We start from the raw sequence: 72,089 nt of genomic DNA, 5'->3' as shown, positions 1-72,089 counted from the left end.
AAATTAACCAGAAAGGGTCAGGCTTTTATTTGGGATGTAAAATGCGAGGAAGGATTCCAAGAGCTGAAGAAGAGGTTGACTAGTGCTCCTATTTTGATTTTGCCGAATCCGACAGAATCATTTGTGGTTTATTGTGATGCTTCGTTGATGGGTTTAGGTGGTGTACTGATGCAGAACCAACAAGTGGTCGCGTATGCGTCGAGACAACTCAAAGTGCATGAAAGGAATTATCCGACTCATGATTTGGAGTTGGCAGCGGTGGTTTTTGTCCTGAAGTTGTGGCGACATTATTTGTATGGGTCGAGATTTGAGGTGTTCAGTGATCATAAGAGTCTGAAATATCTCTTTGACCAGAAAGAACTGAATATGAGGCAGAGAAGGTGGTTGGAATTCCTTAAAGACTATGATTTTAGTTTGAATTACCATCCGGGTAAGGCAAACGTAGTTGCTGATGCTTTAAGTAGGAAGACTTTGCATATGTCTAAGTTAATGGTGAAGGAATTGGATTTGATTGAACAATTCAGAGACTTGAGTTTGGTATGTGAAGGTACTCCTACTAGTGTTAAGTTGGGAATGCTGAAGCTGACCAGTAGTATTCTTGAAGAGATCAGAGAGGGCCAGAAGGCTGATGTCGAATTAGTCGACAAGTTGACTTTGATTAACCAAGGCAAGAGTGGTGAATTCAGGGTTGACGAGAATGGTATACTGAGGTTTGGAGACAGAGTTTGTGTTCCTGATGTTGCTGAACTCCGAAGAAATATTTTAGAAGAAGGACACCGTAGTGGATTAAGTATTCATCCTGGTGCTACCAAGATGTATCATGATTTGAGAAAGCTATTTTGGTGGCCTGGAATGAAGAAAGAAATTGCTGAGTTTGTGTATTCGTGTTTGACTTGTCAGAAGTCAAAGGTTGAACATCAGAAGCCATCTGGATTTATGCAACCGATGTTTATTCCTGAGTGGAAATGGGATAGCATATCAATGGATTTTGTTTCGGGTTTGCCGAGAACTGTTAAGAATTGTGAAGCTATCTGGGTCGTGGTGGACAGATTGACGAAGTCTGCACATTTCATACCGGTAAGAATGGATTATCCGATGGAAAAGCTGGCTCAATTGTATATTGAGAAGATAGTTAGTCTACATGGTATTCCTTCGAGTATCGTGTCAGACAGAGATCCGAGATTTACGTCTAAGTTCTGGGAAGGTTTGCAGAAGGCTTTAGGTACTAAGCTGAGACTGAGTTCTGCTTATCATCCGCAGACGGATGGACAGATTGAGAGGACAATTCAGTCGTTAGAAGATTTGTTACGTGCTTGTGTGTTAGAAAAAGGAGGTGCTTGGGATAGTTATCCGCCTTTGATTGAATTTACCTACAACAACAGTTTTCATTCGAGTATAGGTATGGCTCCGTTTGAGGCATTGTATGGTAGGAGATGTAGAACTCCATTGTGTTGGTACGAAGCTGGTGAGAGTGCTGTGATTGGACCAGAAATTGTACAACAGACTACCAAGAAGATTAAGATGATTCAAGAGAAGATGAAAGCTTCTCAGAGTCGTCAAAAGAGTTATTATGATAAAAGGAGGAAGACACTTGAGTTTCAAGAGGGAGATCATGTGTTTATGAAGGTTACTCCTATGACGGGTATTGGTCGAGCTTTGAAGTCAAAGAAGTTGACTCCGCGTTTTATTGGACCATTCCAAATTTCAGAAAGAGTGGGAGAAGTGGCATATCGTATTGCGTTATCGCCGATGCTTGCCAACTTGCATGATGTATTTCATGTGTCTCAATTGAGGAAATACATTTCGGATCCGTCCCACGTGATTCAAGTGGATGATGTGCAGGTTAAAGACAACTTAACGGTTGAAACGTTACCTGTGAGGATTGAAGATAGAAGACTGAAGCAATTGCGGGGCAAGGAAATAACTTTAGTCAGAGTAGCTTGGGGAGGACCTGCTGATGGAAACGTCACCTGGGAGTTAGAAAGCCAGATGAAAGATTCCTATCCGGAACTATTTGCTTGAGGTATGTTTTCGAGGACGAAAACTATTTAGTGGGGGAGAGTTGTAACATCCCGAAAATTCTTATTTAATTAATTTAATCAAGTTTTAAATTAATTATGGGAAATTAACATTTTGTTGAATTATGTGGAAAAATAATAAAATGTTAAGTTATTGGGCCATGCGGTGGAATTAGTAAAGAGGGGGTGTAATGGTATAAGAGCCCACTTCTAATTTTATGTTTTTCATAAAATAAAGGAAATCAAGAGGAGAAAGAGTTAGAACGTGAAAAACAAGAAGTTGTGAGAAGAGGAGCTGAAGAACGTAAAGGGAGAACCAAAGAGGAAGAGGAACCAATTCAAGAATTTGGCTAAGGTAAGGGGGGACTTATCTGATTATCATCTATTATCGGGTTAGGGGTTGATAACACTGAATAGATGTGGAATTCGGTTCGATTGAGTCATATGATAGGTTTAGGGATTGAGTCAATTGTATGATGTTTTGATCTCTATGTTTGAATCTATGATGTCTGTGTTGTTATGGTCTCAATTGATGTGTAATTGGTGTATTATGAGATGTATTTTGTGTTGTTTGTGCATTCTATTTCCCTAGGTTCGTACTGGTATGAATTGGGTGTGTTTGGAATGTGTAGAATGTTGTTTTTTGCAGGTTGGGGTTTCTGAAATCGCCGGTTCGCATCGCGTGCAAAGGGTTTGCGCCGCGAACAGGTGGGCAGAGTGCCAGGAAGTTGTGATACGCTCAGGTCGCGCCGCGTACATGTGTTTGCGCCGCGAAGGCGTAACTTTTTCTCATTTCGCGCCGCGTGTGGATGTTTGCGCCGCGAACAGCTTGGCAGGGAGCCAAGGAATTCTTGGAACGCTCAGTTCGCGCCGCGAACTGATGATGGCGCCGCGTGCTGTTGGTTTTGAGATATTTTTGAAAGTTCAAAGATGCGTAACTTTTTAACTGTTGGTCCGTTTGATGCGCCGTTTCGAGCTAAACGAACCTTATAGGATAACCTATATGATGATTATTGAATGGTTTTAAAATGATGAAAATACATGTATGCTATTCTTATTGAATATGATGATTGGTGCAAATATGTGTATGTTTTGTATATGATGATGATGGAATTGTGATTGAATGATGTTAATATATATGAACATACTTGAATGATGATGATGATGATGTTGATGATTGATGATGATGATGGTATAAGTATGTTATATATGTTGCATTCATTCATGTTCATTGATGATACTGTATCCATAAGGGTGTGTTGGATCAGTGAAGGGCATGATTCCCATTGTGTGGAATCTATGCTGGCAGGGCCGTATCTTGGACGATGTTGGATCGGTCATGGGTTATTCCCATTTGATGATGTTGGTACCACATGCATAGTGTCAGTTCACACATATGCATAATTTATAACATGATTGGATGTATTCCAGTGTTGTAAATGTTGATGATGTGTTGATTGTGGTTTGACTTGTTGTGAATATCTGTTTATGAAACAATTGGGTGAATGATGCAACTGTGATGTGTTATTGCTTTATAACCTTATAACATTTGTTAATTATGATGAGACTCACCCTTACATGTTGTCATTTTCAGATTGAGGATAGCGGCTGTTCGACTCGGTGAGGACTAGCTCATGAGTCAGTGTCTTAGTTAGCGTCAGGTGTCATGCTCTGATAGTTGTAACACTGGGGACGCGATTGTTTAGAGTTTATGATTATGACTCTAGTTATGTTTTGATGTTTTGAAGGATAAGTTTTAAAGATGTTGAACTTAGTCCGTTTTTGATAAATTTCCGCTGTGTGAACATGAAACGTTTTGAATTTATGTTGATTACCTCAGTGAATGCATGACATGACTGAATGATGTTTATTTATTATGAATTGTGGCACCCTTATTTCATGTACTCTGAATAATTGTTTTAAATTGCCGCGGGGTTAGTAAGGGGTGTTACAAAATCAAATCTCCGAATCAAAGATTGAAACTAAACCTAATTGAATCTCGAATTTCCTAAATGAATTAAACCCTAAGTCTATAAGAATAGAAGAAGAAGAACAGAGCAGGGGTCGGAGAAAATTTTGCGAGAGAGAGAAGGAGAAAGAGATTAGAGGTTGGAGGGAGCTTACACGTTCCTGAATTCAAGATCATAAGGTAAACACGATGAACCACTTAGCTTAGAGTTTGATTCGATTATGAATGCGTGTTTGTGATTGTTTGATTCGGATTCTGGAAATTTTGGGGTTTATATTGTTGGGATCTGGGTTCTTGAATGAACGAGGGGTTTGAAGGGGATGAAGATCATATGGATCTTCATCATTCTGGGCAAATCTGGGTTCTAGAGTTGAAGTTTCCGATGAATATTCATCGGGAAACTGGGTTGGGTGGTGTTGGTTTGGGCGGAGAGCGGTGGCCGATGGTGGTTCGGAGGGGGTTTCTTGGTTTTCATTCAAGTGTGGGGAAGTTTAGAGAGAGAGACGGAGAAAACGAGAGTGAAGAGAGAGAAAAAAAAGAAAGAAAAGAAGGGGGGATCGGAGAGAGGGCCTTTTTTATAGGCGTAGGTGCTCCACAGGATGATGACAAGTGGCCCTTCCATGGCCACTCGTCTGCGCCACTGAACATGATTCAGTGCGCCATCCTCATCGTGTGCCCCAAATCAAAAGAACATGCATACTGTAGGATACATGTGGATCTAGATCCAAGGGCCAGAGCCGAGCGCACACCATAGATCGTGCGCCAATGCCACATTGAATCACAACGGACCTGAAAACTTTAATGGGCTTAAGCCCTTTCTATTCACACACCCCATTTACTACCCTTTAGCAAACATACACCCCCCTACGCTAGAAAAACCTAATGGGCTCAGCACTTTACTACTCACGCCCCCCCTTAATTTTCATCTAAAACAAAATACACCCCTTGCAGTTTGTTAATAGAAAATCTAATTAATTAATTTGAAATCTTAATTATTTCATTATTTGATTTTTTGATAATATATATTTTTTAATTGAATTAATATACCTATTAATAACTCAAATAATGTTGATTTAATTTTTCTCCCCGAACCAACTACACCTATTAATCGCATTAGGCGAGAAATAATTTATTTGTAAATAATAATTTAATCAATTCTTACTAATTCTCTCCTTGACCCGACTAAAGCTATTAGTCGCATTAGACGAGAGATAAAAAATACATAAAATTAAAATACATTTTAATTTGCTGCCCGCGACGATCAATATATCGATCTGAGTAACCAGCAATGCCCCGTAATCCGTTAGCTATACTGACCAAATCTATTGGTCATCGCATCTAACGGTGCCATATCAAATCAGGGTTGTATGCCAAACCTCAAAACACTTTCATCTTTCAAGTCAAATTCAAAACTGCGAATAGGCCACTCAAAAAGCCTTTAATCAATTTCAAACCACAAATTCAATCCTAAGGCGTACAACCCTGTGCCCGAACTACGTTGACTCTGATTCTCCATAAGGAGATACGTAGGCACTTGGTAACAAGGCGAGTCTTCCCCCCCTATAATTTCAATTCATCTTAAATTTCAATTTCCACCCTTTTCACCTTCTTAGCTATAAACCTCATAAATATTGCTATAAACCTTTGCCTTACAATGCAGCCTTTAGGAAAGGGTTGAGGGTGCCTAATACCTTCCCTCAACCTGATTATAATAACTTACCCCGAATCTCGTATCTGCGTAGGGTTTCCTATTCGCCCTTCAGAATAGGTGGCGACTCTAAACCTTTCAATTTTAGGGCAGGTTGCTACACTCATCTCCATTGATTCTCCGACCTACCTTAAGAGTATGGTTTCAAATTCTTCTAACAAACCTTCGTCCTAGGGAAACTGAGACAGAATAACTCAGAATGTATATAAACAGTTCCTATTCCTTCTCTCGTTAAAAAACCGCATCAATCACCCTAAAACTATTTTTGACTATCTCAAGGAGATTATCATTACTTTAAGAAATCAAAACTTTTCTCATTCCGTATGAAAGAGTGATGTCTGAGATTTTTACCAAAGCAGGGATAGTCAATAGGATTAGAAATAAAGGGCGTGTGAATGTGTTGGGTATTGCGAGATGTGATTTGTTTGATTATGTTGAGTAATTCTTCTTAGTTGTTTTCGTAATCATCGGCTCTTTTGTAATCTTCCCTTCTATATTATTAATGAAATATTGTTTCTCTCAATTAGTCATACTAAAGATCATCACTTATTATTTCCAAGAACAAAACCAAACATTTCGTATTTTCATCCTTTTGTATGTACTTATTTTATTCTGAATACTAAAGATTATCTGAACAAGTTTGTTTCTTGAAGTGTATTATGGTAGGATACTCAGAATGCTCTAAAGGCTACAAAGTATACAACACAGAAACACATATTATGAAAGAATCAGTTCATGTCAGATTTGATGATAAGCTTGACTTAGAAATGTCAAATTTGTTTGATAGTATTGCAGATCTATAAACAACATATGTAGTATCTGGAGAATATTTTTTTTGGCAAATTCCAAGAATTCAATAACTCCTTTCACATACACTAGGGGTGGCAAAACAGGCGGTGGCCCGTCGGGCCGGCCCGCGCACCCGCCAAAAATGGCGGGTTGGGTTGAGATTTTTTAGGTAAAATTTATTTAAAAGATGCTTTATAAAAAATTGTTCTAAAAAATAAGTGAAAAATTTAATTTAAAGGTAAAAAAGACTATTAATCTATTAATAAAAGAAAAATAAAAAAAAATAGGCGGGCAACCCCGCCGCTCGCCAACCCGCCACCTTGGCGGGGCGGACATGATTTTTATGCCCATTTTACTTGGCGGGTTTGCCTGTCCCGCTCGCTTTTTTGCGGGCATTAGGCGGGGCGGGCGTTGGGCGGGGCGGACAACCTATTTTGCCACCCCTAACATACATCAAACTTAATCTACTAGCAGGAATCTTAGATATTTCTAAAAAGTTCCTGATTCTTTATTAAAAAAATAATTTCTTATTGTTAAAATAATCTCACTCTTTTGTATTTTTTTAAAATTAATTTCTATTATATGCAGTTAAGGTAAATAAAGAATTATAGTGCTAAATAGTTCATATAAAATTGTGATTCTTAATAAAAAAACAATTTCATTTTTTAAAATACATATACTATATTAAATCTAAATCACATATTATATCAATGACGTTTCAACTATTTTTGTGCCACGTCATCTGAATTCCTATGAATTCCTATGTGGCACACTTTAAAACTCTTCTCCACTTTTCACTCATGGATTGTAATCTTAATTTAATATATATTATTTTCATAAATTTTAAAGAATATTATTTATATGTATCTTGCAATTATTTCTTTTTTTCTTTCTACAAGTTTTTTACTGCAGTTCTATATAAAAAAAATTTAAAGTTTTACTTTAACAATTTCAAAATTTAATAACTAAAATTTAAAAATATTGGGCTTCACATGATACGTACATAAACAACTTAAAGTAAACATCTAAATAAGATACATGTATAAAAAAGAAACGACAATGAAATAAAAAAATAAAGGGTTAAGGTTGTAAAAAACATATCTTAGGTCACGATTCTTCGCTAAAATGCAGATAGTTTTCAATAAGGTTTTTTGGAGCTCTTCAATAGGGTGGTTCTCAGTTAGGGCAAATGTTGAGGTCTAGACCAGAATGTTTTCGTAAATAAATTAAGTGTAATTATATGATATGGCACTAGAATAAATATTTGTCATTTAAACACAATTAAAAACATAAATTAAATGACACTAAGAATTCCACATACGCTTAGGACGTGTGGCATTTCACCCCAAAGTTTAAACAAAGAGAATGTTCTATAATGGCAGTGTTACTTTTACAACAATTTTTTTTATAAGGGATTAAACCAAAAATGACTTATATGACAGGGAACAAAAGTGGCAATAACTCAAAAATAAATCACCAATGATATTTTTTATAATTACTTAAATTTGTAAAAATATGTTTTATATTTTACTCTCAACTTACTAACATATATTTTCCTTTTTATAATATAAATGTGTTAACAATAATTGTAAAAAAAACTTAAAATAATTAAAACTCTATAAAAATAAAAACTAAACAAATATCAATGCATTGCGCGAGTCTCAATTTAGTTTGATTTAAATCATGTTCTATGTCTATTCACTTAAATTAAATAATAAAACAAATACTTTTTAAACAATAGTACAAAATAATTACTTTTATTTACAACATAATTATTTTAAACAAATTATTAAATTTTTCTTTATTGTTTTTTGATATGATTTTTGAATCTTTTTAAAAATTTATAAATTTCATAGTGTATTTTATGTGAATAAAATATTATTTTATTTATAAAATTTAAAAATTAGAAAATTTTTATTTAAAATCGAGAGGAAATATTTTATATTTATTATAAACTACTTTAATTATTAATAAATATTAAAATTAATGTGTTTTTTAAATATGAAAAAGAACTTTTTTTTAATTATCAGATAAATTGTCTTTTTCCACTTTTGGTAAAAAAAAATTATTATTTAATTTTTGTGAATATAATAATTTAATTTAAACAAAATTAAAAAAATGAAATTTATTTAAAATTAAGAAAAAAACTAAGTTTTAATTAAGAAATATGATTTTTTTTAAGAAATGTTTTGAATCATGATTCGTTATTTACTTTAAGTGAATATAATAAATTTTTATTTAGAAATATTTAATAAAATAAAAAACAATTTTTTTCATTAAGTAAAATGAATTTTTAGAAATAATTAAAAATCTTAAGCTATGTTTGGGTAGTCACTTTTTGGACTAATAATTTATACCTCATATGACAATAAAAATCTTGTTTAATAGCCGTCTTTTTATCATATCTTATTTTACATTTTGTAGCGTATTTTTCAAACACTATGTTAAATAGCGTTTTACCTTATAATTTATCATTTTTTATTTCACTATTTTCCTTATTATTTTAATAAAATTCCACCACTATCACTTATAGTTTATTTTAATTTAAAATAAAATAATTATATATTAAATGTTTTTTATGTCATTTGAATTTATCAAATAATTGAACGGTTATTTTTACCAAACATTTCAATTAGCTTATCAACTATAACTCATCTGTCAACAATTATAAACTATAAGTCATCCATCATAATTTTTTTTTAATAGGCAATGATACTATTAAAGGAGTTAAAGGGAAACTCCACCCGAGACAAACGGAAAACTCCGACTACTCACCACTAATGAGCGGAAGGATATTCCAAGAGTGAAAATTACAATTTACAGAAATCTTATAACTAGCCACTAGCCACCTCCAAGAAATTAAAGTAATCTCCGACATACACTCCATAAAGCTAAAGGACTCTCCTTTAAAAATGACCGCATTACGCTTTAACCAAATACACCAAACCGAGGCAAGCCAAATTACCGCAACGATATGCCTTCTGTTTAACCTCTTCACCTTATCACAATGCTTGAAGAACACCTCAAACTCTTCCAAGGTGATCTCCGACGTGCCCAACCAATTATACACCTTCGACCATATCCTCGATACAATTCCGCAATGACAAAGCAAGTGGCTTAGACTTTCTTCTTCCTTCTTACAAAACACACAAAGAAAGTCATTCATAGGAGCCACAATACCTCTCTTGAAAAGTTGGTCCTTTGTTGCTATCCTTCCAAGAATTACCCTCCAGCCAAAGCAAAGAATTTTTTACGGAACCTTGACCTTCCACAAGTGGTTTATAGCCGACACAGTGGCAGCTTCTAACGGAGGAGATGACAATTTCTCCTTGAACCTGTTGTAACAAGAATTAACAGAAAAAATTCCATCCGTTGTAGCAGCCCACACGAAAGCATCCTCCGTTTCCGTCTTCACCGGAAAATCCTGCAAAAACTCCACAAGCTGCTGAACTAGAACCGTAGTACCTGCTGTCCCGGCTGAAAACAAGGCTGGTAAATTCCAGTCCCAGCCAGTAGCAGTGCCGCTGCCAGCTGCAGCCACTGTTATAAGGTGATCCTCGGCCTCCGCAAATAGCTCCGGAACAACCTCCCTTAGCGGTTCTCTACCTGCCCAGCGTGCGTACCAAAACGGGACAGCACCTCCATCCCCCAACTTACACTCAACAGCCCCGGCAAAGTGATTTTCCCCAAGATTCGCGTAATTATCGGAAATAAGCAAATCCTTCCACCAAATAGATTCCTTATTATTTACAACACTAATATCTCCAACAAGAACTTTTAGAGCCGGATTTCCGTACCTATGTTTAAGAATACCACTCCACACCGTTTCCTTTTCCGTTAGGATCTTCCACTTCCATTTGCTCAACAAAGACACATTGAGAATTTCCACATTCTTCACTCCGAGACCGCCTTCTTCTCGCTTTTTGCAAACGGTATCCACCCTACCCAATGGATAGATTTCTTGTCTTCTCTACCACTCCAAAGAAACCTACTTTGAATACTCCTAATCTCACTTAAAACTTTTGCGGGAGCTTTGTAAAAAGAAAACGGGTAAATCGGGATAGCATTAAGGACCACATTAATCAACGCCACTCTCCCCGCCACGTTAAGATGAACCCCCCTCCAACCGGCCAACCTATTCCTCAAGTGCTTTATAAGATCTTTCCACATTGACAACTTCCTCGGGCTATCACCGACTCTAACACCGAGAAATTTGAAAGGAAGAGAATCAATCTTACAAGAAAGAAACGTAGATGCCGCATTCAAGAACCACTCTCCAACATTGACACCGTAAAGATTTCTCTTGTGGAAGTTTACCCTTAAACCACTCATTAACTCAAAACCCCTAAGCACGGTTTTCATACTCCAAAGGTTCGAAGTATCTCCCTCCGCCAACATAATAGTGTCGTCCGCAAATTGTAAAAGGTTGACCTCTTCGTTTTCGTTTATCTTGAAGCCCCTAAATTGACCTACCTCCGTAGACTTCCTCATTAGCATAGAAAGAACCTCTATAACTAACACAAACAAGAACGGAGACATCGGGTCTCCTTGACGGAGACCTTTTTCCACCACAAAATCCCTAGTAGTACTACCGTTAACAATAACGGACAAGGTACTAGTGAAGACACTTCCTTCCATCCACCGCATCCACCTCTCTTCAAAACCCATCTTCCTCATGATATACTTTAAGAAATTCCAACTAACACAATCGTACGCCTTCTCAAAGTCAACCTTCAAAACCACACAACTTCTCTTTTGTCTTTTGGCCATATCCAACACCTCATTCACCACTAGGACCCCATCCAAAATGTTTCTATTTGGAACAAACGCCGTTTGAGAACTCGAGACCAAACTACCCACCACCTTTCTTAATCTTCCCGCCATAATTTTAGCAAGAATCTTGTAAATGCTACCTACAAGACAAATAGGGCTATACTCGGACAATGATTGAGGGTTCTTGATTTTAGGAACAAGCGTTATAAAAGCCGAAGTACCAGCCTTTACCATGATAGCTTTATCATAGAAATCTTTCACAAACACCATAACATCCAACTTAACCAACTCCCAATTTTGCTTGTAGAACTCAAGGGAATAACCATCCGGACCGGCGCTCTTATTGCCGTCGCAAGACCACACAGCTTCTTTGACCTCATCCTCCAAAAACGGACGTTCCAACCATTCCCTATCCCTCTCACTCAACGAATTAAAAGTGAGGCCCTCCGAAACAGCTCTAGAATTATTCTCCTCTTTGAAAAAAGCTTCGAAATGCTCTTTAATCTCGTTCTTTATTTCCTCTACTCCTTCCCACCTTCCCCATTTAACAAAGTGATGGCGTTCCTTCGATTCCTCTCCTTTATAGAATTATGGAAAAACCTTGAATTTTTGTCTCCATCTTCCAACCAAAGTTGTCTAGATTTCAACCTTAACATACTTTCTTTCACATCTATCCACTTCCACATCTCACTAGAGGCCCTCTTTCTATCTGACACCAAATCATCCACTAAACCTCCAAAATTATCAATTAAAAGATCGTCAAACTCATTGATTTTGGCAACTTCCGCATTCACCCTTAAATCAATCCACCCAAAAACCTCCCGATTCCAATCCCTAAGGCGCACCTTTAACCTTTTTAGCTTTTCCAAAATCACATAATCACCTCTCCCCGAAACGATCAACTTTGCCCATTCGTCTCTTATGAAGCCCTTAAATTCTTCATGGTTGAACCACGCATTATTAAACCTAAACGGCTTAGGACCCCAATCAACCCTCCCAACATTAAGATGAATGGGAGCGTGATCCGAAATATCCCGCTTCCCCACACGTTGATCAACCACCTCCCACGAATCACTCAAACCTTTAGAAACCAAGAACCTGTCGAGCCTACTCATTGCCTTGCCATTACCTTTAAACCAAGTGAAACGCCCTCCCATACAAGGAACATCCACCAGCCCCATATTCTCGATAAAAGCTCTAAAATCCTCCATTCCTCTATAATTCGAACTCCTTCCCTCCCCTAGTCTTTCTCCACTTCTCAACACCTCATTGAAATCCCCTCCTAAACACCATTCTTCCCCCCCACCGCACCGCATCCTACTCCGAAGATTATCCCATAAACCTCTTCTAGCCACCACGTTACACGGAGCATAAATGTTAACCAAATTATAGTCTTTCCCTTTCCACGTGATATTGATGCCAATGAACCCTGCACTTATAAAGCTGTAATTAAGACACAAAGAATCCTTCCTCCACAGTATGACCAAACCTCCGGACGCACCCGAAGAGTTCGAGGCCGTCCACTCCACATCCTTACTACCCCAGAACGACCCTGCCAGCTCCTCAGTAAACCTGTTCAGTTTCGTTTCTTGAATGAAACACACCTCTACCTTACTAGATTTCAGCAGAAAACTGATTCGCTTCCGCTTGGAAGGAATCCCACCCCCTCTGATGTTATACGAAATAATATTCATGATAACATTGACTGTTTCGCCTTCTTCTCCACCATTCTCTTCTTATCCCTTTTCTCCATTATCTCCACCAGCTTTACACTCATTCCTTGATCACCCTTGCTTACCACCCCCAATTTAGAGATAGACTCCCAAACTCACCTCCCCACACCTGAATTCTCACAGTTCGCAATCCTTTCGTTACACCTATTAACCACCGAATCAGAGATGGAACAAGAAATTGACTCACCGGAACCTGGATGCTCAGACGTTCCTTTCCCTTCCGTCACTTCATTCTGGTTCAGAGGCGTTGATTTCCCCGCTTCTTCCACCGTCACGATATTACTCCTTGGGGCGATACAGTCATAGAACGATTTTGATGACTCCACCCTCCATCCCAAATCCTTAACAGCTTTCTTTTTTCTCTTTTTTGGGCTTCTTAACACACTACAGGCTTTGTCAAAGGACAAAAGATTTGAATTTTGGCCCAAAAGTGACTTTGGCCCAACGCTCCCTTCAAAATTGGCCTCATAGTCCCGGGACCCACTTGAGGCATAACATAACGCATCAGCTTTTGTGCTTTTTCCACTATAGCCAGACTCCTCACCTACGTTATAATCCTTTGATGCGTTTAATGCATTTAATGCATGGGGCACAGAAATCGAAGACTCAAAATCCTTGATACTGTCTGAGGATAAAGGGTTAACCTTTTTCCTAGCTGCCTTATAGACCTCCTTAAAACGTGTAACAAACTGGTTCCGTACACCTCCCTCAGAGCTATTCAGCTCCTTTTTGCCCCCTTACTTCCCTAGACTCGGTGCACAGTTCCCTGTTGACTCCACCTCCTCGATACCTACACCGTCTCCGCCAGATTCCTCCATGGACAAACCTTGCTCCGATGAGTCTTCCTGATCCGATAACATCTCGATCCCCCTGCACCTAACCGATACTCCGTCTTTCAATAGGGAAGAATCTTCTCTCAAGAAAATGCAAAAGTCTATCCCGTCAATCGAAACTTTCACCGTTTCATTGATCTTCTCCTTGCTAGCCGTTTTAATACACACTCTTGCTTCATCCATTCTAGTTTTTGCCAGCGTTTGATCTTCGCACTTGATAAATCCACCACTTTGATTGACTAAAAACTTGAAGAAACTCACACCCCAAGCATGGCACGGGGTCCCCGTCACTCTTAACCATAGTATCCTCTCCGTATCCACGTCAGTTGGCTTCCACGGGCGTATACTTAGAAACCATTTTCCCCAACAAAGCTTCCTTTCTTCCACAAAGCTCTCCACTTCACCTTTTACCAGATCTTCCAAAATACACGTATTAGGACCCAATATCGTAACCCTGATGGTAAAGATGCCTTCTTCCAGAAAAAGCTGCTTTAAAGACATAGCTACCCCTGGATCCCTCACAACCCCAGTGTATGCCTGTTCATATCTCCTTAACTCATCTATCTCAGTTCTAAACCACAGTGGTTCGTACACCTCTTCCTCCTTAGACCCTCCTGTTTGCCTATTAAGCATTGCCTCCTTAAATGACCTATTATCCACCATACCACCATTTCCTCTACTGAACCTCCTCTCACCCTTCACCCCGTCTTGAGTCACTCTTCCTAACACCTTACTCCCATGCATCTTCTCTTGCACCCTAGCAGGCCTCTGAAACCTCGGCAAGTTCGCAAATTGTAACATCCTATTTTTATTAGATTTAATTAATTAGGATTATTTGATAATTGATAATTGTTTATGTGTTTTATTTAATTATTGTTTGCGTAATAATTATTTGATTTTGTGGTAATATGTTATTTAGCTAATTAATAAATGGTAGAATTTTATTTGAAATTAGTTAAATGGGCTTAGTTGAGTGAGAAAGAGTATTAGGTGGGTTAAGCCCAATGAGACAATGAGAGTTAGAAGAGAATTCTATGAGTTAACCTAAATTAGATAGAAAGATAGAAAGAAAAGTAGAGAAGAGAAAATAGGCAAAAGAGTAGAAGAGAGAAGAGGAGAGGATTGTAGATTTCTTGAAGTTAGAAGGAGAAATTCAAGAGGTAAGGGTTTGAATACAAATTCTTGTAGAATCTATGATTGGGTAATGTTGTATGTGTTAAAACATGGGATTTCACTTTGAGTATTTTCATAATCCATGAGATTTGTGTTGTTTGATGTTGTTTATGCTTGGAATGGGTAGAAATAACATGTAATTCATGATTCTTTACTTGATTCTATGGGTGGGTTTTGATTTATAACATGTTGGATGAAAAGAATGTAAAACCTAACTTTGGGATTTGGGTGAAATTCATAGATTTGCGCAATTAATGAAACTTTGATGAATCTAAGGATACATATGGGTTATGTGTATGTTATGTATGTGAAATTCGTGTGCAAATAATGAACTGAACTGCGAATTGAGTGATGAAATGAAAAAGAGGGAACTGTGCTGAGTTTACACAGAAAATTCATTTCTGCGCTGTGTTCGCGACGCGAACGAGAGGTGGCGGCGCGAACTGAATGAATTTCTGAAATGATTTGGTTCTGCCTTGTACTTCGTGGCGCGCACATGTGGATGCGGCGCAAACTGAATGCATTTTTGAAATACATTGTTTCTGTCTGTTACTTCGCGGCGCGACCAAGGGTTGGCGGCGCGAACTATATTCAAAAATATTTTCTTGTTTGTTTAAGACTTGACTTGTATAACTATTACTTCTATATGTTCAATATGTGTTATTAATTGATTATATAACATGTGTGAGGTGTAATTGAATGTATTATGTAATGGAATGCTAAATGATAATTGTGTTGAGATTGGATTGAATTGCATGTTGTGTAATATTGTGCAAGGTTGGAAAGATGTGATTGTGTAGTTTAAGAGATAGAGAGATCGTCTTAAATGCACGAGTCTTGTTTTGTTGCACACGTACACAAGCATGAGTCTTTGAAAGTGGCAATGTTGGGTAATCTCGCGAAGGTTATTTACTTGTCCCTGTTGCACCCCAAAATTTGCCCACCTTAATTTATTTCTAACTGGCTTTTTGTTTTAACATAATCTCATCCATTAGGTCATCTAACTCACCATGCATCATTAATAAATAAATCTGACATTGGGATTAAGGATCTAAAAAAATGGGACTTCAACTTCATTCAAGCTTGATTTAGTTAGTTCTTCTGTGAGTATTGGACAGTGAAATTATGGTTTTGAAGTATGGGCATTATGTATCTATTCTCTATCAAGCTACGTGGGTATTCTTCATCCAATCTCATCAGGAACAAGAATTAGGGTTTATTTCCCCACACAAGGTCAAAAGTTGGGTTCCTTGTTATTAAGTCATCATAAGAGAAGAATTAAAAATGTTCATGAGTTGACTTTTGGTCAACAGATCAACTTTGGGAGGTTGACCTTTTGACCAATTATTATTATTTTTGTTCATCTTTGGTGATTGGCTTATTATATAGTTCTCATTCAAAAGGAAAGAAAAAGAATACTTTGAAGTTCAAATTTCATTTAAAAGCCAACAAGGAGCATTCAATTACAAAGTGGCATTACAAGTCCAAGAGCATACTATACAAAATGGAATTCCAAAAGAAAAATTACAAAGCTTTATCAGAATCCACATGTCTTATCAAAGTTGAACCCTGGGCTTCTCCCCCTAAATCACACTGCTGACTATATGGCTTCAGTTTCCGTTTCATGATCATTCATCTTCACTATGACACGCCTTTGTTTTGTCTCCGAACTGCCCACAAATACAAACCAACTACAACGGTCCCTGTTAAAACAGAATTGTAAACTATTTTCAAACCATAACAGTCCCAACATGGCTTTACAAAAGAGAACGATTTTCTGCATAATCAGGAAAAGTCTAAGCATGCCATTGATCCACATCGAAGAGGTGTCGACAAATCATCAGGCTCTGACAGAAATCAATTTGAACCATAACTGATCAGCCCTGCAAAACCAGCACATTATCAAACACGTTCAGACAGGATCACACTTGCACTCACACCTGAACATAATCATTTAGGTATGAAATGTGTTCACTGGGAATCTAATTGATAACATATAGAATATGATGTGATTTCGGAGAAAAAAATAACAATACACTCGTCCAAGGAAATTATGAGAGTAGCTTAATCCATTCTGGTTTTGAGACTGCATTTTGTTATCTATAAAAAAGGGAAGAAAAATAAACAGTTCAACATATGCACAAACATGTCTAACACCTTCGCATCAGTTCAAAAAAAAGAGAAGGAAATCACAAGTTCAGCAGCCTATGATGCGTCAATATCAGAACCGGCATTATGTAATGAATTCCTAATAGGGCCATCTGTACCTGCCAAGTATGTGACATCATTCAGCATCCATATAACAGTCCCTGCGCATATCTACAACATACTAAACCTGCTTCACAAGGAAAAAACCTACATAAGCCAATTATTACAAACAGAATTTTAACCTATAACAGATTTTCAACCATCCTCCTAACTATTTCTAACCTCCAATCTATTTCTAAACCAGTCCATAACAGTTCCTAGCCTTCTAACAGAATTACTAACCTTCTAACTGCATGTAACAAACTTTTATAACCAACTCATAACCACCTAACAGTTTTAACCAAGTAACTTCACTAACTGAATCCAAACAATCTATAACCAACTAACATCCCTAACAGAACCATCTAACTAACCCTCTAACCACTTTCCAAACCTAACCGATTCAGTTATAATTCACTAACAGAATTTCAAAACCAATTTCTAACAGTTACAAAACTCTAACAACCTATAACTGAATTTTAACAGAAATTGTAACTAACCTTCTCAGCTTCAATCTCTATATAACAGAACCATTCTTTCACTTCTCAATCTCTCCACCATTTTCATCAACTTCACCAATCCTTCACTTCACATTCCCCAATCTCTTCAATCTTCACACTAAAACCTTCATTCATCTTCTTCAATCTTAACCACATATCCAGAATCAAGAAGCTTCTTCAATCTCGTTTCAACTTTCATCATCAATCAAACTTCAATCTGCAACTCGTTGAATCTTCATCTCCATCACCTTCGACTGCAATCAATCAACAACACTGCTCAACGCAAAAACTCACACCATCCGAGTAAGACACATCGCACAAGAAACGCAAAAAGAAAGATTCAGAATCTGAGAGAGGAAGAAGATAGCGCAATAAAGAGAAGAGTATTACAAGAAGTGAAGGATCGCATTATCACCTGAAATCGTAGCTCGCAACGAAGCTTCGAGGACACCGTCTCCGGATTTCTCAACCTTCATCTCTTTCTGCACTTCAGCTCGGTTTCATCATCACCTTAGTCCCTAGGGTTTTCAATTTGGGGCTCGAGTGGAAGGTTTTTGAACGATTATCTTTCAAATTGACAAAGCGAGCGCGAGAAAGAATCGAAGGTGAAGTGGTTTGGTGGTTCATGGTGGAGTTCGTTCGGCCATGGATGCTTAAGCTCGTTCGGCCGTTTGCGTACGTTCACGAGAAAGGAGAAGGAAAGTTGAAGAGTCACAATACAAGTAACCCTAATCCCATTTCATTTCATTTTATTATTATTAATGTTATTAATTTGATTAATTAGTATAATCGGAATATAACATAAGGTTTAATTTCCTATTAATTGACTTAATTGACATTAGTTAAATAAAATCTGAATAAAACGTGAAACTGGATCAAACATAAAATCTTTGGGCCAATATATTGCTATACCTCCCTCTGGGCCCTTTCACCCCATTTTCTGATAACAAAAAAAAACGCCCCTGGGCCTTAAGCTCTATGGGCCAAGCGCCCTGCTGCTATTCACAATCCCTGCAATTCAGGATTGCACCCCCCTGGTTCCTTTTTAATTAATTAAACAATTTAGACTTTAATTAGATTTTTTTTTTGTCACTTCTTTTAGTAACTAAAATGCTGAATTTTCTTATTGTTTTTAGACCTTAATACATATTTTTGACATAAAAAATAATCACTAAAAATATTAGTTTTAGGCTATTTGTTTTTTAGTCTTTTGCTTGACTTGTAATTCAATTTCCTTCATAAAAATCAATATAAAAAATAGTAGTATTTTTAATTCATTTTGTACTATGTTTTTGAATTGCTACTTCATACTTGTGTATAATTTTGTACCATTGTATCCTTACTCAATTTTGCTCATGATGTGACTTTAATTTTCATGTTTCTTTTATTCCTAACCTTAGGTAGAAACCATGATAACATTAGGTAGAAATTCCCTTCATACTTAGGTTAGTTTCTTTTCCTTTTCAACTTTAAAACACCTAACAATATCCAAATAAATTTCCCATAAAAAATACCAAGAAAACTCATAAAAAATGACTAATAAATACTTTGACTAATAAAAAGGGAATGGAAGCTTGTAACTTCTCTTGCTTAAGGGATGTTCGAGTGCTTGGAGCTCCCTTGCTTAAGGGTTCCATTCAGGCGTAAGTTCCCAACCTCTAAAAAACACAAACCAAAGAGTAACTCGAGTTTCCCTTGCTTAAGGGATTTCCTCGAAACGCTCAGACTCTCTTCTCTATCTCGCCTCCGAGGCATTCTTTAATCGGACATGTTATTTCCGCTCCATTCCCAGCTTAAGACTCCAGAGGTCGAGCAGCGGAGTGCGAATGTAACTTCGTCCACTAAAAAACACAAAAACAAACAAAAACCATTGAGCCGAACTACGGCGCTCTGATTCCTGAAAAGGATACGTAGGCATTGGGTCGCGGGGCCTAAGCGAGCACAACTATTTAAAACCTTATTTTCCCCGTGTTTCTTTTCTTTCATTTGCATGCATTCCCTTAGCGATTAAGCTTTAGATTTATACACCCGTTAGATAGCAACAAACATAGGTGGATACCATCGAGTACGATGGGCGTGAGGGGTGCTAGCACCTTCCCCTCGCGTAACCGACTCCCTTACCCTATCTCTGGTCGAAAGACCTTTTCTTATCCTTTCTTTATTCCAGGTTTTCTGATATTCCTTTCCCTTTGGGATAAATATATTGGTGGCGACTCTGTTCATCATTTCGCGAGCGTGCGACAGCTGGCGACTCTGCTGGGGATGTTGCTAGACCTATTGCGGGTCCATTCTTAGCGAGTCGATCCTAGCCTGCGTTTGTTTGTTTATTTACTGGGTGTTTACTTGTTTTATATCTATACCTTGTATATATGTTTGCATGCTTATTCTTTGCCTGCATATCATGTTTATTTCTGTTTGCACATCATGCATATGGATTATATTTTGTGTTCCCTGGGGTCTTCTGTTCTGTTTTGCATGTGGGGGGTTTGTATGAGTTAAAAGGCCCACTACCCAGGCCAGTGACACATAGGATTAGCGTGGATGCTCATGTTGACTCCCGTAGCGCTTGCTATGATCGAGCTTGACATGGGGTACCACAACTGGGCGAGGTTCTTTCATGGAACACTGTGTCTGGCACGCTTGTTGCCTCAAACACTTTGTACCCCATGGGAACTGTAGACCCTGGTAACCATTAGGGACCACTTGTCCGTGTCTAGACTACATACCTGTGAGATTGGGATGGGACAGGAAACTTGACCTCCATCATACCCGGATTTCTGCTATTCAATAAAAAGACGTCGAACCTTTGATCCTGGGACATTTGACTTATACAGAAGTTCTACATCAGTTATCTATTAGAATCAACGTCGAACCTCTGAATCTGGAGGGTTTGACCATCTTTGACTTATGCCCAAGCTATTTATCCAGAAAGCAACGTCGAACCTCTGAATCTGGAGGATTCGACCATATCTTATTAGCCATGAGAAGTTGTTGTCCAAGAAGCCTTGATCCTTGATCCTAATACATTTGCATCTTCATTAACATCTTTGCATTCATGCATATGCATTCATGGTTACCAAGACTCTTACCTCTTTCTCTCCATCAGATCAGTCAAGACGATTCCTCCACACCGATATCTGACAAGAGCTCACAGAAGAAGAATCATGGAGAATTACGAACAAGATCAAGCTGCCATTAGAGAAGAGATGGATCAAATGAAAACTAAGGTCGATGCTATCCTGGAAGCTATCCAAGCCTTGCGGACTGAAAGGATTCCTGCTACACAAGAGATTCCCGTTGTTGGTAATCAAGCTGCTGCTAGTCAACCTGATGTCATCCCACCTTCTACTAATCCACCTGAGTTCCAACCAAGGACTAATGCTACTCTTGGGATACCATTTAGCTTCATGACTGCTGATACTCTTGGAGCTTCAAACCAAGGAGGGTCCATGCCCTTAACCTCTGGAGTGCCAACTATGAATGGGCCTGTTTTCCCATTTCCTACTCCACCTCCTCATTCAGAAGTTCCTCATCCTGCTTTTTGTGGTCCTCAGTTTGCTAATCCAGAAATGCATCCAATACCAACTGCTGAAAGAGCTCAACCTGTTGAGAGATCTGCTGAGAAGTATAAGATTCTTGAGGAAAGGATTCGAGCTATTTAAGGTTTTAGTGCCTGTGGGATGAACGCTGAAGAAATGTGCTTGGTTCCTAATCTGGTTATTCCTCCCAAGTTCAAGACTCCCGACTTTCAGAAGTACAAGGGTTTAAGCTGTCCGAAGAGCCACATTATCATGTACTGTCGTAAGATGGCTTCTCACATTCACAATGAACCATTGCTCATCCATTGCTTTCAAGATAGCTTGTCTGGGGCATCTCTGAACTGGTATATGAATCTGGAGCGTAATAGGATCCGATCTTGGAAGGATTTGTATGATGCCTTTCTCAAGCAATACCAATACAACATCGACATGGCACCGACTAGGTTGCAACTTCAGAATCAAGCACAAAAGACCAATGAGACATTCAAAGAATATGCCCAAAGGTGGAGAGAAATGGCTGCTCAAGTTAATCCACCACTTTCTGAATCCGAGTTGGTTGATATGTTCATGAACACTCTTCAAGGACATTACTATGAAAGGATGGTGGGTAGTGTTTCTTCTGGCTTCTCCGATCTAGTTAGGATTGGTGAAAGAATTGAGAATGGCTTGAAAATTGGTAAGATCCAGAATCCCGCCAATGCTACTGCTGCTAATCCATATGGGTACAAAAAACCTCAAGGTAATTTCATCAAAAAGAAAGAAGGTGAGACTAGTGCTGCTTCTGCTCAAGATCAAGCTCCCTACTATCAAGTGAACGCCACCGCTCCTCAAGCTTATGTGGCACCTGTTGGTCAACAACCTTGGGTTCCGTATCAGCAATATGTTCAACAACAACAACAAGGTTATCAACAGAGACAAGGTCAACAGAGACAGAATAGGCCAAAAAGGGTGTATGATCGTGTGCCAATGTCTTATAGCCAACTTCTTGCTACCTTGCTCGACCTCAAACTGATTCAGTTAGCAGAAGCGAGGCCTCCTCCTGATCCTCTCCCTCCAAATTACAAGATCAATGCCAAATGTGAATTCCACTCTGGGGGATCTGGTCACACTACTGAAGAATGCAGAGTTCTCAAGGACAGGGTTCAGGATCTGATTGATGCAAAAGAGATTACATTCGCACCTGTGGCACCTAATGTGGTCAACAATCCCATGCCACCTCACAATGGAGCTTCCACCAGTGGACCATGAAGACTTTATGTTTGTCAGAGAACATTTCATTTGCATTAGAATAAGGCCAAGCTTGCCATTGTATAGATTTCTTTAGCACTTTCAATTGTATTACTTTTGCTGTTATCAAGTACTTCCCATTGTAAGAAATCCACTCTATTTGAATGAATAAAAATGTAATATACATGTTTTTCTCAAATCATATTCATCTTTGTCATTATGTTCATTGATACTTCATTCATTTGTCTTAAGCAACTAAAAAAGGAGAATGATGAAAAATGAATCAAAAACACATGAATCACTAATTGTATGCTTTTGGAACAAGATCCTGCTGATGATGTACAGGCATTGTTTCAATTCCTAAACACTGGAGTTATAAGGGAGTGAAACCTTCGTCAACCCCTTTAAGCCTAAAGAGTAGAAGTTTCTTTTCAAAAGATACAAAACCCTCAATCTTAACCTGGGGCAGGGTAGTCTTCAGTTAGTGCGACGGAGCGCTCAACTTTCAGGTATTCCATCAGAGGGTCAATCATATCTCAGATCTCACAACAAAGAAGAAGAGCACAATCCACAATGGATGTCTCTCATTCACCAAGAAGAAGGCAGTCACAACCTTTTCATCAAGTCAATCACAAATGTCATACAACTTGTTCCCGAACGAGACGAAAAGAATGAAAAGAAAGTTATGAATCATGATAAAAAAAAAGAAAGAAACAATAGCCCGCTAAGTCAAAAGAAAAAAGAAAAGCTTTGAAGCAATTGACTTAGGCAAAAATTAGGACATATCCCGCTGGACAACGAAAACCAAAAGAAACTTTCTGTCCAGGCAAAAGTTAGGAAATGCAAAAAAAGAAAATCCTCCAAGGGATAAGTTGTTGTGACCATCAACAAAAGAACCAAAGGGTGACTGCCACCTCCATCAAAACCATAAAGGATCCTCATCCATCACAATCCTTCCTGAAAGGCGAATACTCGTGTCAAACTAACTGAACGTAGGACTGGAGAACATCACGAAGAAGGGGTGGGTTAAGTAGAACTTGAGCCTTTATCCTTGTTTCTCAAACCGTGAACCCGGCCACGTTACAACCCTCAAAAGTCCTAATTGAAGTAGCGTTCGTTCCGAAAGCATACAAACAGTAAAATCATGTCAAACTGACTCCTAATGTTGCTGTGTCAATTGTGTTAGTATCAATACAACATTTTGACAAATAAAACTTTTCTTTTGAGATTAACATGTGCATTGCATTCTCATTATCTCTTTCAAAACAGAATTATCTCTAATATGAAATTAAGTACTTGATACCAAGGAAAGTTCAACATTGAAATTCCATCGAGTAATCTTACAAAGGCAAAGGTTGGTCATCCGCTGAGCAAATCTCTGAAGCATCCATCTGGTGGAACAATTCCTTTCAATCTTGGGCATTCATTCCATGATCTACACTGGGGCAGACCATCGCAAATCTCCATGATTCAAGCACATCAGAATTCCATCTCAAGAATATCATACAAACTGGGGCAAGCTAGCCATAATTCATCTCTTCATCTTTGAGCAAGTGTCAGATGTCAAGACAAGTGTCGAGGAGCCAAGCCAAACACCTCACCTTCACAAGGGCTATCCTTCAAGCAACAACCTTCCAGCAAGGATTCCTCCATCCACTCCTTGCATCTTGGAGACAACCATTCCATCCATAGTCATACATGCATCATGCATATCATTGCATTCTCATTATCATTTTTCCACATGATCTAATCATCAACAAAACAGGGGCATCCACCTTATCTTGAATCAAGCACAGTTTCAGAACTCCACCTAATCTATTCCATACAAAGCAGAAACCCTGATCAATCAATACACTGCATATAGAATTCATTGCATCGCATCTCCAGAAGTGCATAAAATAAATCAAACATTGCATATGAAGCATAAGCCAAGTTACTCATCAGATGGGCTCTTTACAAGCATTCAAATTGATATTCCATTGGATCACTCAGAGTTACTATTGTGGTGTCATCTTCCAAAGTCAACCATGTTCATCTTTCTTCAACCCAGAGTTGACGTTTTTGTGTTCAACCTAGAGTTGACGTTTTTGTGTTCAACCCAGAGTTGATTTTCCTTTCATCTTTTAACCCCGAGTTAATTATCCTCTCCCACTCAACCCAGAGTTGACGGTTATATTTTGTCCTCTCCCACTCAACCCAGAGTTGACGGTTATCTTTTGTCCTTTCCCATTCAACCCAGAGTTGACGGTTATCTTTTGTCTTTTCCCACTCAACCCAGAGTTGATGGTTATCCTTTGTTCAATCCAGAATTGATTATCCTTTTCCCACTCAACCCAGAGTTGACGGTTATCTTTTGTCTTTTCCCACTCAACCCAGAGTTGATGATTACCTTTCCTCATTTTCCCACTCAACCCAGAGTTGACGGTTATCTTTTCTCTTCCCCTCTCACCCAGAGTTGACGGATATTTCTTATTGTTTGTTCTTTCCACTCAACCCAGAGTTGATGGTTATTCAACCCAGAGTTGATCCTTTCCTTTTCCCACTCAACCCAGAGTTGACGGTTATCATTTGTTCAATCCAGAATTGATTTCTTCTTTTCCCTCTCACCCAGAGTTGAAGGATACTTCTTATTGATTTCTCTTTCCCGCTTAACCCAGAGTTGACGGTTATCTGTTATCTTTCCCATTCAACCCAGAGTTGACGGTTATTCTTTGTTCTTCCCCACTCAATCCAGAATTGACGGTTATCTCTTATTCAACCCAGAGTTGATCCTTTTCTTTTCCCATTCAACCCAGAGTTGACGGTTATCTCTTGCTTTCTTTCCGACTCAACCCAGAGTTGACGGATATCTTTTGTCCTTTCTCACTCAACCCAGAGTTGATAGTTATTTCTGATTGTTCATCTTCCCTCTTATCCAACCCAGAGTTGACCTCCCCTTTATTCTTCAATCCAGAGTCGACCCACTATTCTTCTTCAACCCAGAGTTGAGTTCTATTTCATTTCTAACCCAGAGTTAATTTGTTCAACCAAGAGTTGATACAATCTTCCTCAGTGGATTTGACACCATTTCCTACCCAGTGGATCACATCTCTCATCAGGCAAATTTTTTAGGTTCCATTGATATTTAATCTTCTTCTACCTTGAATGCTCGAAAGGCTAACACCAATCTCTCCTTCAGGTTTAAGATGATTAAATAGGGGCAGCTGTTGCACCCCAAAATTTGCCCACCTTAATTTATTTCTAACTGGCTTTTTGTTTTAACATAATCTCATCCATTAGGTCATCTAACTCACCATGCATCATTAATAAATAAATCTGACATTGGGATTAAGGATCTAAAAAAATGGGACTTCAACTTCATTCAAGCTTGATTTAGTTAGTTCTTCTGTGAGTATTGGACAGTGAAATTATGGTTTTGAAGTATGGGCATTATGTATCTATTCTCTATCAAGCTACGTGGGTATTCTTCATCCAATCTCATCAGGAACAAGAATTAGGGTTTATTTCCCCACACAAGGTCAAAAGTTGGGTTCCTTGTTATTAAGTCATCATAAGAGAAGAATTAAAAATGTTCATGAGTTGACTTTTGGTCAACAGATCAACTTTGGGAGGTTGACCTTTTGACCAATTATTATTATTTTTGTTCATCTTTGGTGATTGGCTTATTATATAGTTCTCATTCAAAAGGAAAGAAAAAGAATACTTTGAAGTTCAAATTTCATTTAAAAGCCAACATTCAAATCAAAAGTCCACACTTTATTATTCAAAGGTTAAATTACACTTCCAAAGTTCATGAAACAATACAAAAAGAAGGATCATTATGTTTTCTCAAAGTCACTACAAGGGATGTCCAAAGTCCTATACATTCAAGGAGCATTCAATTACAAAGTGGCATTACAAGTCCAAGAGCATACTATACAAAATGGAATTCCAAAAGAAAAATTACAAAGCTTTATCAGAATCCACATGTCTTATCAAAGTTGAACCCTGGGCTTCTCCCCCTAAATCACACTGCTGACTATATGGCTTCAGTTTCCGTTTCATGATCATTCATCTTCACTATGACACGCCTTTGTTTTGTCTCCGAACTGCCCACAAATACAAACCAACTACAACGGTCCCTGTTAAAACAGAATTGTAAACTATTTTCAAACCATAACAGTCCCAACATGGCTTTACAAAAGAGAACGATTTTCTGCATAATCAGGAAAAGTCTAAGCATGCCATTGATCCACATCGAAGAGGTGTCGACAAATCATCAGGCTCTGACAGAAATCAATTTGAACCATAACTGATCAGCCCTGCAAAACCAGCACATTATCAAACACGTTCAGACAGGATCACACTTGCACTCACACCTGAACATAATCATTTAGGTATGAAATGTGTTCACTGGGAATCTAATTGATAACATATAGAATATGATGTGATTTCGGAGAAAAAAATAACAATACACTCGTCCAAGGAAATTATGAGAGTAGCTTAATCCATTCTGGTTTTGAGACTGCATTTTGTTATCTATAAAAAAGGGAAGAAAAATAAACAGTTCAACATATGCACAAACATGTCTAACACCTTCGCATCAGTTCAAAAAAAAGAGAAGGAAATCACAAGTTCAGCAGCCTATGATGCGTCAATATCAGAACCGGCATTATGTAATGAATTCCTAATAGGGCCATCTGTACCTGCCAAGTATGTGACATCATTCAGCATCCATATAACAGTCCCTGCGCATATCTACAACATACTAAACCTGCTTCACAAGGAAAAAACCTACATAAGCCAATTATTACAAACAGAATTTTAACCTATAACAGATTTTCAACCATCCTCCTAACTATTTCTAACCTCCAATCTATTTCTAAACCAGTCCATAACAGTTCCTAGCCTTCTAACAGAATTACTAACCTTCTAACTGCATGTAACAAACTTTTATAACCAACTCATAACCACCTAACAGTTTTAACCAAGTAACTTCACTAACTGAATCCAAACAATCTATAACCAACTAACATCCCTAACAGAACCATCTAACTAACCCTCTAACCACTTTCCAAACCTAACCGATTCAGTTATAATTCACTAACAGAATTTCAAAACCAATTTCTAACAGTTACAAAACTCTAACAACCTATAACTGAATTTTAACAGAAATTGTAACTAACCTTCTCAGCTTCAATCTCTATATAACAGAACCATTCTTTCACTTCTCAATCTCTCCACCATTTTCATCAACTTCACCAATCCTTCACTTCACATTCCCCAATCTCTTCAATCTTCACACTAAAACCTTCATTCATCTTCTTCAATCTTAACCACATATCCAGAATCAAGAAGCTTCTTCAATCTCGTTTCAACTTTCATCATCAATCAAACTTCAATCTGCAACTCGTTGAATCTTCATCTCCATCACCTTCGACTGCAATCAATCAACAACACTGCTCAACGCAAAAACTCACACCATCCGAGTAAGACACATCGCACAAGAAACGCAAAAAGAAAGATTCAGAATCTGAGAGAGGAAGAAGATAGCGCAATAAAGAGAAGAGTATTACAAGAAGTGAAGGATCGCATTATCACCTGAAATCGTAGCTCGCAACGAAGCTTCGAGGACACCGTCTCCGGATTTCTCAACCTTCATCTCTTTCTGCACTTCAGCTCGGTTTCATCATCACCTTAGTCCCTAGGGTTTTCAATTTGGGGCTCGAGTGGAAGGTTTTTGAACGATTATCTTTCAAATTGACAAAGCGAGCGCGAGAAAGAATCGAAGGTGAAGTGGTTTGGTGGTTCATGGTGGAGTTCGTTCGGCCATGGATGCTTAAGCTCGTTCGGCCGTTTGCGTACGTTCACGAGAAAGGAGAAGGAAAGTTGAAGAGTCACAATACAAGTAACCCTAATCCCATTTCATTTCATTTTATTATTATTAATGTTATTAATTTGATTAATTAGTATAATCGGAATATAACATAAGGTTTAATTTCCTATTAATTGACTTAATTGACATTAGTTAAATAAAATCTGAATAAAACGTGAAACTGGATCAAACATAAAATCTTTGGGCCAATATATTGCTATACCTCCCTCTGGGCCCTTTCACCCCATTTTCTGATAACAAAAAAAAACGCCCCTGGGCCTTAAGCTCTATGGGCCAAGCGCCCTGCTGCTATTCACAATCCCTGCAATTCAGGATTGCACCCCCCTGGTTCCTTTTTAATTAATTAAACAATTTAGACTTTAATTAGATTTTTTTTTTGTCACTTCTTTTAGTAACTAAAATGCTGAATTTTCTTATTGTTTTTAGACCTTAATACATATTTTTGACATAAAAAATAATCACTAAAAATATTAGTTTTAGGCTATTTGTTTTTTAGTCTTTTGCTTGACTTGTAATTCAATTTCCTTCATAAAAATCAATATAAAAAATAGTAGTATTTTTAATTCATTTTTTACTATGTTTTTGAATTGCTACTTCATACTTGTGTATAATTTTGTACCATTGTATCCTTACTCAATTTTGCTCATGATGTGACTTTAATTTTCATGTTTCTTTTATTCCTAACCTTAGGTAGAAACCATGATAACATTAGGTAGAAATTCCCTTCATACTTAGGTTAGTTTCTTTTCCTTTTCAACTTTAAAACACCTAACAATATCCAAATAAATTTCCCATAAAAAATACCAAGAAAACTCATAAAAAATGACTAATAAATACTTTGACTAATAAAAAGGGAATGGAAGCTTGTAACTTCTCTTGCTTAAGGGATGTTCGAGTGCTTGGAGCTCCCTTGCTTAAGGGTTCCATTCAGGCGTAAGTTCCCAACCTCTAAAAAACACAAACCAAAGAGTAACTCGAGTTTCCCTTGCTTAAGGGATTTCCTCGAAACGCTCAGACTCTCTTCTCTATCTCGCCTCCGAGGCATTCTTTAATCGGACATGTTATTTCCGCTCCATTCCCAGCTTAAGACTCCAGAGGTCGAGCAGCGGAGTGCGAATGTAACTTCGTCCACTAAAAAACACAAAAACAAACAAAAACCATTGAGCCGAACTACGGCGCTCTGATTCCTGAAAAGGATACGTAGGCATTGGGTCGCGGGGCCTAAGCGAGCACAACTATTTAAAACCTTATTTTCCCCGTGTTTCTTTTCTTTCATTTGCATGCATTCCCTTAGCGATTAAGCTTTAGATTTATACACCCGTTAGATAGCAACAAACATAGGTGGATACCATCGAGTACGATGGGCGTGAGGGGTGCTAGCACCTTCCCCTCGCGTAACCGACTCCCTTACCCTATCTCTGGTCGAAAGACCTTTTCTTATCCTTTCTTTATTCCAGGTTTTCTGATATTCCTTTCCCTTTGGGATAAATATATTGGTGGCGACTCTGTTCATCATTTCGCGAGCGTGCGACAGTCCCAAACCTAACGAGTACGGGGTTTGAATGCTTAACGAGTATGGGGCTTTGAGGTGGTTATCTAGTCTAGAGAGATTGACAATCGGTATGACCGGAAATCATAACGGAGGGATCCACATGCATATCGCATAGAGTCACACTTGAGTCGCACGTGTCGGTGTGAAATGTTGTTATGTGTGATTATGTGGTATGAATGTGTGGATGTGAATTTGATTGATTTGCATATATGTGGAATGATGAATCATTTTATATGAATTAGAGAATGTGATGAGAATGAGATATATGTGATTAATACATATTTGATGTGAAATGTGAAATATATACGTATGAGTGATATATGTGTATATATGTAAATTGTCAATATATGAGGTTGTGAATTAATTGTGATGATTAATTGTATTGAACATGTTAACTTTATATTGGAGATAAATACGTGTTTTGTGAAGAGTGATGAATTCTTGAAATGTATGCTTAATTATGTTGCATTTCCCATTATTATATTTTCTATTTAGAATTTGAATTCTCACCCTTCTGTTTGAATGTTATCCTTCGTTGATAACGTGCAGGTTCCGACGAGTAGTAGCTTGTCCGAGGATTTAGCGGAGGAGCTCCTGAGTTTGTTATTGGATTAGGTAGCGAGTCATATGCTCTGGTCATGTAACACTTGGGGGGATTTTATTTAGACTTATGCTTATGTTTGGATATTGCTATTTCCTATGTTTTGTTGGATATTCGGATGTATTTGTTTGAGATCTCGGATATGTTGTTTAAGGCTATGTGGCCAAGATTGTGGATTTAAATGTTAATTCGAATTCGGTAGATGAATATAGTATGGGATATATTCATTGAAATTTTAATAGCAATTCAATTGTTTTTCCGCAAACGTTTATGCATAATGTATGAAAGCATGAGATTTACATTGTGTTACAAATATGATCTTTGCATATTAAGAATGTTGGATGTTTTGCTTTAGGTTTTCATTGTGATGAAAATAACATGTGACTCCCTTTTCCTTATGCATGATTACTCTATGTGATTGTATGATATATTTGGGGTTAGAAAAGGGGTGTTACATTAGTGGTATCAGAGCATGGTCGACCAGTTGGTCAGAGTCGTTAATGTCTTTAATTCCGTTGTATTAGATTTGTGTATCTGACACGATCGATACTGTTTTGTTTGTTTTGGGTTGTTGGTTGTCGTAGGACGATGGTTGCTGGAAGGAATGATGATGCCATTGCTGATGCATTGAGGATGTTGGCTGGATCTCTTGGCCAAATGCCTCAGGCTAATGCTGGAAATCGGAATGCTGATGATGATGAGTACCGTGCGTTAGGGAAGTTCCAGAGGAACAATCCTCCTATCTTTGAGGGTGAGCATGAACCGGATAAAGCTCAAGCTTGGTTGAAGGCGATTGAGAAGATTTTTCGAGTCATGAATTATACCGATGCTCAGAAAGTGCAGTTTGGTACTCACATGCTGGAAAAGGAAGCTGAGGATTGGTGGGGCAATATGGCTCAAAGATTTGATGAGGAAGGTATTCAAGTTACTTGGGATCGTTTCCGCGATGCATTTTTGGAAAACTATTTTCCGGAAGATTGCCGTGGAAAGAAAGAAGTGGAATTCCTTGAGTTGAAGCAAGGAAATGGTACCGTGGCGGAGTATTCTGCTAGATTTCAAGAGCTTATCAAGTATTGTCCTCACTACAATACTATGAATGCGGAGAGGTCAAAGTGTTTGAAGTTTGTCAATGGTTTGAGACCGGATATCAAGAAGGCGATTGGTTATCAACAGATTACCCGTTTTGCTGAGTTGATCAATAAGAGTCGGATTTATGATGAGGATAGTAAGGAGAGTGCTTCTCACTACAAGGCGATGAATGATAAGAAAGGTCAATTCCGTGGAAAACCATACGACAATAAGAAGAAAGCTGGTTTTGGCGGAAAGCCAAGTGGGGGAGGATCTAGTGCTCCGATTAAGTGTTTTAAATGTGGAGTTGAGGGACATCGTGCTGTTAATTGTTCCAAAGTCGAGGTAACATGTTTCAAGTGTGGCAAGAGTGGTCACAAAGTAAACGAGTGTAGAGGTGGTTCGAAGGTGACTTGCTACAATTGTGGAGAGCAAGGTCACATTAGCACCAAATGTGATAAGCCAAAGAAGGAACAAGCGAAAGGGAAAGTGTTTGCATTGTCTGGTGCGGAGGCTTCTACCGATGATAGGCTAATCTAAGGTACGTGCTTCATTAATGGTACACCTTGATTGCTATTATTGATACCGGTGCGACACATTCTTTCATTTCTTTAGATTGTGCTAAGAGATTGAACCTTGTGTTATCTGATATGCGTAGAAGTATGGTTATTGATACACCTGCTATGGGTTCTGTTTCTACTTCTTTTTTGTGTTTGAATTGTTTTTTGAGTATTTTTGGTAGAAATTTTGGGATTGATTTGGTCTGTCTTCCGTTAGAGCAACTTGATGTGATTTTGGGTATGAATTGGTTAGAATTTAATCGTGTGTATATCAACTATTTTGATAAGACTATCATTTTTCCTGAGATTGGTGTTAAGGAAGATTTGTTTTTGCCTGCGAAGCAAGTTGGTGAATCTGTTCAAGATGGGGCTGAATTGTTTAAGTTATTGACAACCGTAGATATGCATGAGAGGAGAACCATTGATGAATTGCCAATAGTTTGTGATTTTGCGGAGGTATTCCCTGAGGATGTAAGTGATTTACCGCCTGAACGTGAAGTTGAGTTTTCGAATGATTTAGTTCCTGGAACTAGTCCTGTATCGATGGCTCCATATAGGATGTCTGCTTCTGAGTTGAAAGAGTTGAAGAGTCAACTTGAGGATTTGTTGGAGAAGAAGTTTATTCGTCCTAGTGTATCGCCATGGGGTGCACCTGTTTTGTTGGTTAAGAAGAAGGAAGGTTCTATGAGGCTTTGTGTTGATTATAGGCAATTGAACAAAGTGACAATTAAGAACAAGTATCCACTTCCAAGGATTGATGATTTGATGGATCAGTTGGTTGGAGCTTGTGTGTTTAGCAAGATTGATTTGAGGTCTGGGTATCATCAGATTCGTGTGAAGGCGGAGGATATTCAGAAGACTGCTTTTAGGACGAGGTATGGTCACTATGAGTATTTTGTTATGCCGTTTGGTGTGACCAATGCACCTGGTGTATTCATGGAGTATATGAATAGGATTTTTCATGATTATCTGGATAAGTTTGTGGTTTTGTTCATTGATGATATTTTGATCTATTCCAAGAGTGAAGATGATCATGCTGAGCATTTGAGAATTGTGTTATCAGTGTTGAAAGAGAAGAAGTCGTTTGCTAAGCTTTCTAAGTGCGAATTTTGGTTAAAGGAAGTGAGTTTTCTTGGCCATGTGATCTCTAGTGGAGGTATTTCTGTTGACCCGTCGAAGATTGAAGCTATATCTCAATGGGAAGCTCCTAAGTCTGTTTTTGAGATTAGAAGTTTTCTTGGTTTGGCTGGTTATTATAGGAAGTTCATTGAAGGATTTTCTAAGTTATCTTTGCCGTTGACGTTGTTGACTAGGAAAGGACAAGCTTTCATTTGGACTTCGCAATGTGAATCGAATTTTCAAGAGCTTAAGAGAAGGTTGACTTCTGCTCCTATTTTGATTTTGCCAGATCCGTTTGAACCGTTTGTGGTGTATTGTGATGCTTCATTGTTGGGTTTGGGAGGCGTTTTGATGCAAAAAGGGCAAGTGGTAGCTTATGCTTCAAGGAAACTTAAATTTCATGAGAGGAATTATCCGACACATGATTTAGAGTTGGCCGCCGTTGTGTTTGTTTTGAAACTTTGGAGGCATTATTTGTTTGGATCAAGGTTTGACGTTTTCAGTGATCACAAGAGTTTAAAGTATTTGTTTGATCAGAAAGAGTTGAATATGAGGCAACGAAGATGGTTGGAATTCTTGAAGGATTATGATTTTAGTTTGAACTACCATCCTGGAAAAGCGAATGTTGTAGCCGATGCATTGAGTAGGAAATCATTGCATATGTCTATGTTGATGATTCGAGAATTGGAATTGTTGGAACAATTTAGACATTTGAGTTTGGTTTGTGAAGCGACATCTTCGTGTGTTAAGCTTGGTATGTTGAAGCTTACTAGTGATATTTTGAATGAGATTAGAGAAGGCCAGAAATCAGATTTAAGATTGGTTGACATTATTACATTGATTAACCAAGGTAAAGGTGGTGATTTTTGGATTGACGAGAATGGCATTGTGAGATGTCGTGATCGAGTTTGTATTCCGGATGTTATGGATTTGAGAAAGAGAATTCTTGAGGAAGGGCATAGAAGTGGTTTGAGTATTCATCCCGGTGCTACTAAAATGTATCAAGACTTGAGGAAAATGTTTTGGTGGCAAGGTATGAAGAAGGATATAGCGGAGTTTGTTTATTCGTGTTTGACTTGTCAAAAGTCAAAGATTGAACATCAAAAGCCGTCTGGTTTGATGCAACCGTTATCTATTCCCGAGTGGAAGTGGGATAGTATCTCTATGGATTTTGTTTCGGGTTTGCCAAGGACATCGAGTAATTGCGAGGCAATTTGGGTCGTTGTGGATAGATTGACGAAATGTGCTCATTTTATTCCGATGAGGATGGACTATTCGATGGAAAGACTTGCTAAGTTATACATTGAGAAGATTGTGTGTTTACATGGTATTTCGTCAAGTATCGTTTCGGATAGAGATCCAAGGTTCACTTCTAGATTTTGGGAGGGTTTGCAAAGTGCTTTGGGTACGAAGTTGCATTTGAGTTCGGCGTATCATCCGCAAACTGATGGTCAATCGGAGAGAACTATTCAGTCGCTTGAAGATCTTTTGAGGTCTTGTGTTTTGGAACAAGGAGGAAATTGGGATAGTTTCTTACCTTTGGTTGAGTTTACGTATAACAATAGTTTCCATTCGAGTATTGGAATGGCACCTTTTGAGGCTCTTTATGGTAGAAGGTGTAGGACTCCTTTGTGTTGGTATGAATCGGGAGAGAGTGCTGTGGTTGGACCCGAGTTAATTCAAGAGACTACGGATAAGATTAAGATGATTCAAGAGAAGATGAAGGCTTCTCAAAGTCGTCAGAAGAGTTACCATGATAAGAGGAGGAAGGCTCTTGAGTTTGAGAAGGATGATCATGTGTTTCTTCGAGTTACGCCAATAACGAGTGTTGGTAGAGCATTGAAGTCGCGTAAGTTGACGCCGCGTTTCATTGGTCCTTATCAGATTTCGGAGAGGGTAGGTGAAGTGGCATATCGGATTGCATTGCCACCGTCTCTTTCTAATCTTCACGATGTGTTCCATGTGTCTCAATTGAGGAGGTATATTGCGGATCCATCACATGTTCTTCAATTGGATGATGTTCAAGTGAGAGATAATTTGACGGTTGATACATCACCTATGCGAATTGAAGATCGAGAGGTGAAGAAGCTCCGTGGTAAGGAGATTGCTTTGGTGAAAGTGATATGGGGTGGAGTGGCCGATGGTAATATCACTTGGGAACTCGAGGATAAGATGAAGGAATCGTATCCGGAGTTGTTTGTTTGAGGTGATTTTCGAGGCCGAAAATCTTTTAAGTGGGGGAGAGTTGTAACATCCTATTTTTATTAGATTTAATTAATTAGGATTATTTGATAATTGATAATTGTTTATGTGTTTTATTTAATTATTGTTTGCGTAATAATTATTTGATTTTGTGGTAATATGTTATTTAGTTAATTAATAAATGGTAGAATTTTATTTGAAATTAGTTATATGGGCTTAGTTGAGTGAGAAAGAGTATTAGGTGGGTTAAGCCCAATGAGACAATGAGAGTTAGAAGAGAATTCTATGAGTTAACCTAAATTAGATAGAAAGATAGAAAGAAAAGTAGAGAAGAGAAAAGAGGCAAAAGAGTAGAAGAGAGAAGAGGAGAGGATTGTAGATTTCTTGAAGTTAGAAGGAGAAATTCAAGAGGTAAGGGTTTGAATACAAATTCTTGTAGAATCTATGATTGGGTAATGTTGTATGTGTTAAAACATGGGATTTCACTTTGAGTATTTTCATAATCCATGAGATTTGTGTTGTTTGGTGTTGTTTATGCTTGGAATGGGTAGAAATAACATGTAATTCATGATTCTTTACTTGATTCTACGGGTGGGTTTTGATTTATAACATGTTGGATGAAAAGAATGTAAAACCTAACTTTGGGATTTGGGTGAAATTCATGGATTTGCATAATTAATGAAACTTTGATGAATCTAAGGATACATATGGGTTATGTGTATGTTATGTATGTGAAATTCGTGTGCAAATAATGAACTGAACTGCGAATTGAGTGATGAAATGAAAAAGAGGGAACTGTGCTGAGTTTACACAGAAAATTCATTTTTGCCCTGTGTTCGCGACGCGAACGAGAGGTGGCGGCGCGAACTGAATGAATTTCTGAAATGATTTGGTTCTGCCTTGTACTTCGCGGCGCGCACATGTGGATGCGGCGCGAACTGAATGCATTTTTGAAATACATTGTTTCTGTCTGTTACTTCGCGGCGCGACCAAGGGTTGGCGGCGCGAACTATATTCAAAAATATTTTCTTGTTTGTTTAAGACTTGAATTGTATAACTGTTACTTCTATATGTTCAATATGTGTTATTAATTGATTAAATAACATGTGTGAGGTGTAATTGAATGTATTATGTAATGGAATGCTAAATGATAATTGTGTTGAGATTGGATTGAATTGCATGTTGTGTAATGTTGTGCAAGGTTGGAAAGATGTGATTGTGTAGTTTAAGAGATAGAGAGATCGTCTTAAATGCATGAGTCTTGTTTTGTTGCACACGTACACAAGCATGAGTCTTTGAAAGTGGCAATGTTGGGTAATCTCGCGAAGGTTATTTACTTGTCCCAAACCTAACGAGTACGGGGTTTGAAAGATTAACGAGTATGGGGCTTTGAGGTGGTTATCTAGTCTAGAGAGATTGACAATCGGCATGACCGAAAATGATAACGGAGGGATCCACATGCATATCGCATAGAGTCACACTTGAGTCGCACGTGTCGGTGTGAAATGTTGTTATGTGTGATTATGTGGTATGAATGTGTGGATGTGAATTTGATTGATTTGCATATATGTGGAATGATGAATCATTTTATATGAATTAGAGAATGTGATGAGAATGAGATATATGTGATTAATACATATTTGATGTGAAATGTGAAATATATACGTATGAGTGATATATGTGTATATATGTAAATTGTCAATATATGAGGTTGTGAATTAATTGTGATGATTAATTGTAATGAACATGTTAACTTTATATTGGAGATAAATACGTGTTTTGTGAAGAGTGATGAATTCTTGAAATGTATGCTTAATTATGTTGCATTTCCCATTATTATATTTTCTATTTAGAATTTGAATTCTCACCCTTCTGTTTGAATGTTATCCTTCGTTGATAACGTGCAGGTTCCGACGAGTAGTAGCTTGTCCGAGGATTTAGCCGAGGAGCTCCTAAGTTTGTTATTGGATTAGGTAGCGAGTCATATGCTCTGGTCATGTAACACTTGGGGGGATTTTATTTAGACTTATGCTTATGTTTGGATATTGCTATTTCCTATGTTTTGTTGGATATTCGGATGTATTTGTTTGAGATCTCGGATATGTTGTTTAAGGCTATGTGGCCAAGATTGTGGATTTAAATGTTAATTCGAATTTGGTAGATGAATATAGTATGGGATATATTCATTGAAATTTTAATAGCAATTCAATTGTTTTTCCGCAAGCGTTTATGCATAATGTATGAAAGCATGAGATTTACATTGTGTTACAAATATGATCTTTGCATATTAAGAATGTTGGATGTTTTGCTTTAGGTTTTCATTGTGATGAAAATAACATGTGACTCCCTTTTCCTTATGCATGATTACTCTGTGTGATTGTATGATATATTTGGGGTTAGAAAAGGGGTGTTACACAAATAATTTCCTCCCTTCCAGAACCATATTGTCTAACTTTGCAGCTAGCAATTTCTCATCCTTGACATTAATGAAGCGAGCAAAACCAAATTTCCTACCCCTTCTATCTCTTCTTAGAGATATAACCACCTCCACAATGTCACCCAACTCTTTGAACTCGAAGAGAAGGTCTCTGGCCTTCCACTTCTCACGAAACTCAGTTAAAAAAATGGACGTTGATACACCCTCAACCTTTCCCACACCTCCACTTGCGACATCCCAAAAACCTGTCCCTGATTTTCTCCCATTCCTCCTTCCAAACTTCCTCCACCCATCACTGACTTCCTGAGAACGCTGTTCCATTACCGAAGTTGGCAAAGAAACGAATAACTAGGTTAGAGAGAGGTTAGACTTTCTCTCTCTAACATTTTTGGTATAGATTAGGATATTAAAATGGTCTTGTGTCTCCATCATAAACTATAAGCTATCAATTAGTTTATTAGTCAACTGTTATTTTAATCAAACAGGGCCTTAATGTTTTTTAAGAAATATAAAAAATAATCATGTTTATATATTTTTACCAAAAGTGAGAGTGAACTATATTTAATAAGAATTTTGATGATCATTTAATAACCATTAGTTTAAAATAAATCAAGAACTAAAAAATAGTATAACTCTTGGTATAATTTATTTGTGTGTATGTCTGTTACTCGTGTTTCTAATAAAAATAAATGGTTCAGTTATAAAATATTATATCATTTAAAGTTTTTAAGACCTTTTTAAGACCTTTTTAAAACATATTTATAAAAATTATAATATAAACAAATACATATATTAAATAGGTAAAGGTTTGATATTGAAGTATTTTTTTAAACTTATAGATATATATTTTTATAAAATAAAATAAATTAAAATATATAAATATATATAGTGTGTGGATATGAGACGGGTTTGATACTAAGTTGATACTCGTATGTTTTAGTGAATAATTATGTGAGCTCATGTCCTTATATATTTTTATAAATATTTTTATAAAATAATGATGTTAATAAAAAATTATAAAAGTTCACACTCAACATGCTATAAAAACATTGCCATTGCCTCACCTTTCTCACAATTCACAAACAAACATGGGATTCTCCAAAACCTCTCTATCTCTTTTCTTATTCTTCATTTTACTTTCTTCATCTTATGCAACTTCTCGCTTCACACGTCAACAACGATTTCCAACAAGAAAATTTTCATCAAATGGACTAGCTGAACAACTTATAAGAAGCTTGAACTTATTCCCAAAGCATTCAGCTAATATACATGGTGAATACTCTATCGATGATTTCGTCCCGGGAAAAATCGTAGAGAAGTCGTTTTCGTTTCTCGCTAGTTCTAATGGAACTTCTGTTGAAGATCTCGGTCACCATGCTGGATTCTATACGCTTCCTCATTCCCAAAATGCAACGTATATTATTAACTTTTTTTTTTGCTTTACATATTTTCATCGTGATTTACAAACATAATGTAATTTTTGTTTGTTTATTAAATTGCAGGATGTTCTATTTTTTCTTTGAATCAAGAAATGGTGCTAAGGATGCACCAGTTGTGTTATGGTTGACCGGAGGTCCAGGTTGTGCCAGTGAATTAGCATTGTTTTATGAGAATGGTCCTTTCAAAATTAACAATGATCTGTCTCTTTCATGGAATGACTTTGGTTGGGACAAGGTAATAACATTTAATTCCTATGACATGTCTTTGTTTTGATTATGTCATCTGTCAGCTAAGTTGGAAAATATATATATATATATATATATATATATATATATATATATATATATATATATATATATATATATATATATATATATATAGATATTTGTTTTTTTTCATATCTCATTTTAAAATGTTTGATTTTTTTTTAATTTATTTTATTATTATATGGAAATACGATGTGGACTTTTTCTTTATTTAGGTGGCTTATTTTATTTATTTTCTTAAGTTTGAAAATTGTGAAAATTTTGTCAATACTGGGTGTTGAATTCATGTCCATTTAGTTTAAAGTAAAATCCCTTGCCACCAAGCTATTTGATTTTCTTGTTTAACATCTTGCATCAAAGTCTATATATTACACAACTGTATTAATAACTGAATGTTTAAGATTTGTTTAATAAAAAATAATGTTTAATATTCATTTATGTTAGGAACGTTAAATAATATACTTGTATTTAATAAAAAATGTTAAATAAAACTAAAGTAACGTTAAATAAAACTAAGATAAACGTTAAAAAATTTATTAAACTGAGATTAATATAAATTTTAAACTAATGTTTAATTTAGTTTAAACACTTTTAAAGTTTAACTTTTATTACTGAGTTTAATTTAGTATATATACTAACGTTAATTTTAAAATACATTAATTTATTAAACTGAAATTAAATATAAACTAAATTAAAATAATATAAATTAAATATATTAAACTAAAATTAATATAAACTAAAATGTTTTAAATTGAAATTAAATATATTAAACTAAAACTAAATATGTTAAACTGAATTAATTAAATTAAATATGTTAAACTGAAATTAAATATATTAAACTGAAACTAATTAATTAATATAATTTAATTTTTAATTTTCTTTATTTTATTTTATTAATATATTTTAGTTTTTTTAATTAGTTTTTTAACGTTAAAAAAATAAATATAACAATATTAATTTAGTTTATTTAATTTTGTTTAGTTTTTTAACGTTAAAATGTGTTAATTAAGTTAGTTTTATAAATATAATGTTAAAATGTATTTGTTAACTCAATTTAATTAAGTTAGTTTTAATTAGTTTAGTTTAAATTTATAAATTAATTCAGTTTATTATTAATGAATTTTTTTAGAAATATAATTTTAGAAATATATTCAGTTTATTATTATTTTATTAATATTTTAAATTTTATTTATATTTTCATTTTGTTATAATTTTATTATTTTCAGTTTTTAAATAATAAATATTAAAATAATCTTTATTTAATAATTATTTAATTTTTTATTTCAATTTAATTATAATATACTATGTAAATAACATTTTAATTTTTGGAATTAAACAAATTAACCTTTTAATTGTTTTTCAAAATAACATTTATTATCTCTTAAAGTTTTAATTGTTAACTAGCTGATATATATTTTCATGTGCAAGGTCTTCGGTTCAATACCCCATGGCTACAAAACTTTCAATTTTTAAAACTTCCAATTTTTTCAACGTAAATAAAAAAGAAAAGGTCCACATGGCATTTCTACAAGTCCACATGGCATTTCTACTTAATATTAAAATAAATAAAAAATAAAAAAAACCAACACAGCAACGCCTTGTCATCTTTTTTGTTGACTTTATCCACTGAAAGGGCAAAATGAAGGAATCTTGAAATTACAGGGATGAAATCTGTGTTTTTTTTACAGGGTTGTTTTTAGGATTCACCCCATATGGCAGGGGGCAAAATAACGTTTAACCCTACCTATAAAGTTTTTGTATTATGTTTAAATTTTTTTATTAACATCATAACTAAGATGTTTTCTGATTTTGTAGGGATCAAATATTATTTTTGTTGATCAACCCATTGGGACAGGTTTTAGCTACGCTCCTGATTCAAGTTATATTCCTGATGATGAATATAGTGTTACCGAGGATATGTACGATTTCTTAGGGGTATATAAAATATCATTTTTTTTCTGAGTAATTTATCAGCATTACATAAAGTGATAAAGATATGAATCACATAATGTTTATGAGTTATATCTGATTAACTTGAGTTTCCTTTTTTTAAAAATTATTGCAGGCATTTTTCAGGGAACACCCTGAATTGGTTAAGAATGAATTTTATATTGCTGGAGAATCATATGCTGGACAGTATATTCCACCTCTTGCATCTCGAGTTCAAAAAGGAAACAAAGACATAAACTTAAAGGTCTTACAATATCCTAACAATATTAGTATATTATGAATTTATCAATTTTTATAATTTGTTATTTTTTTGTGTGCATGTTTTGATTCATTTGATTCCATTACAATTACAGGGTTTTGCTATTGGTAATGGAATGACCAAACCAGAAACTCAATACCCAGCATACACTCAGTTTGCAGTTGATAACAAGTTGATCACAAAGGAAGATCAAGCGAATATCAACAACAAGTTGGTTCCACCATGTTTGGAGGCCATCGATACTTGTGGTAAAATATCGCTTACACTCTAATCACACTCCATTTTACAAGTATTGTCAAGTGTCGTGCCAATCTCTATATTTATGCAATATGCTATTTAATAAATAGTACTACTACTGAATTGTAGGGGTTGATGGTCAAGAAGCTTGCGAAACAGCTTTAAAACAATGTCAAAAAATATTTACGAGTATATTGGACATTGCAGGCAACATTAATGTAAGTAATCATAACATAACAAAACTTAATTTAATTTAAATATATTTTTGATGATATTTTGACGAAATTGATATATTGAAAACCGCAGTACTATGACATCAGAAAGAAATGTGAAGGAAAATTGTGTTATGATTTCTCAAATTTGGAGAAATTTCTAAATAATACTGCAGTTAGGAAAGCATTAGGTGTTGGGAACATAGAGTTTGTTTCATGCAGCAGTGAAGTGCATGATGCTTTGGTTCAAGATTTGATGTTTAACTATGACCAATATATTCCACCACTTCTTGAGAATGGAATCAAAGTTCTTATATATGCTGGAGAATTCGATTTTATTTATAATTGGCTTGGTGAGTGATATTATATATCATAGCATTATAGTACATTTTATGCCACACATTGTTGTGCTAATTTTCTATCATATGACAGGGAATTCTCAATGGGTTCATGCCATGAAGTGGTCAGGTAAAGAACAATTTGTGGCCTCCAAAACAGTTCCTTTTTTGGTTGATGGTAAAAATGCGGGATCGTTGAATAATTATGGACTTCTCTCTTTTCTAAAGGTTAGTTATATTTAGAATTTACTTGATCTTGACATTGTTGATTTCATTTTTGGTTACTCATATTTTTGTGTTGCGTAATAGGTGAATGGTGCTGGACATATGGTTGCTATGGATCAACCAAAAGCTGCACTTCAGATGTTGGTTAACTGGATGCAAGGGAACCTGAATGGGACGAAGATTTAATTTTTTTTCAAGAACATCGTTTGACATAAATAGTGATCACAACTTTGTTGTAAGCATGACATTTTGTATAATGTTTGGAGGGTGAAATTTTATATATTTTCTATTCCAATTTTTTGTTATGTGTTTACTTGTATGCAAGCTATTTAATTTTGCTTGTTGTAAAAAAGCACTGTCATTCTTCAACATCTCTTGCTTGATAATTTGCAAAAGTAGCAACAAACAACCATCTCTTATTTTTCACTCAAGATGGGTCACCAATTTATCTTCTTCAATTCTCCTAATCAACCTATTATGAAATTCAAAATTGATTGACACAAATATTTCCAAAAATTACTCTGAAGCTTAGCTCCATTGAATAACAGAAACACGTCACCATTACACTCAAGGTTGTCAAGATCTCGATCTAGATCTTAAAATCTTACGATTTTGCGATCTCACTCAACCCCAATGATCCCAATTTTAAGTAAAATAGTGTGTTATAGCCAAATTATGAAGAAAAAAATCGTAAGACTATTGATTATGTGCGATCTTGGCTAGTTATGACCACCATCATTACAAGTTCGGAAAGATGACAAGATGCCAAGATATAACAATTACGGCTCGGCAAAGGCCATTTTCCCTAGAATATACTTGCCTAAGTAAAAAAAACTTCAAATATATATAGTACTAGTATTAGTTTTTGTTTTAGTAATAACATTTTACAATTTTTTTTACGATCTTATGTTTTAGGATCTTGTCACCCTATCTTAATCTTACAAAAATAATTGGTTAACGATCTTATGTTTCATGATCTTACTATTCCTCTTGATCTTATACAAGATCCCGATCTTGACAACCTTTACTACCTTGGAATTTACTCCAAATAATTTTATTCCAAACATGTCAAAGGTTAGTGTATGTAACTTTTAATTAGCCATAATCATGAAAACAATATTCACATCCCTAGAACACGGTAAACATAGCTCACGGGATATTCTTATGTTTCCAGAAAGTATACAAAGACACAATCTGAGATTTTTAACACTTCTCATCATGAAATCCTCAACATGTTGAGAATTAAGTGTGAGGAAGAAGTCCCACATTGGTTAGAAAAGGGAAAAATGAACATTTTATAAGTGAGAGAACCACACACCTATTACTTTAAGGTTGTAGGTAGACAAGTGGTGGTGTGTCTCTCTCACATGTATCTCAGGTCGCATGAAATCAATACTCTAATGATTAAAAACACTACCTCAAGTATCCCATTTTAGAAAATTATGTTCCATTACTAAAAAAAATATAACATATAGTGACAGCAATATTTCCTATACCGACAGTCAAATTTTTTATTCTTACCTTACACCTATGGAGTTTCGCCATCAGTCATTTACTAAAGGAGACAGACGAAGGATCAATCATATGCTTTTTACCAAGATTTTTACAATAGGTACAGTGCTTCGTGAAAACTTAAAGAAGGTTTATCTGCTGGTTTTGACCGTAGATAAAGCTTGTAAATAGTTTACCTACGGTTCATTTTTATTGCTATATAGTTTAGTGACATCAATAGTGATATAGGTATACTAAGTAAATATTCATACCCAAGGTTTATACCCTTTTATACTGATATTTACCCTACTTGATTGTCAATATTCATTCTGTTATCAATTTGTATGCATATAAACACACTATATACTCGTGATGCTTAACTTTAAAAATAAAAAAACTAAAATGATATATTACCACCAAAAAAGTCCTTCAAGCACAAGACATATTAGAAGAACTAAAAAAAATATTATAACATGAACTAAGATAAAACTAAAACAACCACCACTAGCACCCCAACACTGGATAAACTAACCAAAACTATCTAAAATACATTGCATATGACTTCCCCTCCAAATGTGGTAATAAAAAATAAACCCCACCACATGAGCTTTCAACCACCAGTATGACTGAATTTTAACCTTTTCGCAAATAGACAGCAACGACAAAGTCTTATTACAAAAAATATGCTAATTCCGTGATTTCCATATTATCCACATCGCAGCTACCCATATGATATGAAAAGCAAGCCGACAATCTTTGGACCAACCATCCAACGCCACGAAGTGATCATGGCAATTACAATGGCCCTGAAACACCGACGTGATCCCTAACCAACCAGACACCATCGGAAAAATTTTGCCAAAATAATCACACCGAACAAAAATATGATCTCTATTCGCTTCCATGTTACAAACAATATGACAACTTTCCGTTTCAGCTAAAAGAATATGCCGCCTAACCAGATTATCCTTAGTTGGTAATTGTCATACCCCAAAATTTGCCCATACTATTTCTCTTGTTCAAATTCAAATCAAGATGCAAAGCTCAAAGGCACACTCTCCTAAACAATGCTCAGAAATTAGGGTTTTGTTGTTCTGAGAGAAAAATCAATGAACCAAAGGCTCCAATGCATCTCATATGGTTTATGATGTTTCAAACTACCTCCATGACAAATTTCAGGTCTCAATTCAAAAGATTGCTCACTCAATGGCCCAAACGATCGATAATCGACTGGTTGACCTAAAGGTCAAAATATGGTCAAACCACAGTCAAAACTTCTGATTTTTGGTCAACATCCTCATTAGGAAGTATCATTCATCATTTGATCAAGTATTGATCATGATTCATCAAGAAAAGTTCAGAAATCAACGAAACCTAAAGTTTCTAAATTAGGGTTTTCTAGAAGAAAGTCAACTGAACTTTGACCAGCCATAACACCCACATGGAACATCAAAATTTTTCCATCCAAAGCTCATTTTGAAGGAAATTGAATTCTCTACAATTTTGTCTCTCACATGCCAAGTCTAAAAATGCTTCATTTGAGAGATATGGATCAAAACATTATAGGTCCTTTTCAAAAGTCAACAAAAAGCCACTTTTTTCAAAAGGACACACAAGGAGCATGGAAAATTATTTTGATATGAGACCAAAGACACTTGTTAGAGGACTCTCTAAGGTTTCCAAAAAGTCTTAGAACTCATCCATATCTTAAAAATTGAAGGAGATATGCCTTGTCAAAGTTGGCTAATTTTGAAGAGAAAAATGTGAAGTAAAAGGCTTCAAAATGGATTTTTTTGTAAAGAGACCCAACTTTTTATGGCCCAATCTTGTTACCCAAGTCATCAAAGATATTCAATTCCAAAGCCACGAATTTATGAATATTATTTAATATTTTATTGAATTTTATTCATTAAAATTATGGTTAAAATCAAAGATTGGAAAAGATAAAGAGGGATGTGATTTATTCTTGACTTCCAAACCAAATCTAATCTCCAGAATATCTTAGTATTGATGCAAATTCACAAAGATTGAGATTGGCAAAGTTAGAATAAATTTGGAGCTAATTTTAGAAAGATTTGTACCTAAAACTCCAATAAAATATTTCTCCATAATCCTAAGAGATTTGCTTGAAAAGTATTAACCTAATCACTCCTATTATATATACTGAGCAAGCATAGAAGATTAGGGGACGAATTTTCATTAAGAACTGCAGGCAAAAAACCTCAACCGAATTCTTCAAAAATCCAAAAAAAGGTCAAAATCATTCTTGGAGTTTGAGGGTGGTTCAAGGAGTTTTGAAGGTCTTATAATGTTCGTGGTAGCATCCTGAAGCGACTCCAACCATTAACAAAACGCGCAGCCTCAAGAATCACGTCCATATCATTCACGGTTTGTTGGCTTTTTTTTCAATTTCGATTGTGAGTATTTATGCACCATAAACGAAATTCGATTGCATAATATAGTTCATCATGGTGTTTGCAAGCTTCTGATATAGTTTAATTGAAGTTTGGATTCGTATATAAGGATTCGCCATTGATAGGGTTTGTAAGCTTCAAATTAGGGATTCATAGTTGGAGATAAAATCAGCCTAAATTAATGACTTCTTTGTGTTCAGGATGCATCTTTTAGTTGATCTGGATATTTATCTTTGATTAATTTGGCTTGTATAGTGATTTGGATAGTTACAGGATTTAGCTATGTGTGTTTCCGTAGCAAAATGGCAGGTAAAACGCAGGCAAAATTTTAGAAGCCATTGAAGAAGAAGACCAGGCCCGCGCGCATGGTTCTTTTGAATTTCTGGAAAAAAAGTTGTTTTATATATATTGTTGTTAAATTGTTTTAATTTCAGCGAATAGAGCCTGGCTTGGTGGCAAGGGGAGGCGCTATAAAGCCTTGATGCTTGAGGGAGTGGGATCGATCCACACTCTAGGAAGTCTTAGCTTGTGTCTAAGCAGTTGTAATTAGAGTGATCACGTGGTGGTCAGGATACTCTAAGAAAGTCTTAGCTTGTGTCTAAGCATTTGTTCCTGGAGTGATCAGGTTGTGATCAGGATACTCTGGAAGACTTAGTCGCGGACTAAGTGGAAAACCATTGTAATCTGTTGCGATTAGTGGATTAAATCCTCAGGTGAGGTAAATCACTCCGTGGGGGTGGACTGGAGTAGTTTAGTTAACAACGAACCAGGATAAAAATAACTGTGCAATTTATTTTTATCGTTCAAGTTTTTAAGACTACACTTATTCAAACCCCCCCTTTCTAAGTGTTTTTCTATCCTTCAATTGGCATCAGAGCACCGGTTCTAAGGTGCAAGCACTTAACCGTGTTTAGAAAAGATTCAGGAAGAGAAAAACGCTTCAGTAAAAGATGGCTGGTGAAATTCCAACAAATCCAGCTGCATCTACATCTGGCTCTGCTGAGCAATACAATGGTAACAATGGTTATACTAGACCACCAGTATTTGATGGTGAAAACTTTGAATACTGGAAAGATAAACTGGAAAGTTACTTTCTTGGTCTAGATGCTGATCTATGAGATCTTCAGCCTCTCCAAATCCAACGCACCTGAATTGAAGGCCTATCGTACGGACCACAAACGAACCACACCAGATCCCAAGTTAAGTTTTTTTTATTTTTTTTATTAATTATATCAACCGGTTTTTTTACATATATATTGTTTTTTTTTTCTTTTTCTCTATAATTTCCTTTTAATAAAATTTGTTTTAATATATATGTAATAATTTTTTTATATAATAAAACTTTTATTTTTATTTATAATATAACTTTTATTTTGTTTATTTAATTATGTTTTTTTATTTATTTAATTGGTTTCTTAAATTCATATAATTTCATAAAATCATAAGTAATTTATATTTAATCAAAATTTGTTTTCCATCGATTTAATTAACTCGGTTGAAAAATCAATAATTAATTACATCCGATTTTTAGCCAATTTGCACTCGATTTAATATTTACGAGAATCTGTCATACACTAAAAAACATCTCCTTGTGTATTTTCTTTTCAGGGTTTATTTTCAGACGCTTTCCGACTACGCGTCTATGAAGATCCGAAGCTAAGTATTCAATATTATGTTAAAGTCTATTTTATTTCCTTTTAAATCAGGGTTTGTCTTGCCTACATTCACTCTTTGCCTTTGCTTTGCCATTTTTCAGGGTTAACCCCGAGGCTTCCCGCCAACCATATCAGATCAAATTCGAAGCTAAGTGCCTATTTACCTTATTTATTTTAAATTCCTTTATTCTTTATTTTTAGGGTTAGTAACGTTTGCCTTCGAACTGATAATGCACTCACCCTATTTTTTTGTTTGCCATTTTTCCCGCCTTGCAGGGTTTGCCAAATGCCAAAGCTTCGCATAGTCGGTAACCTTAAACCCTAATTATTACTTATGTTAGACTTAATTGTTTATTATTCCGCTGGTTTCAATTCCCCTCTCCTCCGCTGGTTTCATTATCCCCTTTCCCTTTATTGCTTTGATTATCAATATTAATTGCTATGGTTAGTAACCCTAGGGAGTGCAACTTGTTAATTCAATTAGAATCACTTAACTATAAGATAAATATCTGAATACTGATCACGTGATTGGTGCACACACGCACACTTTTGGGGTAACCTCTCTGTTGCCTGTTACCTGTTGCCTTGTTGCCTTGTGTTTTTGCAGAATAGCCAGTCCCTCGAATACGAGGATACCTCAGCCATGTTGCCTCGATTAAGATCATGGTCCCTAATGATGCTGCCTTCGATACACATGATCTCGACCCTCGGAAGTTGCCTACGAAAAGGCTGAGGTATCCTCTGGTTGCCTACGAAAAAGGCTATTCTGGTCCTTCCCTTAGACTACCTGCCTCTCTATGGCATGGGTCAGTCTTGTGGCGAACGATAATGCGATGACCCTTCAACCTCCAAATGAAAGGCTTCCCTCCCTCTTATGGCAAGGATAGACCCTTTCACTCTGAAAGGCTAAAAGAACTCCTTTTTCAAACTATAAGGTAATTGCCCCTAATTGCTTTGCCTTGCTCTAAAAATCTTTCATATTCTTTCTCATAATCCTTCAAAATGGCTACGCTCATTTACGAGCTAAAGTCCACTTTCTTTTTCTTCTACATTTCTGAAAACAAAGAGCAAAGCAATTAAGATCCCATGGAAAACCATGGATGCAAAGGGTGCCTTACACTTTCCCTTTGCATAATTACCCCCCGAACCCTATTTTATTTAAAAGGTTTTTCCTGTTCTTTTAGCCTTTCTAATTAATTTGGATAAAATAAAAGTCGGTGGCGACTCTTGCTTAACCGTACATTTCGATAAAGTCAGTTCACCGTATTACAGTAATCTATTTCGATACCACCGCCAAAGGAAAATATCTACCTTAAGCGGCACCGCATTTGACCACCAAACCTGAGAACCACCTAAACAATGATCATCCTCTAACTTTGTCAACAAATGATACGCACTGCTCCCATTATAACTCTTTGACGGATGTATATGCCACACCTAAGTATATTCATCCTCAACTTGCAAATCAACAAAATCCAATAATTGAGTATACTCCCCCACCAACTCTTCCTCCCACACAAAAAACCTCCTACGCCAACTCCAAGCTTCACCATCTACCCCTCATCTTAAAGTGAACATCTCTTCTACAATGGCATCCTTATGCTTAGCTAACTCAAAAAGCCGACAGAATCTAGACATCAATGTTAGAACAAGATTTGTTCTGATCAATATTCTTAGTTTTGATGATAACAAGGATATGAATTTTGTGTGAGATAACGTGGTACTCTAATACATTGCAATTTCCATTTCAGGAAATATATAAAGAGTATGCACAAATCAGCGCTCAGAAGCTTTGTCTCAGAAGGTTCAGCATGCAACATCAGAACATGGTCTGGCAAGACATCAGAAGATGGTCAAGGCAGAATCAGAACATGGGTCTATGAAAGCATCAGAAGAACTTGAGGTCAGAAGCAGAAGCACTGAAGTTCTCATGGTATCACGCTCAGAAGCACTTCAAGGTCAGAAGACAAGAAGATGCTATGCACCAAGCTGTTTGACTATGATGATATTCAAATATTATATTCACAAACATCAGATCAGAAGAAAGTACAAGTGGCAGGCTACGCTGACTGACAAAAGGAACGTTGGAAGCTATTAAAGGCAACGTCAGTAGACACAGCGTGAACAAGGCTCGAGGTAGTTGACAAAAGCGTGAAACATTAAATGCAATGCTGTACGGAACACGCAAAGCATTAAATGCACCCAACGGTCATCTTCTCAAACGCCTATAAATATGAAGTTCTAATGAGAAGCAAGGTTAACAACTTTGGAACAACTCTGAACCAATTCTGAACGAAATTATTCTGAAAGACTTGCTGAAACGCTGTTCAAATTCAAAGCTCAGAAACTTCATCTTCATCAAAGCTCACTACATTGCCGTTGTAATATATTAGTGAGATTAAGCTTAAACGTTAAGAGAAATATCACTGTTGTGATTATAGCTTTTAAGAAGCATTGTAAAACTCTTATTTGATTACATTAATTTGTAAATAACTAGAGTGATCAAGTGTTGATCAGGATACTCTAGGAAGTCTTAGCTTGTGTCTAAGCAGTTGTAATTAGAGTGATCACGTGGTGGTCAGGATACTCTAAGAAAGTCTTAGCTTGTGTCTAAGCATTTGTTCCCGGAGTGATCAGGTTGTGATCAGGATACTCTGGAAGACTTAGTCACGGACTAAGTGGAAAACCATTGTAATCTGTTGCGATTAGTGGATTAAATCCTCAGGTGAGGTAAATCACTCTGTGGGGGTGGACTGGAGTAGTTTAGTTAACAACGAACCAGGATAAAAATAACTGTGCAATTTATTTTTATCGTTCAAGTTTTTAAGACTACACTTATTCAAACCCCCCCTTTCTAAGTGTTTTTCTATCCTTCAATTGGCATCAGAGCACCGGTTCTAAGGTGCAAGCACTTAACCGTGTTTAGAAAAGATTCAGGAAGAGAAAAACGCTTCAGTAAAAGATGGCTGGTGAAATTCCAACAAATCCAGCTGCATCTACATCTGGCTCTGCTGAGCAATACAATGGTAACAATGGTTATACTAGACCACCAGTATTTGATGGTGAAAACTTTGAATACTGGAAAGATAAACTGGAAAGTTACTTTCTTGGTCTAGATGCTGATCTATGGGATCTTCTACTGGATGGTTACAAACATCCTGTTAAAGCTACTGGTGTAAGGCTCACGAGAAGCGAAATGAATGATGATCAAAAGAAAGATTTCAAGAATCATCACAAATGCTGGGCTGTTTTGCTGAATGCTATCTCTCATGCTGAGTATGAGAAGATATCTAACAGGGAAACGACCCATGACATATATGAGTCCTTGAAGATGACTCATGAAGGAAATGCTCAAGTCAAGGAGACCAAAGCTCTTGCTCTATTCCAGAAATATGAAGCCTTCAAGATGGAGGATGATGAAGACATTGAGAAGATGTTTTCAAGATTTCAAACTCTGACTGCTGGATTGAGAGTTCTCGATAAAGGCTACACCAAGGCTGATCATGTAAAGAAGATTATCAGAAGCTTACCCAGAAGATGGGGTCCAATGGTAACAGCATTCAAGATTGCCAAGAATCTGAATGAAGTTTCTTTGGAAGAGCTTATCAGTGCCTTGAGAAGCCATGAAATAGAGCTGGACGCAAACGAGCCTCAGAAGAAAGGTAAGTCTATTGCATTAAAATCTAATGTTAAAAAATGCACTAACGCTTTTCAGGCTAGAGAAGAAGATCCTGAAGAATCAGAATCTGAAGAAGAAGATGAACTGTCCATGATCTCCAGAAGGGTGAACCAACTCTGGAAGAGCAAGCAAAGGAAGTTCAGAGGCTTCAGAAGTTCAAAGAAATTTGAACGAGGAGAATCTTCTGGTGACAGAAGATCTGACAAGAAGAAGGCTGTCTGCTATGAGTGCAATGAGCCTGGACATTACAAGAATGAGTGTCCAAAACTTCAGAAGGAGAATCCCAAGAAGAAGTTTCATAAGAAGAAAGGTCTTATGGCAACATGGGATGATTCTGAATCAGAATCAGGATCAAACTCTGAAGGAGAGCAGGCAAACTTTGCGCTGATGGCGACAGAAGATGATGGATCATAATCTACATCAGAATCAGATTCTGAAGAGGTATTTTCTGAACTATCTAGAGAAGAGTTAGTTTCCAGTCTAACAGAGCTTCTTGAATTAAAAGCTCATCTTAGTATCAAATACAAAAAGCTGAAAAAGCAATTTGAATTTGAAACTAAGAAGCTTGAGTTGGAAAATTCTGAATTAAAAGAAAAAGTTTTAAAATTATCCAATAATGTTGGATCTCCTTCTGATTCAGAAAAATCCACTCCCAGTCTGAATCATATTCTGAAAGAATATGATTTAAGTTTCAGGAAGTTCCTATCTAGAAGTATTGGCAGAAGTCAGCTAGCTTCTATGATATATGCTGTGTCTGGGAACAAGAGAGTTGGCATTGGTTATGAGGGTGAAATCCCATACAAGCTTGAATCTGTGGATGTTATGAAAATATCATACAAGCCTCTGTATAACCAATTTAAATTTGGCCACTCCCATGATATTAAGCACACATCACATGCACAAAGTTTTCACATAACACACACCAAGAAGCATGTGACACAACCTAAGAAATATCATGGAACTCAGAATAAGAAGTATCATACTGTTCCTCCTGTTAAATATTTTGCTAAACCCAAGTTCAACCAGAACTTGAGGAGAACTAACAAGAAAGGACCCAAGAAATTGTGGGTACCTAAGGAGAAGATAATTTCTGTTGCAGATATCCTTGGCGGCAAAGAGGACAGAAAGCAAAATGTCATGGTACCTGGACTCTGGGTGCTCGCGACACATGACGGGAAGAAGGTCTACATTCCAAGACCTGGTGCTTAAACCAGGTGGAGAAGTCAAGTTTGGAGGAGATCAGAAGGGCAAAATCATTGGCTCTGGAACCATAAGTCTTGGTAACTCTCCTTCCATAACTAATGTACTTCTTGTAGAAGGATTAAAGCATAACTTATTGTCCATAAGTCAATTAAGTGACAATGGTTATGATATAATCTTCAATCAAAAGTCTTGCAAGGCTGTAAGTCAGAAGGATGGCTCAATCCTATTTACAGGCAAGAGGAAGAACACCATTTATAAGATTGATCTTTCTGATCTTGAGAAGCAGAAGGTGACTTGTCTTATGTCTGTTTCTGAAGAGCAATGGGTTTGGCACAGAAGATTAGGACATGCTAGTTTGAGAAAGATTTCTCAGATTAACAAACTAAATCTGGTCAGGGGACTCCCAAATCTAAAATACAAATCAGATGCTCTTTGTGAAGCATGTCAGAAGGGCAAGTTCTCCAGACCTGCATTCAAGTCTAAGAATGTTGTTTCTACCTCAAGGCCGTTAGAACTCTTGCACATTGATCTGTTTGGCCCAGTCAAAACAGCATCTGTCAGAGGGAAGAAATATGGATTAGTCATCGTTGATGATTGTAGCGGGGAAAATCTGATATCGAAGCCATGGGATTGACTCGAATCAATATTCCGTTTTGAAATCGCCACCGCACTTTATTTTTTCAAAGGAAAAGGGAAAAGAACGAAAAACCCAAAGTTTTGTTTTAAAAAAAACAAGAAAGAGAACTCAGGTTCGGGTGTTGATTATATGAGGGGAAGGTTTAAAGCACCCCTCATATCCGTGGTACTCCACGGGAACCTTTTTGAAAATCTGTGTTGTGTGTGTGCTAAAAAAAACGGCTTGTTTTATTTTCAAAATAAGCTCGGCAAAGCGTTAAGCTTCGGGCCTACATACCTCCTCGGTGCAATGGAGAAGTCAGAGCTAATGTAGTTCCGCTTTTTAAAAAAAACGTTTTTAAGAAAAACGAATAAACACTTTGTTGTCGTTAGAGAGAAATACTCAGCCATTGATCTTGAGCATGAGAACAAACAAGTTCTTTGCATCGCAAATGAAAGAAGGGCGCCAACTCGGATAAAATCAACGAGTATGCCACTAGCTCTCTCACGCGGAAAAGATCTTGTTATTATCAATCAATTTCAAAATCGTGGGGTATAACCACTCGTTTCGACAATTATCGGTGTCTAAACTTTTGAAGAAAAGCCACTAAGGGCGAAAGATATTTTTAAGAAAAGAAAAAAAAAGTTTTGAAAAGGTTTGCAAACATAAGAATATTTTGGAAAAAGGGAGAAGATTTTGAAAATTTAAGAATGGGAGGAGATGAAGAGGCTAACCTAATGCATAAAATAAAAGCTAAGGAAAGAAATGGTCTAACCGAATAAGAAGCCAACACTTGACATTAAGAGCCAAGGTAGTTTTCCCATCCTTTGGATTTATCAGTACCAACACATTAACACTTGGGGATCCAGATGAACTTATTGTCTTAGCACCATTTTTTCATTAAGAACATTAAGATTCCGACGAAAATCGGGCAGAGTAACGGCTGTTTTTGGGTAAAATCCTTATATCAATGCCTTGGAATTAACCATCAAGGGCTTTCAAGGAAATACCTGCACACATAAACATACAACAGAACAATGCCAGACAGACAGAACAATCACAGGATAGTAATAGAATGAGTCCAAAGGTACTAGGTCCATAAGTCCGAATCTCCAAAGCGCTAGGGATAGTAACCGATAGTCCAAAGAGAGCCTTATGTATTTTTTAGATTTTGGTTATTTATTAGTGTTTTAGCGGAAAAATAAAGTATGGTCCAAGTGGACAAAAGAAAAATAACAGAAGCATAAACATATGTCCAAGTGGACAAAGAGAAAATGACGGAAAGTAAATATGATGAAATGATAAAGTAAAGCGATAAAGCGAGGAATATAAAGAGCGGTAATATAAAGAGCGGTATAGTAAAGGTGCGGAAATTAAAGTTAGTTGTTAAGTGTTAAAGATAACCATCTTGAAACTTGTCAAGTATGTTATCAAAGTTAGTAGGAAGATCTATGGTGAGTGAATGATGTACTCGGATTTAAATTCAATGGGGTTTATCAGAAGCTTGATAGGATCATAGCGACTACACGATAAAAACCTCCACAAGTCTTAAATCAACCGCATACAATTCTCTTCCATGTTTGATCTTTTTTATTCGGGACACGAAATATTGCGCTATGTTAAGCAGATCGCCAAGTGATTTATGTAGAAATCACCCTACAACGAGGCCGGTCAAAACTTTATGTGCTAATGCATGCGAGAAGAACGATATGTAGATCGCCTTCCGAAAGCAATACCGCACGAAAAGAAAATAGGTAACGATCTAGTCTTTACTAAGAATCCATAAGAATTCTCAAAGTATTAAGACTTTCATCGATCAAAAGAAAAAAGGAGAAGGAGAAGATAAAATGCATAAAGATAATCAACTCACACTATCATTAATATCATTCATCTAATATTATGGATTTGGTTCTTTCAAACCTATCAACATCCTAGATCCAATGATATTAATGAAATGGAGGAAGAAGAATAAAATTCACAAAAGATAATCAACTCACACTATCATTAATATCATTCATCTAATATTATGGATTAGGTCATTTCAAACCTATCAACATCCTAGATCCAATGATATTAATGAAGTGGAGTAAGTAGGAAGCCAAAACAAGCATAAAAAAGGCAAAAAACACATTCTGCCTTACTGGAAATCGATTTACCTCTGTAGGAAATCGATTTCCTGAGTGCAGAGTTCAGTTTTGGGCGCAAAAAACAGAGTGGAAATCGATTTCCCTCTGTAGGAAATCGATTTCCTGCGCACAGTTTTCAAAAAAACAGCATTATGAACTTTGAAACTTGATTTAGGCAAACATACAAACACCTTATGATCACATATCCATGGGAGCACGAATTTTCCATCAAATCACCATTAAATAGCACCAATATAGCATCAAAGATGCATTGAACACAAGCAACAAAGATCTACATCTTAGAATTGAGAAATTTACCAATTCTTGAATTAAAGTGTTGAAGTAGCTTCAAGAACAAGCACAAGGTGTAGATCCTTCAAGTATGGAGATGAACAATCAAAGAAAAGAGTGAAATGTAGGAGGCTTAGTTCAAAATTAGCAAGATTCAATGTGAACCTTACTAATCTTATGAAAATGAACTTTGGGTGAGGGTTTTGGAAAGGGTGAGAAATGAATTTGCAAGCAATTTTTTGGCTCTCCAAGCTTGAGAAATGAGAGAGTAGAGGGCTCTATTTATAGAGTTGGAGCAAGAGTAGTGGCAAATTGGTCTTTTTGTGTTTGGTGATTAACTTGTGTTTAAGTGGTGATTAAAGTGGCAATTAAATGGTAAAATGGGGTTAAAGAGGGTTTAATGAATGAGCTAATTTTGATGAGGTGGAAAATTGATAAAATGATCAAATAAACAGGTGCCAAAATGATGTCAAGCTTCCCTCTTATATTTTTTTTTGAATTTTGCGCACAGGAAATCGATTTCCCACAGGGGTAAATTGATTTCCACCTTCAAAATTTTCAAAAATTGTTTTCTTGCACTGTTTTGATTTTTGCCCGATCTTTCACCTGTAAAATATAAACAAAAGAGACAAAACATACATTTTTGATTTTTTTGGTTAGTATAAACAAATAAAAGGCTATAAATGCTCGATAATTCCCCTCAGAGATAATCACAGTATCAAAGATAAAGCTTCACAATGGTGCTCTTGATTGATGATTGAATGCAATTGATGTATGATCTTAGGGTCAAAAATTGGGGTATGACAGATGCCCCTATTTAAGTTTCTTCGATTTGGAGATACGATGATTGGAAATCTTCGTTTTGACAAAAATCGAAGAGACTTAAATATATAAAACACAATTTTTGAGCCTAAGATGCAATGCCATGTTAATGAATGCAGGTGATGATAATAAAGCATGACAACACTGGGGGAGTAACAAGTGATCCACTAGGGAAAACAAATGTCTTGCTATAACTCTGCTGGGGAAACAAACGTCTTAGAAGTTCCACTGGGGAAGGCAAGACTTTGTTGGAGAGACGGAACTTCGGTGGGAAAAGAAACTTCTCTGGGGAAAACACTTCGTGTCAGAGAGGTTATAGCATCCTCTTTCACTGGGGATGAGAAAAAAGGAACATCCTCTTTCACTGGGGATGAGAAAGTATGCATCCTGAATTAGAATGCCAATCTTCCGTTAACAGAAATCACACCATCGTACCACTGATGATTGAAGAGATGTACCGTCGTACCACTGACGATAACACATACCAACGTTCCACTGAAGGCATGAAGAAGAAATATACCACCGTACCACTGATGATATGAAGAGAGATATACCACCGTACCACTGATGATATGAAGGGAGTTATACCACCGTACCACTGATGATATGAGGAGAGAATACATCGACGTTCCACTGACGATGAAGATAACAAAATACACCAACGTTCCACTGAAGGCATGAAAAAGAAATGTACCACCGTACCACTGATGATGACACATACCAACGTTCCACTGAAGGCATGAAGAGATATACCACCGTACCACTGATGATGACACATACCAACGTTCCACTGAAGGCATGAAGAGATATACCACCGTACCACTGATGATATGAAGAAATGTACCGCCGTACCACTAACGATAACACATACCGACGTTCCACTGAAGGTATTGAAGAGAAATACATCGACGTACCACTGACGATGAAGATAACAAAATACACCAACGTTCCACTAAAGGCATGAAAAAGAAATGTACCACCGTACCACTGATGATGACACATACCAACGTTCCACTGAAGGCATGAAGAGATATACCACCGTACCACTGATGATATGAAGAAATGTACCGCCGTACCACTAACGATAACACATACCGACGTTCCACTGAAGGTATTGAAGAGAAATACATCGACGTACCACTGACGATGAAGATAACAAAATACACCAACGTTCCACTGAAGGTGAACTACCAACGTTCCACTGGAGGTAGAAAGAAATGTATCGCCGTACCACTAACGATAACACATACCGACGTTCCACTGAAGGTATTGAAGAGAAATACATCGACGTACCACTGACGATGAAGATAACAAAATACACCAACGTTCCACTGAAGGCATGAAAAAGAAATGTACCACCGTACCACTGATGATGACACATACCAACGTTCCACTGAAGGCATGAAGAAGAAATATACCACCGTACCACTGATGATGACACATACCAACGTTCCACTGAAGGCATGAAGAGATATACCACCGTACCACTGATGATGACACATAACAACGTTCCACTGAAGGCATGAAGAGATATACCACCGTACCACTGATGATATGAAGAAATGTACCGCCGTACCACTAACGATAACACATACCGACGTTCCACTGAAGGTATTGAAGAGAAATACATCGACGTACCACTGACGATGAAGATAACAAAATACACCAACGTTCCACTGAAGGTGAACTACCAACGTTCCACTGGAGGTAGAAAGAAATGTATCGCCGTACCACTAACGATAACACATACTGACGTTCCACTGAAGGTATTGAAGAGAAATACATCGACGTACCACTGACGATGAAGATAACAAAATACACCAACGTTCCACTGAAGGTGAACTACCAATGTTCCACTGGAGGTAGAAAGAAATGTATCGCCGTACCACTAACGATAACACATACCGATGTTCCACTGAAGGTATTGAAGAGAAATACATCGACGTACCACTGACGATGAAGATAACAAAATACACCAACGTTCCACTGAAGGCATGAAAAAGAAATGTACCACCGTACCACTGGAGGTAGAAAGAAAGGGTGTACGAAGATGACATAATCAAGCATGTCCCAAGTTGAACACCAAAGCGGAAACTGCTAGCAATCTTTCGATGGCTTCAAAATATATGCTACCCAACACTAGGGAACATTGAAGCTGAGAGAACACCGTAGTTGATGTTCTAAACCAAACTCGAACCAGGCCAAAGGTGTATTGAGTGTTCTTCTGCATATGAATACATCAACATATCCATTCCTTGTAATGCACTCATGAATCAAAGTAAAAATTCTTTTATAATTTTCAAAAGGATTTTGTTGAAATCAATTATCTCTTTGTTTCAAAAATTACTATCAACAATAAATGACATTTTGAGAGATATGAAAGAAATAAGATTGCCAATAAAAGCTAAAGGCTCAAACTTTTTTAATGGAATGGTAGTCTGCAAAAGGCAAGACCCCATAGATTATTACAAAGTTTGGAAAGTGGTAATTTTGTGGAAAAGGTACATTGAAATGTAATGACCCCATCCTCTCTCTCAACTGGGAATTCCTGAGCAAAGGCTTCCGTTGAAAAGTGTCGAACTTCTTCATGATAAACAGATAACTGCTGATGATCAAGTCTTGTCTGAGGTAGTTACTTGCCATGAATCCCTAACTTTTGCCTGGACCGCCCTTTCGGGTTTTCAGTCCACCGGGTATTTTATTCTGTTTATGTCTCTAATTTTTGCCTGGATCGCCCTTTCGGGTTTTCAATCCACCGAGACGCTCTTTTTTTCCTAAGCCGCCCTTTCGGGTTTTCAACTTAGCGAGCTGTTCTTTTATTATTTAGGCGAAGTATTTCTTGACTACATCAACATTCACGGGACGTGGGAGCTCTTCTCCATCCATAGTTGCAAGAATTAATGCACCGCCAGAGAAGGCTTTCTTAACAACATATGGTCCTTCAAAATTAGGAGTCCACTTGCCCCTTGAATCGGAGGTGAAAGACAAGATCCTTTTGAGCACGAGGTCGCCTTCTCTGAATACACGAGGTCGAACCTTCTTATCAAATGCTTTCTTCATTCTTTTCTGGTATAACTGCCCATGGCATAAAGCCGTCATTCTCTTTTCTTCTATCAAATTTAATTGATCAAACCTGCTCTGACACCATTCAGCCTCAGATAACTTGGTTTCCATTAAAATTCTCAATGATGGAATCTCAACCTCAATAGGGAGCACTGCTTCCATGCCATAAACCAAAGAAAAGGGAGTTGCCCCTGTTGAAGTACGAACAGATGTACGGTACCCATGCAAAGCAAATGGGAGCATCTCATGCCAGTCCTTGTACGTAACAACCATCTTTTGCACAATTTTCTTAATGTTCTTATTTGCTGCTTCAACAGCTCCATTCATCTTTGGCCTATAAGGCGAAGAGTTGTGATGTTCAATCTTGAAGCTTTCACACAATTCTCTCATCATGCTATTGTTCAAATTCGAGCCATTATCAGTGATGATCTTGCTCGGTACACCATATCTGCAGATGATGTTGTTCTTGATAAATCTGACCACAACTTGCTTTGTCACATTAGCATATGAAGCAGCTTCTACCCACTTGGTGAAGTAATCGATTGCTACCAGGATGAATCGATGTCCATTCGAAGCCTTGGGTTCAATCATGCCAATCATATCAATACCCCACATAGAGAAAGGCCATGGAGAGGAAATAACATTGAGAAGTGTCGGAGGCACATGAATCTTGTCAGCATACACTTGACACTTGTGACACTTCTTTACAAACTTGTAGCAGTCAGATTCCATTGTCAACCAATAGTAACCTGCTCTAAGCATCTTTTTAGCCATCGAATGTCCATTGGCATGGGTACCAAAAGAACCTTCATGAATTTCATGCATCAACATGTCTGCTTCGTGTCTATCCACGCATCTGAGCAAGACCATGTCATAATTCCTTTTATACAAAACATCAGCATTGATGAAGAAACTGCCAGCCAATCTCCTCAAAGTTTTCTTGTCTTTATTTGATGCCCCAAGTGGGTACTCTTGAGTCTGGAGGAAATGCTTAATATCGAAATACCAAGGCTTTTCATCTGTTGCTTCCTCAACTGCAAATACATGAGCAGGTCTATCGAGACGCCTGATTGTAATTTGAGGTTCCTCATTATGGAAATTCACTTTGTACATGGAAGACAATGTGGCTAAAGCATCGGCCATCTGATTCTCATCTCGAGGGATGTGGTGGAATTCAACTTTGTTGAAGAATGTCAACAACCTTCTGGCGTAATCTTTGTAAGGGATCAAGCCAGGATGACGAGTTTCCCATTCTCCTTTAATCTGATTAATCACAAGCGCAGAGTCTCCATAAACATCAAGAATCTTAATTCTCAAATTAATGGCCTCTTCAAGTCCCATGATGCAAGCTTCATACTCAGCAATATTGTTTGTACAGTCAAAACATATCCTTGCAGTGAAAGGTACATGTGACCCATGCGGAGTGATGATAATGGCGCCAATTCCATGGCCATGAATATTAGAAGCTCCATCAAAAATCAAACCCCATTTGGATTCAGGATCAGGCCCTTCTTCTGGCAACGGTTCATCCCAATCTTGAGATCTCAAATACATTATATCTTCATCTGGGAAGTCCATCCTGATAGATTGATGATCATCAATTGGTTGGTGAGCGAGGTACTCTGCCAACACACTTCCTTTCACAGCTTTCTGAGCTCGATATTCAATATCATATTCTGATAGCAACATTTGCCAGCGAGCGATCCTTCCAGTTAATGCAGGTTTCTCAAATACATACTTAATTGGATCCATTTTGGAAATCAATAGGGTGGTGTGGTTCAACATATACTGTCTCAGTCGGCGAGCAGCCCACACCAAAGCACAGCAAGTTTTCTCAAGCAGCGAGTATCTTGTTTCGCACTCGGTAAACTTTTTGCTAAGGTAGTATATTGCATACTCTTTTCGACCAGACTCGTCATGCTGACCCAACACACATCCCATTGAGTTTTCAAGCACTGTGAGGTACATAATCAGAGGTCTTCCCTCAACTGGAGGGAGCAAAATGGGAGGTTCAAGCAGATATTCTTTGATGTTGTCAAAAGCTTTCTGACAATCTTCATTCCACACACATCCCTGATTTTTCTTTAACAACTTGAAGATTGGCTCACAGGTAGCAGTCATATTGGAAATGAACCTGGAGATATAATTCAGACGTCCGAGGAAACCTCTCACTTGTTTTTCAGTCTTTGGTGCTGGCATTTCCTGAATTGCTTTGACTTTATCAGGATCTACTTCAATTCCTCTCTGACTGACAACAAAACCCAATAACTTTCCAGAACGGACACCAAAAGTGCATTTGTTTGGGTTTAAGCGGAGACGATACTTTCTCAAACGCTGAAACAACTTTAACAGGTCTTCCATGTGCCCCTCTTCTGATTGGGACTTGGCAATCATATCATCCACATAAACCTCAATTTCTTTGTGCATCATATCATGGAAAAGAGTAGTCATGGCCCTCTGATATGTCGCACCAGCATTCTTCAACCCAAAAGGCATCACTTTGTAACAGAATGTCCCCCATGGCGTAATAAAGGTTGTCTTTTCCATGTCTTCAGGTGCCATCTTAATCTGGTTATATCCTGAAAAACCATCCATAAAGGAGAAAACTTCAAACTTTGCAGTGCTATCTACCAACATATCAATGTGAGGTAGAGGAAAATCATCTTTCGGACTGGCTTTGTTCAAATCTCTATAATCCACACACATGCGAACTTTTCCGTCTTTCTTCGGAACAGGCACAATATTGGCAATCCATTGAGGATATACAGAAGTGACAAGGAAACCTGCATCTATCTGCTTCAAGACCTCATTCTTAATCTTTTCTGCCATATCAGGATGACTCCTTCTTAACTTTTGCTTGACAGGAGGACATTCTGGTTTCAACGGCAAGCGATGCTCCACAATATCTGTGTCCAGTCCAGGCATATCTTGGTAGGACCACGCAAAAATGTCAACATACTCTTTAAGAAGCTCTACCATCCTCTTCTTAACATCTTGACCAAGCAGTGCCCCAATCTTGACTTCCTTTTTATCCTCTTCAGAACCCAAGTTGATGACTTCCAATGGCTCTTTATATGGCTGAATAGTGTCTTCCTCGTGCTCAAGCAGTCGGGAAATCTCATCAGGAATACATTCATCACTCTCTTCTTCCGCCTTATACACAGGACACTCGAAGTTAGGAGAGGGCGCAGGGTCATTACTTTCAACGGTTTTATTGATTAATCTGCACAAATGATTATTATTTCAGGAAAAGGAAAGATATATGCAAACATGTAATCGTGCAGATTATGGAAAGGAATGAAAACATTTTTTAAGGTTTTTTGTGTTACCACTTTCCAGAAAAAGCAAAAAGATAAAAAGCATTTATATGCAGAAACAAAATGACTTTTATTGATGATTTTAATGTTTAAAACAAACAGAAAACAGCCCCAACAACTTCACTTTCATCTTGGGCAGAATGAAAGGATTTTGAAAAACATAAAAGCAAATTACTTTGAGACATGAGTACACTCAGGAATGTCAATGGTGATCCAGTTCTTAATCATCTTTCCATGGGTCACAAAGGTTGGCACCTCTGGCTCTGATTCATCTTCAACAATAGCGTTCACCTCTGGAAGAGTCGGGTGTAGAAACCCAGCACTATGAAACATCTCTTGATAAGGACGAAAAGCAGATTCAGACTTCATCACAGACTTGTCTGAGGCAGAAAATCCCAGACCAGCTCTATTCCTGTTCTCTTGTAGACTCACCACTTGTCCCCAGACTCCTGAATGTCCATTCTGAACCACCAGCTGAGCATCTTTGAAGGAGGCAATGGAAGCTTCATCCTTTTTGATTTCATCATTAACAGACAGGGCTTGGAATGCAGTTCCAATGACCACTTCATCAGCTTCTATGGTACGGAATGAAGAGAGATGACTAATCAGCAAAGCTTGTTCTCCATTCACAACGACCATCTTTCCATCTTTCACAAATTTCAACTTTTGGTGAAGAGTTGAAGTAACTGCCCCAGCCTCATGGATCCACGGGCGTCCTAATAAGCAACTGTATGCCGGAAAAATATCCATCACTTGAAAAGTAATCTTGAAGACAAATGGTCCAATACCAATAGGCAAATCAACCTCTCCAACCACTGATTTCTTCGATCCATCAAAAGCCTTGACAATCACATTGCTAAATCTCATTGGTGTGCCACCATAAGACAGCTTAGCAAGAGTGGATTTTGGCATGACATTCAGAGATGATCCAGTATCAATCAACACATTAGACATTGAGTCCTCTTTGCAACTGACAGAGATATGCAAAGCCAAATTATGATTTCTTCCTTCCTCAGGCAAATCTTCATCACTGAAGCTCAAATTATTACACGCAGTGATATTACTCACAACCCCATTAAACTGATCCAGCGTCACATCATGATCCACAAAGGCTTGATCAAGTATTTTCATCAGAGAATCCCTATGAGCAGGAGAATTCGCCAGCAGCTCCATTATAGAAATCTTGTACGGAGTGCGATGCAGCTGATCCACGATCTTATAATCACTCATCTTGATAAGCTTCAAAATCTCATCCATCTCCTTTCCTGAAGATGACCCAGCATTCACTTTTGTCACATCATTATTGTTCACAGGTACTTGAGTAGAATTCCTCTGGACATCCACAACTGTTTGGGGCTGAGTAAAAACTCGTCCACTTCTAGTCACTCTACTAACATCTGCTATATTCTCAACAGAAGACAGAGGCTTAATCTCAACTTCTTTTCCAGCTTCCAGCATGGTGGCATTGTATCTGTAAGGTACAGCTTTATCAGAACTATAAGGTACAGATCCAGGCAAACATATCACAAGAGGTTCCACAGCAGCTTTGCCATAATAACCAATCTCTACACATTCCGGGATTTCAAAGCATGGTTCAATCACATTGACATCATCTTCATCTCTATCCCTCAGAATCTCAATGAGCCTTTGATCTATCATCTCTTGCAAGTCTCTTCTCACAATGTAACACCCTCGAGGATTGACTGAACAAATCCTACAAGCAGCATGATTATGCTCATAATGACTGTATTCACACAGAGTGGCATGCATCTCTACCAATGATCCTCTGATGTGTTCCACACGATAAATCTTATACTTCCCAGGGCATCCATGCACCATATTCACAGCAGACGCTTCATGAGTTGGCAACGGATTGTTCTTCACATTTGGGCCAATATCACGGAAAGAGAGCATTCCAGAACGGACCAATCTCTGAACTTCATTCTTCAGGGCCCAACAGTTTTCCAAATCATGCCCAGGAGCATTCTGATGAAAAGCACAAGTGGCATCAGCCTTGTACCACCAAGGGAGTTTCTCTGGAACAGGGGGTGGTGACCTTGGTTGAACCAGCTTTTTATGAATTAGAGCAGGATACAGTTCAGTGTATGTCATAGGGATAGGATCAACATTAACTCGAGGATACGGATTCCGCCTTGCTGGTTGTTGATTAACAGGAGCTACAGGCACTGAATTCACAACAGGAGTTACTGACGCCACTTGTTGAGATTGATTCCTGAATCGACTATTCCTCCCATGAGAAACAGCATTGGCATCTGATTCTTTCTTCTTCTGGAATGAAGAACCATACTTCTTCGCACCACCAGATGAATTGTCATTTCGAACCAAACGACCTTCTCGCACAGCTTCTTCCAATCTGACACCCATACCCACCATTTCGGTGAAGTCTACAGGAGCACTAGCAATCATCTTCTCATAATAAAACGGACCAAGAGTCTTCAGAAAAATCTTAGTCATCTCTTTTTCTTCCATCGGAGGAATCACTTGGGCGGCAACCTCACGCCATCTCTGAGCATATTCCTTGAAGGATTCCTTCTCTTTCTGCATCATAGCTCGCAATTGATCCCTATCAGGAGCCATGTCCACATTATACTTGTATTGCTTCACAAACGCTTCAGCTAAGTCATTAAAAGTGCGGATATGGGTGCTATCAAGGCCCATATACCACTTAGAAGCAGCTCCAGTCAGACTGTCTTGGAAATAGTGAATCAACAGACGTTGATCATCAGTGTGAGTGGACATCTTCCTTATATACATCACCAGGTGTGCCTGAGGACAGGAATTTCCTTTGTACTTCTCAAATTCAGGCAGCTTGAACTTAGCAGGTACTTTCACATTGGGAACAAGGCAAAGATCATGCACATTCTTTCCAAATAGTTCTTTCCCACGCAAGGCTTTCATCTCTTTCTGCAGTTCTTCGAACTGATCTTGGAAACCATCCATTCTGTCATGAATTTCACTTGGAGCAGCATCATAAATGGGCTCTGGGACAAAAGGACCAGTATGAACAATAGGAGAGGTGTTGACCATAACAGGAGTCAACGGACGAGTCATCTCAGGAACAGACAAATAACCTTCAGGCATGCCCCAGGGGTATCCATTAGGCATACGTTGCTGAGTAGCACCAACAGGAATAGCAGGAATGGTTGTGGCAGCAATTTCAGAAATCACAGTGGTCTGACCCTGAGCTTGGGCATTGGGGGGAGGAACTTGATTCTGATTCTGATTCTGAGCAGCCATCAATGTCTCAACCAGAGCAGTGAGACGATCCACACCAGATCTCAAAGTAACAACCTCTTCACGTAGCTCACGATTCTCTTGTTCAAGACCTTCCATCTTCTTCTTGCAGTTAGCTCGAGTATTATACCGGTGAGACAGCTTGATTCTGTATGAAGAACACTGAATAAGACCTCGGGAATACTCTCGGAAGCAGGACCAAAATGCAGAATGATGCATGAAATGCAATGCAAATGATTTTATTTTGGTTTTCAAAGAACTTTTAAGACATTAATTGCAAACATTAGCAAAAAAACATCATAAAACATAACAATATTCTTTCATTAGTCATGGAAAAGCATACAAAAGGATTCAAAGATCCAAAATTACAAAACAAAGGAAAAAGCTAAAAACTAGAAGGGAACACTTCTGATGAAGATCCAACTCCTCTCTGCAGCTTCCTACGGAGCTTCTCCAATTCATCTTCATAAAAGGCCTTCAAATGAGCATTCTCGACCATCAGCTTATCAGCAACTTCCTTCCATGCAACTGACTCTTCTTGTGGTCTCTTTCGCTTTTCACCATGTTGTTGAAGCAACTCTTCTTGATGACGAATCTGATCTTCCTTTTCCATCAACCAACCATCTTGGATATCAAGCATTTCATCTTTTTCTTTCAAGTGTATTTTCAACTCTTTGTTCTCAAACTCCAAAGCATCTCTTTCCGCTCTCAACTTAGCCACGAGCTCTAGATGTTCTTCACTACTTTCAACAGGAGTAGTGGAAGACAATGGCGGAGTAACGAGTAGAGAAGGCTCCTCGAGTAAATAAGGCATCTGAAAAGTATGAGCTCTAGCTTGAACCCAATCAGTGTAGTCTTTGAGAGCAACACATTGTTTTGTTCCCAAATGTCTCTTCCTATCAACATGGTGCCAAGCACGCACAAACCGATTTCTCATATCCGAATTTCCATCTTGATTAAGATAAAAGATTCCTGACACAAGAATACTAGCGGGTCGTTCCTTCATAGGATAGCAAAATTGACGCCTTGCAAGAATGGGGTTGTAGGTAATCCCTCCTTGTATACCAAGAAGAGGTACATTAGGGAATTCTCCACAACTATCAATAATCTCACCAATGTCATAAGCAGGATTGTACCAATGGATATTCCCATTAGTAAGAGGCATGATCTTCTGAGACCATGAGAGACCATCAGGATTGTTCAGAAAACTCTTAGCTTGAGGTAAGTGCGAAATAAACCACTTATAGAGCAACGGAGTGCAACAGTTGATAAGTCCACCTTTCTTATCATTCCTATGGTGAATGGAATGATAAGTATCCCCAAGCAAAGTAGGCACGGGATTCCCAATCATGAAAATCCGAATAGCATTAACATCGACAAAGTTGTCAATGTTGGGAAAGAGTATCAAACCATAGATGAGCAAGGCCAAAAATGTCTCAAAAGCAATCATACTTCCTTTACTAGCCAACATAGAAGCCTTTCCAATCAAGAACTTAGAAGTCAACCCCCAAATTCCTCCTTTTTTGGTCATGTTTGCTTTTACATCTGATATTTTTAAATGAAGGAGTTCTGCTATCTCATCAACCTGAGGCTCTTTCTCCAAACCACTAAACGGTATGTCATCCGTAACCGGCAAACCAATCCAATAAGAATACTCCTCCAAAGTGGGCATAAGCTGATAATCAGGAAAGGTGAAACAATGATAAACCGGGTCATAAAACTGCACAAGAGTCTCAAGAATCCCTTTTTCCACTTTAGTCTTCAAGATAGAGATCAATTTCCCATAACGGCTTTTGAAGTTGTCAAGATTAGGAACCAAAGTTGCTAGCTCTTTCAATTCTTTTGCACTTGAATTTCTGAAAGTGTACTTCTTGATGCTTCTCTTTTGATCCATGGTACCTGTTATGTTTACAAAAAATGTCTCTAAGTTCCTTGAAAACCATTTGTGAATGTCATTTTTATGAATGCATGAATGCATGGTTTATGCATCAATCACAATCAAGAGCACACAAGATCACATCAAATCACACAAATATCAAACAGTCCAGGTTCAAAGGTTCGACGTCACGAGCATGGAGCCATGGGTCTACCCATCCCACAAGGTGTGTTCTAAGGAATTTTGTACCTGCCAGTCGGGTTCTACAAAGGTTCCCAGAGTTTTCAATCTTCTATCGGATATTACCGGCACGCACAATTGCTCATGGGCGCCAATAATATGCCTAAAAAGACCTCGTCTGAGCGTAGTATCGCATGACAACAAGCTCAAATTGGTACTTGATCTTGTTTCTGCACTACATCCTAAAAAGGCTTAGATTGGTTAAAAGGGTTCTAGGTCATTCAGCTTCTACGGACACTCACTATTGAAAGTAATAGCGTTATCACGATGGTTCGTAACAACCTCTACTACCTTCCATGAGGCCTCCACTGATTGGGGTTCCACCATATGACGCTCATGGTAAGGATTGCTCCTGACATGCGACTATTGGTCTTACCACCTCCTATCTCAAGTTACTCACCAAAGTTCGGGTTAGAACTTTATCTCATCACAGAGGAACCATCGAGCACCAAAAAGAAAAAAAAGAAAATAAACAAACAAAGCACACAACAATATATACAAATAAAAAAACACAGATAAACAAAAATAGGCTTAACACACTTAAAACTGGATCCCCAGTGAAGTCGCCATTTTTCTGTAGCGGGGAAAATCTGATATCGAAGCCATGGGATTGACTCGAATCAATATTCCGTTTTGAAATCGCCACCGCGCTTTATTTTTTCAAAGGAAAAGGGAAAAGAACGAAAAACCCAAAGTTTTGTTTTTAAAAACAAGAAAGAGAACTCAGGTTCGGGTGTTGATTATATGAGGGGAAGGTTTAAAGCACCCCTCATATCCGTGGTACTCCACGGGAACCTTTTTGAAAATCTGTGTTGTGTGTGTGCTAAAAAAAACGGCTTGTTTTATTTTCAAAATAAGCTCGGCAAAGCGTTAAGCTTTGGGCCTACATACCTCCTCGGTGCAATGGAGAAGTCAGAGCTAATGTAGTTCCGCTTTTTAAAAAAACGTTTTTAAGAAAAACGAATAAACACTTTGTTGTCGTTAGAGAGAAATACTCAGCCATTGATCTTGAGCATGAGAACAAACAAGTTCTTTGCATCGCAAATGAAAGAAGGGCGCCAACTCGGATAAAATCAACGAGTATGCCACTAGCTCTCTCACGCGGAAAAGATCTTGTTATTATCAATCAATTTCAAAATCGTGGGGTATAACCACTCGTTTCGACAATTATCGGTGTCTAAACTTTTGAAGAAAAGCCACTAAGGGCGAAAGATATTTTTAAGAAAAGAAAAAAAAAGTTTTGAAAAGGTTTGCAAACATAAGAATATTTTGGAAAAAGGGAGAAGATTTTGAAAATTTAAGAATGGGAGGAGATGAAGAGGCTAACCTAATGCATAAAATAAAAGCTAAGGAAAGAAATGGTCTAACCGAATAAGAAGCCAACACTTGACATTAAGAGCCAAGGTAGTTTTCCCATCCTTTGGATTTATCAGTACCAACACACTAACACTTGGGGATCCAGATGAACTTATTGTCTTAGCACCATTTTTTCATTAAGAACATTAAGATTCCGACGAAAATCGGGCAGAGTAACGGCTGTTTTCGGGTAAAATCCTTATATCAATGCCTTGGAATTAACCATCAAGGGCTTTCAAGGAAATACCTGCACACATAAACATACAACAGAACAATGCCAGACAGACAGAACAATCACAGGATAGTAATAGAATTAGTCCAAAGGTACTAGGTCCATAAGTCCGAATCTCCAAAGCGCTAGGGATAGTAACCGATAGTCCAAAGAGAGCCTTATGTATTTTTTAGATTTTGGTTATTTATTAGTGTTTTAGCGGAAAAATAAAGTATGGTCCAAGTGGACAAAAGAAAAATAACAGAAGCATAAACATATGTCCAAGTGGACAAAGAGAAAATGACGGAAAGTAAATATGATGAAATGATAAAGTAAAGCGATAAAGCGAGGAATATAAAGAGCGGTAATATAAAGAGCGGTATAGTAAAGGTGCGGAAATTAAAGTTAGTTGTTAAGTGTTAAAGATAACCATCTTGAAACTTGTCAAGTATGTTATCAAAGTTAGTAGGAAGATCTATGGTGAGTGAATGATGTACTCGGATTTAAATTCAATGGGGTTTATCAGAAGCTTGATAGAATCATAGCGACTACACGATAAAAACCTCCACAAGTCTTAAATCAACCGCATACAATTCTCTTCCATGTTTGATCTTTTTTATTCGGGACACGAAATATTGCGCTATGTTAAGCAGATCGCCAAGTGATTTATGTAGAAATCACCCTACAACGAGGCCGGTCAAAACTTTATGTGCTAATGCATGCGAGAAGAACGATATGTAGATCGCCTTCCGAAAGCAATACCGCACGAAAAGAAAATAGGTAACGATCTAGTCTTTACTAAGAATCCATAAGAATTCTCAAAGTATTAAGACTTTCATCGATCAAAAGAAAAAAGGAGAAGGAGAAGATAAAATGCATAAAGATAATCAACTCACACTATCATTAATATCATTCATCTAATATTATGGATTTGGTTCTTTCAAACCTATCAACATCCTAGATCCAATGATATTAATGAAATGGAGGAAGAAGAATAAAATTCACAAAAGATAATCAACTCACACTATCATTAATATCATTCATCTAATATTATGGATTAGGTCATTTCAAACCTATCAACATCCTAGATCCAATGATATTAATGAAGTGGAGTAAGTAGGAAGCCAAAACAAGCATAAAAAAGGCAAAAAACACATTCTGCCTTACTGGAAATCGATTTACCTCTGTAGGAAATCGATTTCCTGAGTGCAGAGTTCAGTTTTGGGCGCAAAAAACAGAGTGGAAATCGATTTCCCTCTGTAGGAAATCGATTTCCTGCGCACAGTTTTCAAAAAAACAGCATTATGAACTTTGAAACTTGATTTAGGCAAACATACAAACACCTTATGATCACATATCCATGGGAGCACGAATTTTCCATCAAATCACCATTAAATAGCACCAATATAGCATCAAAGATGCATTGAACACAAGCAACAAAGATCTACATCTTAGAATTGAGAAATTTACCAATTCTTGAATTAAAGTGTTGAAGTAGCTTCAAGAACAAGCACAAGGTGTAGATCCTTCAAGTATGGAGATGAAAAATCAAAGAAAAGAGTGAAATGTAGGAGGCTTAGTTCAAAATTAGCAAGATTCAATGTGAACCTTACTAATCTTATGA

General features: G+C 37.3%; 2 protein-coding genes across 2 annotated transcripts; one reads left to right on the top strand and one right to left on the bottom strand.

Annotated features, from left to right (window-relative positions):
* The first annotated feature begins 39,011 nt into the window (after positions 1 to 39,011).
* Positions 39,012 to 43,088, top strand: LOC131628254 (serine carboxypeptidase-like). The gene is made up of 9 exons (XM_058899114.1): positions 39,012 to 39,337; positions 39,426 to 39,597; positions 41,445 to 41,564; positions 41,695 to 41,823; positions 41,933 to 42,086; positions 42,205 to 42,293; positions 42,382 to 42,640; positions 42,720 to 42,853; positions 42,935 to 43,088. The coding sequence occupies exons 1-9, from the start codon at positions 39,012 to 39,014 to the stop codon at positions 43,034 to 43,036; spliced, it is 1,485 nt and encodes a 494-aa protein (XP_058755097.1). The 3' UTR covers positions 43,037 to 43,088.
* Positions 43,089 to 63,642: 20,554 nt separating this feature from the next.
* Positions 63,643 to 66,554, bottom strand: LOC131628236 (uncharacterized; the record flags this gene model as incomplete). Its single annotated transcript, XM_058899097.1, has 1 exon — positions 63,643 to 66,554. A coding segment is annotated over one exon (2,856 nt), but the record flags the coding sequence as incomplete, so codon positions are not given.
* Positions 66,555 to 72,089: the final 5,535 nt, after the last annotated feature.

Source organism: Vicia villosa, unplaced genomic scaffold (assembly GCF_029867415.1).
Source record: "Vicia villosa cultivar HV-30 ecotype Madison, WI unplaced genomic scaffold, Vvil1.0 ctg.000436F_1_1, whole genome shotgun sequence".
Taxonomy (NCBI): Eukaryota; Viridiplantae; Streptophyta; class Magnoliopsida; order Fabales; family Fabaceae; genus Vicia; species Vicia villosa.
Note: the sequence above shows the minus strand (reverse complement) of the source record. Positions and strands in the feature narration are given on the sequence as shown.

What these genes read in the sequence shown, in the direction of transcription:
- LOC131628254 (XM_058899114.1), top strand. Translation starts at nt 39,012, where the DNA reads ATGGGATTCTCCAAAACCTCTCTATCTCTTTTCTTATTCTTCATTTTA. An exon ending in CCTCATTCCCAAAATGCAAC is followed by an intron (nt 39,338 to 39,425) that starts GTATATTATTAA and finishes ATTAAATTGCAG; the next exon opens with GATGTTCTATTTTTTCTTTG. An exon ending in GGAGGCCATCGATACTTGTG is followed by an intron (nt 42,087 to 42,204) that starts GTAAAATATCGC and finishes ACTGAATTGTAG; the next exon opens with GGGTTGATGGTCAAGAAGCT.